General features: G+C 36.6%; 1 protein-coding gene across 1 annotated transcript; it reads right to left on the reverse strand.

Annotated features, from left to right (window-relative positions):
* Positions 1-5,400: 5,400 nt before the first annotated feature.
* Positions 5,401-32,195, reverse strand: DIPK2A (divergent protein kinase domain 2A). Its single transcript, XM_010381305.2, has 3 exons — positions 31,019-32,195; positions 11,575-11,878; positions 5,401-8,259 (listed from the first exon to the last, which is right to left on the reverse strand). Exons 1-3 carry the CDS (start codon positions 31,673-31,675, stop codon positions 7,928-7,930), a joined length of 1,293 nt encoding a protein of 430 aa, XP_010379607.1. The 5' UTR covers positions 31,676-32,195; the 3' UTR covers positions 5,401-7,927.
* Between the last annotated feature and the right edge of the window lie 39,894 nt (positions 32,196-72,089).

The raw sequence follows: 72,089 nt of genomic DNA on the forward strand, positions 1-72,089 counted from the left end.
AGGAACTTAAATTTACAAGAAAAAAACATTAAAAAGTGGGCAAAGGACATGAACAGACACTTTTCAAAAGAAGAAATACATGCAGCCAACAAGCATAGAAAAAAAAAAAAAAAAGCTCAATATCACTTATCATTGGAGAAATGCAAATCAAAACCACAAGGAGATACCATTTCACCCCAGTCAGAATGCCTATTACTAAGTTGTCAAAAAATAACAGATGCTGGTGAGGTCGCAAAGCAAAGGGAATGCTTACACACCGTTGGTGAGAGTGTACACTGGGTCAACCATTATGGAAAGCAGTGTGGCAATTCCTCAAAGAGCTGAAAACAGAACTACTGTTCACTGGTTCAACCACTGTGGAAAGCAGCGTGGCAGTTCCTGAAAGAGCTGAAAAGAGAACCACTGTTGAACTCAGCGATCCCATTACTGGGTATACACCTGCAGGAATATAAACCATTTTATCATAAAGACACATCCATGTGTATGTTCATTGCAGCACTACACAAAATAGGCAAGACATAGAATCAACCTAAATGTCCATCAATGGTAGACTAAATAAAGAAAATGTGGTACACACCGTGTAATACTATGCAGCCATAAAAAAGAATGAAATCATGTCCTTTGCAGAAACATGGATGGAGCTGGAGGCCATTATCTTTAGCAAACTAACGCAGGAACAGAAACCAAATACTCCATGTTCTCACTTAAAAGTGGGAGTTAAATTATGAGAACACATGGACAAAAAGGGGGGAACAAGAGACACTGGGGCCTACCTGAGGGAGCAGGGTGAAAGAGGAGCAGAAAAAATAACTATTGGGTACTATACCTAGTACCTGGGTCACAAAATAATCCATTTTGACCTGCAAATCTCACTTCTTGCAGAAGTACTCATACATGTGCATAATGATATTCATAACAGCATGTTTAATAGTGAAAAGTTGGACATTAACCAGAAAAATGATTAAATGAAGTATGGCATATTTTTATGTATAAATACTATACAATACTTTAGAATGCAGGTTGGCAAATTATGACCCACAGGCCAACTTCAGCCTGTTTTTCTTTTGGAGTTTTGTTTGGCATAGGCATCCAAAAGGGCAAAGAAGTGTCTGGACCCACCATAGGATTTCTCTCTTTGCCTTATAGCACCCCTGGTCTCTTCACCACCTCCTTGCTGAAGACACATGTTCTGCTAAGCCAAGGAGGAAAACTCAATCTGATTCTCTACCATTTTTACTGGTACTGTTTCCTTCCAATGATGAGGGTAGAGATGGAGTGACCCATTATTTGATTTTTAATGAGCTTGCACATTTTGCCATGTTAGTTTCTATTGTGTTGTCTCTTTTGAGGATGTCAAGATGCAAGTTAGACTTACTGGTTGCAAATACTGTAACGCATTTAACGTAACTATATAGATATACTTAAGTATAACTTAATATAAATTTATACTTAATATGTATATAAATTTATAACAACATAAATATTGTTACTTATGGTAACATTTTTCCTTACTTTTGATATTTCAACAAGATAGTTAACTTCAAGAATAATTTGACAATACTAATAGTCTTGAACAGTCCTCCTCCCCTCAAAATGTATGATTTTTCCCCCAGATAATTATAAATGCTTATCCTATGAAATGCTAAGAATTGGAAACTTAAAATCTTCACGCCAAATCATATCTTTGGCAAATTCATCTAAATCACGGGAAGTTTTCTAAAAGTATATGCTGAATGTCTCTCCTCTGCTGAAACTAGTTTACAGTCTTGAGTTATAAAGAGGTAAAAGTCATTGGTGGCTGTGCCCTGCCAGCTAGCAAGAAACCAATTATTTAATCCTTGAATGAAGTCCCTTCTTTTTCTCTGGGCAAACCATCAATGTTTATATATTATTAAACTATTCTTGTATAGCACTTCACAGCTTACAAAGTGCTTTCCTATACATTACCCCATCTGTCCAGTGACCCTGTAGTAGGGTCAAAGAGAAAATTCTGTGTGAACAACTGTCTCACAGATGTTAAATGATTTGTCTAGGAACACAAGTGGCAAATGTCAAAGAAGAAATTCAAATTCTCCCTCTCAGAAACATCTAAGTATTCATTTTAAGCAGTTCAAAGATGTTTGTTTCCTCTTTTTAGCTGCCTTTTATTAAATAGCATCAGAGAAATATTCTCTCCCTTGAAAATAAATGAGTGTCAACTGTTTGAGATTTCTATTTATGGTTTTAATGAAAGCAATGACTAAAAAATGCTGCTAGAGGGAGACAGAGAAATATCCTCAAAACTGCATTACATCTCACAAAGAGTATACCAATCTATTTAGGTTTGTATGACCAAAACCTGCCTGTAATCTGATTCTCCTTCCCCAAATACTTGAAACTAATTTGTCAGAAAGTCATAATATTAAAGAACCACAGAAATATACAGTGTCCCAATGAGACAAAAAAAAAAAAAAAAAAAAAAAATCAATGAAACTCAATCAATAGTAATACTATAAATATATAGGCATTGTTTTAAAAACCAACTCTAAAATGTTGCCTTTCTGAATTGCTGATGACACTATTGAAAACACACCTTTTAAGGGTAAGTCTCAGAAAATAAGTGAGAGTGGGTATATTTTCCTTAACACTCCTCCCACCCAAAAATATTACTAAGTGATTCTTCAAAAAATAGAAGGACAATTTACATGGAGTTCTTAGGATATGGTTGAGTATAATTAGAGTAGCTTTAAAAAAAATGAAAACATGACAAGAAACTAAAACTAGTAATCAACGACTTCAAGTACAAAAAATAAATAAATAAATTAGCTCACTTAATGATACTGGAACACTATTGGTTTTGTTCCAGGATTAAAATGAAATACTAAAAGAGCACTGTATCTGCTACTCCTATCTTGATCTAATAGCCTATAGGTGACTTCTTTCAATATATTAAGTTACATAGACATCTGATATACAGACAGAAAAAGAAGGCTAAAATTAACAAAACAAGCCTGATTGAATAACTGTCAAGCATATTTTTAATCATGTCACTTTAAAAGGTAGTTTTTGTTTAGTTTTTTTTTTTTTACAAGTCTATACTCTTAGAACTTAGGGTACAAGGCATGGCCTGCAGTTTCAACAATATTCATAGATAAGGGGAAAGAAAAGGCCGAGGTAGATCCCTAGAGATAGAATACATTAGTAGATCCATGTTGAGAAGCGTAATCTAAATCATCTGTATACATATGTGAGACGCCTCAAGTTTTGAGGTCAAAGGGAACAAGATCTTACCCTTTTCATGAGATGTTAATTCTCTCATTTTCTACCCTCTTCACCCCTCCAACTTTCTTTTTATCTTGTATGTCACTTGATTCTTCTACCTCTTCTTGCCTTCCCAAATCTTCCCTTCCCCTAATTTATAATAATTGAAGAAATGATTTTTTTTCTTTACAATTGTATGATTTTGCCTTCAACTATATACTTCTAGGACTTCAAGCTGAAGAACTTGGGCAGTAGAAAAATTGTTGAAGTCAATCAAAAAATCAATCAGAACACTGAACTCCAGCTCTACCACTACCTATTTTTGTGACTAGGGGCAAATAATCTTTGGGGAAAAAAAAAAAGGAACCCTACTAAATATTCTTATCCAAAATTTAGACTTACAGTTAACAATATAAATTAGTAAACTATGAGTTACTTAATATAAAGTAGGTACTTGTGGTTTTTTTGACATGTCAAGATGCAAAATTAAAATGGATAAGCTCACCCAAGACATTCACCTTATTGTTCAGTTGTTCAAATTTCAACTTTTTCAAAAAGTTGATTTATTCAAATAAGTATACAAAGGTAACACTTGCATTTTTGTATTTCTTAAATCTTTTAATGGTCCCTCCTCCTTTTCCCTACAACTTGTTAAAGAAAACCGAGTCATTTATCCCGTAGAATCGCCTGTTCAGAATTTTGTTGACTGCGCCCCCATGGTGTTCTTTAATGTGTTCCTTTGTGCTGTTCACTCTCCATTTACAGATAGGTGTAGGAGCTTGATTCGATTCAGGGGTTTTGTACTTTGGCCAAACACTTCATAGGTGGTGCTGGGTACCTGCTGAGTCTTATCAGAAGGCACATTACTGTAAGATTGACCAGTGGGTTCAGGTGTTGCCATTCTCATCTATCCTTACAAGGTTTCTCATCAGCTTTTCAACTAATACCCTCTGAAGCCATTGATGATCATTGCTTAGATTTGTCAGTTTAACAGAAACTGAAAAACAGCGATATTCTAACACTTCTGCATTGGTTAACTGCAATAATTTACATAGTCAACAAAATTTTCCCTTGATACTTTGATTATCCTGAGGTAAGGCAGGATAAATGTTTCTTTTTCTCCAATGTAGCAGTTTTCAGAATGATTTTTTCAATATCCTTTCAAGGTTATCGAGGTAGTTTGCTGTTTGTGGTTGCTGGTTTTAGTAGCATTTTCAATGCATAGGTTTACATATTTATAATAACATGTTGGAATCAATTTCAGTTATTACTCTTACTGATCATGAAATTACTCCGTCTATACAGCCAGTGGTTCAGAATCCCTGTAGTTGGATCTAGTGTTTCTGAGAAAAACAATGGTGTTTTAAGTTTTCCTCCTTTGGTGATAATGAGTTTGTACTGTAATTTTTTAGATGTAAAATAATATTTTAAGACCAGGCGCGGTGGCTCACGCCTGTAATCCCAGCACTTTGGGAGGCCTAGGCAGGCAAATCACTTGAGGTAAGGAGTTTGAGACTAGCCTGGCCAACATGGAGAAACCCTTCTCTACAAAAAATACAAAAATTAGTCAGGCGTGGTGGTGGGTGCGCCTGTAATCCCAGCTACTCGGGAGGCTGAGGTAGAAGAATCGCTTGAACCCAGGAAGCAGAGGTTGCAGTGAGCCGAGATCGTGCCACTGTACTCCAGGCTGGGTGACAAAGCGAGACTCAGTCAAAAAACAAACAAAAAAATAGTATTGTGTTTTACTAGGAGAAAATGCCTAATATAAATCTAATGATACATCTCAGATTTACTTCAAAATAAGCTGGAAGCAAGTAGTTTAGAGATGAAACTAGTTTGGCCACATGTTTTTAACTTTTGAAGTTAGTGTAATGATAGTTATACTACTGTTCATTATGTTATTCTCTTGCATACATTTGAAAATTTCCATAGAGGTTTTTTTTTTTTTAATTCCATTTTAGTGGTAAAATTTTTTAAAAACTCACTACTACAGAAAAAGGAAACACACACAACCTTTAAGCCTGGTGCACACCCAATCAGTAGTTCCCTCAAAATTCTAATCAAAGTGCATGCTAGAGGAAACTAGTAACTTATCTACTCAAATTCACTTTCCACTCAAGAAAAATGTGGATATCTGAAATTAAGAAATAGTCTGAAAAGTGTCATTCTTAAAGTATTCTTTATTAAGATCATTAAAAGTTGTAGAAACAACTTCATATTATAAAGGCACAGGGAGACAGTTTGATAAAATATTCAAATTAACAGTAACTTACAGTACAAAAGACAATTTTAATGCACATACAAACCCCAAATGTCTGATTCAAAAATATTTTACTGCGTCTATTAATGGGCAATGATTAAAAATATAAATTGCTGCCATATAATAAATATCTGATAGTGAACATCTTGATAGCAAAGTGAACAAAATATTTATTGCTTTTCACTTACATATTTTTCCCTGTAATTTTAAATTCCTAATTCTCTTACTATCTTCTCAACTTTTCCCAAAGATAAAATAAATTTCACATAATTTCATGGAGGGGAAATGGTAGTTATAAAAAACTACCTCAAGTAGCAATCACTGCTGGCAGTGTTTTCTCACTTTCTGTTCTGCAATTGCAATCACACTTCCAAAAAGAAAAGCAAATGTTTGCTAAACCATAGACAACCTCTTTGTGACTGGTACTGTAAGGTTTATAATGAAAACTTATCAAATATAAAAGGTGTTCCCTTTTCAAAATGTGTATTTTATTTGAAGTTTTGAGTAAGAGGTGTTTGGCAATTTTAACTACTCCCCTCAAAAATCTTCCAAAGTTGCAAAAAAGTCAGTTTAGTAAAATTCCAAGCACTTAAATGCTTCATTGAGGGCCAGTTGATATATGCAATGCACTAATACGTAAAAATTAACATAATGCAACTATTTTATAATGGAGAGCTCTTATCTTTTCCTTCCAGTTTTTAAACTGGAATTAACTTTACTGACTTCATCCTCCTATTTTTATAGCAACCTAGTTTTAGATGGTACAAGTTGAATTTCTATCACAAGACAATAAAATAACATGAATGCATTATCCTAGTTAATGCTATTTCAACTTAAGAAATATCTACATTGAAGTATTTGATAATAATTGTAAAGTTACTTAACCATATGTCATGTTCAGACAGTATGTAGCAGCTAGTAACGTGCCTGGCACTGAGTTGATGCTTAATAAATAGTTGCTGAATAAATGAAAAAGAAAAACGTGGCTTTGGTTGTGCATACTTTAATCACTTTCTGATTTAGAAAAAGATCAGTCTAGAGCTCACTACTGCACACTACATCAAATTTGGCTGTAAACAAAAGTAACAACTTCAAACAGAAAAATATTACCTGTTAGTGATAGTCAACTTACATACTGTAACATTGTTTAAAGAGCCCATACATTTCTATGCAAATAATTAAATTTGATGTTTTGATGTTTAACCATTAGGTAAAGAAGACCAAAGTGGGGTGACTGGCTAACTTGTCTGCTTTACTGTGATAATGATTAGTTCCTCAACAAATAAAAGGTTATGATGCCCAATTAAATTCAAACAATGGCTACCATGTCACTTTTGCAAAACTACCTACTAGTAAAAGGTAGGATAACTTTATATTACTTGAAAGCAGTAGTTTAACTTTAACAGAAAGAATCATCAGGAAGATCTGAATTTAATAATGACAGAGCTAGAAAACTGGAAGTAGGGTGGTAAGAATAAGTAGGTGATCAATTCTATTTTAAATTCTAAACGTGAGACTAGGTGTAATATTTCTTTGGCATATGCATTACTATCTTGGACTAGTTAACACTTTTTAGATACTGGGTTGTATTTTTTTTCTGAGTCAAAATTAACATCGAGATACAGATTCTAGTATATTCTTCTTAAAGCCTTTAGTAAAAGATAAAATGACATTTTGCAACATATGCCAAACTTCATGTTTAGTGTATACTTGTAATTATTGGCATAGAGGAATATAACTGTTAAATAACCAGAAATGATACCATGCAATGGTGAAACTACAGAAGGTGGTGAAAAGAAGTATTTACATCATATAATATTTAGCTTTCTTTAAAAAAAACACACACACAGTAAACCTGGGAATCCTGCCCTAACAGTAAATACGTACCAAATAGCACTGAATGAGAACTAGTAAAAATTTAAATGAACACCTACAGTAACCTGAATTTTCAAAATTTAATTTAAAAAAAAAAATGGGAAAAAACCCTACACATCAAAAGGAAAAAGCAGCCTATAAAACAGGCCAATCTGACTTGACATTCAAAGTAAATGCAAGAGATTCACAAAATCATGATAGTAAATGCAAACTAAGTACCAAGTACCCTTTGATACACAAGTCAATGTACTATCAGACTCATTTCCAATAGCTTAACAATATTCATTAATCCACTCAAGCATTCTGGTGTAGTGGGGAGCAGCTGATGACAGCTCAAGCCTCCAAAGTTTATCATACTTATTTGCAGAAGCATCATGTGATTTTTGAAGTAATGTCTTATTTTGATGGATGTTAACATTAAGTTCTATCAGTGCAAGTTTATCATCCTCTGAATGTAACATTTCCAAATTTCATTTTTTCAGATAGTTTTTTGGTGGTTTAGTTTTAGCCAGTGCTGTTTCAATGGAGGAAAAAAGAAAAGGTCACCATAGACTACCTCACGTTGTTACTTAATTGTGCTAGGTATTCACGCAGTTCTTTTGCAGCCTGGAATCTGCCATAGCGCTTCTTTGGGTTGGCACACTCATCCAGCAAGGCCTCGAGCCGGCCATCTTTGGCAATTTCACTTGGTGGATCATGAAGGAGTCCTCCAGACGTGCCACGCCAGGTGGCATGTCTGGATAAGAGGTTCTGACAAACAGCATAGTAATTGTGGTCCACAGTGGCACGAGCACAAAGAATTTCTTTTGAAAATGATAAGCAAGCCTCCTTATCACAGTCATCAAACTTGCTTTCATACCATACATCCCAATTTTCAGGTTTATCTGTGAAAGGAGGAAAAGCAGAAATAGAAAAAAATTTTTTAAGTAGTTTTCATTGCTTCCAAAAATAGAGTATTTCACTAATTAATAGTATTTGTTCTATACTTTTAGGTAAAAGTATATTATAACTTTAAACATTTAAATATATAAATTCATACAAACATTCACTGAGAGCCCACCAATGCTAGGCAGAAAGATTCAAAAAGGTCCCTACCACTTACAGGTTTAGTCTAGTGACTTTCCATCGTATACAGAAAGTGCCATAAAGAAAATGACACAATGCTACAGGAATAGTGGGGAATTAGCACTTATCCCTGGGGCTGTAGAAGGCTGCAAAAAGGAGAACATCTGATTTAGGTCTTAAAAGATAACAAATCTGAAAAGAAACTAGGAAAAATAGCACTCTAGGTTCAGGACACAGTATATGCAAAGGCATGGACTTAAGAGATTGGTCCATTTGGTTGACGAAGCAATAAGTTCACTGTGGCTACAGTGTGAGAAAGGTAGTTGGCAAGGAGATACAGGTGACGCTAGAGAAATAGGTCGTAACTTGTGTAATCATGACCATAATTTATTTCATAGAAAGATAACTCTGGCCTGAAGACTGGAAGGATTAAGACCATGACAGCAACTATAGAGGGCCCAGAATGAAAAGTTAGATTGGAGAAACATTTCAGGCAAAAATAAGTAAGTATATGGGTAAAGTTTAAGGTTCTAATTGGATGACAAGGTATGTACAATTGCATAATAGTGTCAATATTTTATATATAGACAACATAAATATAAAGGAGCTATAAGGTATCAGGTTGGCACGTCACATGTGCAACTAGAACTAGACTTGAAACATGAGTTTGAGATAAGAGGGATAATAGGCATATTGAGAACACATAAGCACACATGTACTTGAAGGAGCCCAGGCTTGAAAAACAAATAGCTAGCTGTATATGGAAGGAAGAGACATTTTTGGAAGAGGAAACTGCATATGGGAATGCCCAGAAGTGGGCCAATTCATTCAGGAAAACAAAAGACCATTGTAGCAGAAGCACTGAGGGCAATAGACAGAGGGGTATTAAAAATGAAACACTCGAAAAATACATACATACATAAGGCTGTATGGGCGGGGTGGGCTCACATCTGTAATCCCAGCACTCTGAGAGGCGAAGGTGAGAGGACTGCTTGAGCCCACAAGTTTGAGACCAGTCTGGGCAACTTAGCGAGATCCCACCTTTACAAAAAATTAAAAAATTAGTCAGGCATGGTGGTGTATGCCTGTAGTCTCAGCTACTTGGGAGGCTGAGGCAGGAGGATCACTTGAGCTAGGGAGGTCGAGGCTGCAGTGAGCCGTGATCATGCCACTGCACTTCAGCCTGGGTGACAGAGACCCTGTCTCAAAAAAGAAAAAAAGGAATCAGAAGAGGGCCAAGTCACACAGATTACAGATTATGCCCTGGCAAGGCGTTTGGATTTTACTTCAAGAACAACGGGAAGTCATTAAAACCATTTAAGCAAAAGAGTAGTAAGATTAATGTTTTTTTAAGGTTACTATTCCAAAGAGGAAACAACTTCAAGAAGTTGATACTAGTCAAAATCACTTCACAAATTTGCCAATTAGGAGGTTGCTAATGGCAAGGCAGAGGTCTATGTCAGGTTTTAATGGACTAAGGAATGAACAGAGGCTGAGGAAGCAGAAAGGCAATAAATACTTTTAAATAAAACAGTGGACAAGCAAGGAGAAGCAGAAGAGAATCTTACATATACTTTTTATAGGGAGGCAAAAGAAACGTTGGATATTAAAAGGAGGTGGGACACTGAAGAAGGTAACTGATGTAACAAGTTCTCAAAGAAGAATCTATCTGAAAAAGAAAGACCAATGTGTGTTGTTTTAATGAGGTTTAGACAATAAAGGACACTGAGGGAGTTGCCACAGCAAAATCTCAATTTCCCTGTGAAGAAATAAAATAAAGGTAATTTACTAGAAAGTGGAAAGAAAAGGGAGTGAATGAACGGACAGAGGCTTTTGCAAAATGGCTACTTAGAGGACCCATGAGACATCTGAAAAGAAATGAACACATTTAAAGTATTACTAGAGCAATGCTCACTGTATGAAATGTAAGAATACAGAAGCTATATGGTTGGATTCATCTAAGGTCAGGAATTAGTAATAATTATTCCAGGAATGTCTGCATAAAATGAATTATAAAAAAAATTTTTTATAAACACTGAAATAATTTTTTAAGCTTAGGAAAATTGCACTTTATGAATATAATAAAAACCACCTGCTTGTGTACACTTCAAAAAAGCATAGTATACGCTGCTACAATATTCACAAATGTAGGAAGAGGTAAATAGAGAGTAGAATATTTCAGCAGGATGTTCACCTCCCATAGGAGGATCTACAGGGCAAGTCAATAAATAATCAGGAAATAGTCTGGTAATTATAAAATCTGAACAAGGGGGTGGGAAAATCAAGTATTTAATAGGATCATGCTAAGATCATGCAAAAAGTAAATGTCAACCTAATAGATGGCTGTCACATAAACTTTTCCCCAGGTGCCACAAATTTTCAGCCTTTGTCAAAATATATTTATATTACTTTTATCAGGGGGAAAGAAGAGATTAAAAAATATAAAACCCTCACCATGGAGCAACACCGTTTGGTTTTTCTAACTGAATTGGTTCTAGACCTACAGGCTTTGTCCCTGACGCTTCAAAACTTCTATGGCATTTAATTTTCAAAACACTTCAGACACTATCCATCTATCCTGTGAAGAACTCAAAAATAAACTGAGAGCAAAGTTTTGGGTGAGATGTAATAATCAGAATGTCAAACCAAATTCACAGCTGCAGTCCCAGGAATCACCAAAATGGTTAAAAATAAAGTACAAACCATATTTCAAGAACCCATACGACCATTCTGTTTTTCACTTTCAGTACAGAATTCAACACATTACATGAATATAATTATATTCAACAGTTTATTATAAAATAGGTTTTACTTTACACAATTCCCCCAACTGTAGGCTAATGTAAGTGCTCTGAGTATGTTTAAGGTAGGCGAGACTAAGCTATGATGCCCCATATGTTAGATGTATTTCAAACAACAATATTTTCAACGTAGACTGCGTTTATCAAGATGTTATCCCCTAGTAAGTCAAAGAGGATCTGTATTCGTTTATTGACAGTGGTTATATAAAGCAAAGAAAGATGTGTAAAGTTGCCATCTAAGGAGGAAATTCAAGGCTCATTTCATACAAGTATAAACATTATATTGACATAGGAAAAAATGAGTAGAAAAAAATCTAAAAACTATATACTTACTTTGTCTAATTAATCTTTTGTCAGCAACCAAAACATTTTCAGCATCCACAATGATTACCTTCCCATCTCTAGGACCAACTGCAAAATTGTCAAAGCTGACGTCCAGGAGGTAGAGTGCAAATTCAAAGTCATTGTTTGTAAGCTGTTCTGCTATTTCCATTAATTGCCAAGCGAGGTCAACTCGTTTCTCCCATGGCGCATTAAAGTAACTCCACAGTTCTTCTCCAACATAATTTACAGCCACCATTCTTCCACAAGCTCCAAGATACTTTGCAAATGGCCAACCTTCATCAGACGGAAAACTCTACAAAAGAATTATCTTAATATCACAAGAGATTCTGATGAATATATCCTAGGTCTATCCTCAGATCCTTTCAGTAGAAATTGCTACTAGGAATGACTTTGGATGTTCTTACTACATTCGACAGTTTATTAGAGATTAAATTCATTTTTTCCTAATTCATACCAATACCACGGACCTGAAAAATATTTAAATAGAGAACTTTACACTATAAAGCTAAAATAGGATGACAAGTCTTGCTTATCAAAATCTAAGACCCAAATTGATCAATAAGAGGGAAGATACTGTCTTTATTACCAAATCTGAAAGTATTTACGCTTTCCCTTATCTTCTTCACTTGTGTAAATGTAGTCAACCAATCCTTTTATTTAAACCGATAGCACTGCAGCCTATTAACCAGCAGTTATTTACCAGGCATTAGGAACTGTGTTATGGTGGCAATTAAGGGTGAACCAAACAGTCTCCATTTAGCCATGGGCTTTTATGTTAGAAGAGCATGCAGACACCAAACAAATAATTATGAATATGAAAAGTGTTAGTTACTAAGCAGTGGTGCAGGTCCCAGGGGAGCATTTAGCAGGGGCCTTACCTAGTCAGGAAGCAGGTGGGGTGGAATTCAGGGAAAGATTCTTGAGAGGTGTCTCTTACCCTACATCCAAAGGTTTGGAAGGGACAAACTGATATCCTATTAATGCAACCTCCACTCTGAGCACATCTGGTCCAAGTTTATCTTGTTTCCCTTTCCCAGCCATATTTTCTGTTCTCCTTGGCCCAGCCTCAAAATTATTCTCATCTTAGCAAGGTTTTCTAATGGATTTTAAAACTACTGGGAGGATTATCATCCTAAATCAAAAGAAAAGTGCTCCATGACCACGAACACTCATTTTCACCTTAAGTAAAATAACAGGCTTTATCTAAGGTACTTTCCACTGCTAAAATACATATTAGAAAATGAACATTGGAGAAAAAAAGGAATCAATAAATGTGTGTGTTCTGACTGATCCACCAACCAGCCGTTCCCCCATCTCTTCCCTCTTCTCGGGCCTCCCTGTTCCCTGAGACCCAACAATACTGAAAATAAGCCTATTAATCCTACTATGGTCTCTAAGTAAGCAAATGAAAAGAGTTGCAGGTCTCTCATTTGAAATCAAAAGCTAGCAACAATAGGTATAGTGAAGAAGGCACATCTAAAACTGAGATAGGCAGAAAGCTAGGCTTCTTAACCCAAACAGCCAAGCTGTGAATGCAAGGGAAATATTATCAAAAGAAATCAGAAGTGCTACGCCAGTGAACACACAAATGTTAAGAAAGCAAAACAGCCTTATTGCTAATAGGGAGAACGTTTTAGTGATCTGGGTAAAAGATCAAATCAGTCACAACATTCCCTTAAGCCAATACCTAATCCAGAACAAGAACCCAACTCTCCTCAATTCTATGAAGGCTCAGAGTTCAGAAGAAAAGTCTAAAGGTAGTAGAGGTTGGTTAATGCAGTTTAAGGAACAAATTCATCACCATAATATAAAAGTGCAAAGAGAAGCAGCAAGTGCTGATATAGAAACCACAGCAAGTTATCCAGAAGATCTAGCTAAGATAACTGATGAAAGTGACTAATCAACAGATTTTCAATGTAGATCAAACAGCCTTCTATTGGAAGAAAATGCTTCCTAGGACTTTCACAAATAGATCTAAGAAGCCAATGCCCGGCTTCAAAGCTTCAAACCAAAGGCAGAGTCTCTTGTTAGGGGTTAATGCAGCTGGTGACTTTAAGTTGAAAACAGTAATTGTTTACCATTCCAAAAATCCCAGAATCCTTAAGAATGATGCTACCCAGCACTTTGGGAGGCCGAGACGGGCGGATCACGAGGTCAGGAGATCGAGACCATCCTGGCTAATACGGTGAAACCCCGTCTCTACTAAAAAAATACAAAAAACTAGCCGGGCGCGGTGGCGGGCGCCTATAGTCCCAGCTACTCGGGAGGCTGAGGCAGGAGAATGGCGGGAACCCGGGAGGCGGAGCTTGTAGTGAGCTGAGATCCGGCCACTGCACTCCAGACTCCAGCCTGGGCGACAGAGCGAGACTCCGTCTCAAAAAAAAAAAAAAAAAAAAAAAAAAAAAAAAAAAGAATGATGCTAAATTGATTTGCCTTCACTCTATATATGTAACAAGAAGGCCTGCATGACAACACAATGGTTTACAGCATCCTTTACTAAATATTTTAAGCCCACCATTGAGATCTACTGCTCAGAAAAAAAAGATTCCTTTTGAAACATTATTGCTCACTGACAATGCACCTAGCTACTCAAAAGCTCTGATGGGGGTGTGCAAGGAGATTCATGTTATTTTCACGCCTGCTAACATCCATTCTGCAGCCCACAGATCAAGGAGTAATTTCAACTTTCATGTCTTATGATTTAAGAAATAATATTTTGTAAGGCTATCACTGCCATACATAGTAATTCCTCTAATGGATCTTGGAAGAGTAAATTGAAAATCTTCTGAAAATAGTTTGCCAATCTAGATACTATGAAGTGTATCTGTGATTCATGGGAGGAGGTCAAAATACCAACATTAACAGAGTTTGGAAGTAGTTGATTCCAAATCCCATAGATAACTTTGAGGGGTTCAAGACTGTAGTAGAGGCAGTAACTATAGATAGAGTGAAAAGAGCAAGAGAACCACAATTAGAAGTGGAGTCTGAAGATGTGAACACTAAATTACTGAAATCTCACGATCAAACTTGAAAAGAAGAGGAGTTGATTCTTATGGATGAGCAAAGAAAGTGGTTTCTTGAGATGGAATCTACTCCCGGTGAAGATGCTGTGAATATTAGTGAAATGACAACAAAGGCCTTATAATATGACATAAACCTAGTTGACAAACAGCAGTAGAGTTTGAGAGTACTGACTCCAATTTTGAAATTCTACAGTGGGTAAAATGCTATGAAAAACATGGCAAACTACAGAAAAATCCTTCCTGAAAGGAAGAGTCGACTGATGCAGCAAACTACATTTGTCATTTTATTTTAAGAAATAACTGTCATAGCCACCCTGATCAGTCAGCAGCCATCAACATTGAGGCAAGACCCTCCACCAGCAAACAGATTACAACTCACTGAAGATTTGGCTCAGATGATCATTAACATTCTTTAGCCAAAAAAAAAAGTATTTTTTAACTAAAGTATCTATATATTTTTTAGACATAATGCTTACATACTTAGTAGACTACAGTATAATGTAAACAGAACTTTTATATGCACTGGGAAACCAAGAAATTCACATGACTCACTTTATCATGATGTTTGCTTTACTGAGGTGGTCTGGAACTAAACTCTTAATATCTCCAAGGCATGCCTGTATCAATACTCTATTGCTAGAAACTGAACAATCTACATACACTTAGTGACCCCAAAGTCAGGCTCCTATTCTTGTATCTCTTAGGAAAACAGGCAATATTAATTTTGCCCTGAACTTTATAAAACTGTCACAACTCAATATCCTTGCATTAAAATTTTATCAACTTTAAAACAAAAAACAAATTGAGAATTATACTTTCTCCATAATTACCAATTTCAATTGCTCCCTTTCAACTATAACAATGCACAGTATCTGTACTTGTTCTTTGTGTATATAACGTTTTTCTCTTAAATTTTAATATTGTAGCTTTGTGATGAAATCCTAATTATGTAAATGAAAAACAGATACATATGAATCATTAATTATAGTAATTTAATTGATTCCATTTTAGTTAGGAGGTCATACGTACTGGTTCTTTAGAAGTTAGAGGTAAACACATATCTAATTTTGTGCCTTGCCTGAGAATTTTAAAATTTATTTTGGGAATTAGAAAAAGAGATTACTTGTGTCCAATGTGCAATACAAAAACTGTTGAAGAACCAAACAGCATTCTCAGCTATTCCCCCAACTTAAAATACCTCCGTGACCTTGAAATTTTTGTTAGACAATTACAAAAGATTTAACTATTTCCCAGAAACATTCATGTATAAAGACCCTGACATAAAAACGAAAGCACTAAAATAAGAAATATGTAAGATTACATAGTTTTGTCATGCAAAAAATAAAACAAAAAACTCCTCCATACACTACTGGTATATTATTCACATGCCATATTGTAGAACAGATACAAACATATCTTTGTGAAAATGAAATGGTCTTTGACAACAGGAGAAATGAAGAACAAGGCCAACATCTGCACATGTACAAATGCTTGTTTTTGGAACCTTTCCAACTGACAAACGGCAGTCAAAACTACACTTCATTACCCAAGTTCCCCATAGAAGAGGGTAACATATATGAGTAAATGTCACACTGAGCAACTTTATATTCATAGAGTGCTTTCTGACAATGTTAACTGAAATTCTGTTATGCCTCATTTTAAGAAGAACACTACAGTTCTTTCATATAGTTTGCTACCTAATCTTTCAGAAGAACTTTAATAAATGAATTCACACCATTTGCTCAGATGATAAAAATTTTTAATTGTCTAATCAAAAGTCAGATTTCATTACTGATAATACAATTCTATGGAACACACTGTAGTCCAAAGAAAATCCTCAAGGAAAGCCAAAATATTTGTAATTTGTGATTAATGCAATTCGGGCTTAGAATCAAATTACCATGGTCAAGCAGAGTTTGAGAGACAAAATTTATATACGTTAGAACTTGGATTTGTTAAACGTATCAAGCAGTAAGAAAATAATTTATTCCTGATTACCAAACTTCCACAGTGCATAAAACACATTAGGTAGGACAGAAAGTTTACTGCTAAGGTCTACATTTTTCTATTTAAAACAAAATTTTAAAATCAGATTTTTCAGATTGTCTAGCACAAGCATATAGTTTAAAGTAATAAAACAAAATGTGATTTTAATAAATTATGTACAACTGAACAAAATGTACAAATACTTTTCAAATGAAAAAAGGAACATTTAAATTTAGAATGATATCAATCCTAACTCTGGATTGGAGGCACGTCACTTAATTTTGCTAGGCTTTTAATCAGGATTGTATATATGACATAAAGTGAAAAACGTAGAATTTTTTAAAGTAAATATTAGTTAAAGGTTGTACAAAGGCCCAAAACAATTATATATTTACTTTTCTATAACTATTTTTTTTAAAAATTAAGTTGGTAATAACTAAAGAAGATGTCTTTAGAAAAGCAGCATGGTTAACTGCTAAGAGCTGAAAAAATATTAAATGCTTTCACTTTTAATTTTTAAAGCAAAATCTGTTTTGAATTTGAAGCGTAATATAAATCACGTCTAGGCATCTTTTTTAAATTTGGTTACAAAACCACAACCTACTTCTTGGATAGCATACAACTCAAATAATACTAATAACAATATTGTACATACTGACAGCATCTGAAAGCCAAGATTTCAGAAACAAAACCACTAACGTCGCCTTAAGAGAAGGTGATATGTAATGTATGTAATCAATATTAAAGACTGGAAAATTTGGATACTTTATACTCTTTATAGGAATACAATATTTCATAAAATTTCTATATTTAATGGCCAAAATAGTATATAAGTAGAAAAATGAATCTTAAATTACAGTGCTAGATTGTGAAGTCCCTTCCACCCTTACATCTCACTAGCTATAACGATGGCAAAGCAGTAACTTTTCTGAGCTTTGGTTTTTTCCTCTGTAAAACTGGAATATTCGTATCACCATATTCATCAGGGCAATCTAAGGATCAAAGAAAAAAAGATATGAAAATGAATGAACGTTGCACATTCAACACTATTCAGTAAGGAATTGTTTACCAAAGTATTTACACTTTTATCATTATAAAGTTATGGGATACATGTGCAGAACGTGCAGGTTTGTTATACAGGTAGACACGTGCCATGGTGGTTTGCTGCATCCATCAACTTGTAATCTATATTAGGTATTTCTCCTAATGCTATCCCCCTCCCCCAGCCCCGCACCCCCTGACAGGCCCTGATGGGTGATGTTCCCCTCTCTGTGCCCATGTGTTCTCATTGTTCAACTCCCACTTATAAGTCAGAACATGCAGTGTTTGGTTTTCTGTTCCTGTGTTAGTTTGCTGAGAATGATGGTTTCCAGCTTCATCCCTGTCCCTGCAAAGGACGTGAACACATTCTTTTCATGACTGCATAGTATTCTATGGTGTATATGTGCCACATTTTCTTTATCCAGTCTATCACTGATGGGCATTGATTGGGTTGGTTCCAAGTCTTTGTAGGGCATGTCCACCCATGCCCAGCTAATTTTTGTATTTTTAGTGAGACAGGGTTTCACCAGTTTGGTCAGGATGGTCTCAATCTCTTGACCTCATGATCCGCCCGCCTCAGCCTTCCAAAGTGCTGGGATTACAGGCATGAGCCACCATGCCCAGCCATAAATGTCTTCTTTTGAGAAGGGTCTGTTCATATCCTTCACCCACTTTTTGATGGGGTTGTTTTATTCTTGTAAAATTTGTTTTTCCTTGTAGATTCTGGATATTAACCCTTTGTCAGATGGATAGATTACAAAAATTTTCTCCCACTCTGTAGGCTGCCTGTTCACTCTGATGATAGTTTCTTTTGCTGTGCAGAAGCTCTTTAGTTTAATTCGATCCCATTTGTCAATTTTGGCATTTGTTGCCATTGCTTTTGGTGTTTTAGTCATGAAATCTTTGACCATGCCTATGTCCTGAATGGTATTACCTAGGTTTTCTTCTGGGGTTTTTATGGTTTTAGGTCTTATGTTTAAGTCTTTAATCCATCTTGAGTTAATTTTTTTATAAGATGTAAGGAAGGGGTGCAGTTTCAGTTTTCTGCATATGGCTAGCCAGTTTTCCCAACACCATTGATTGAATAGGGAATCCTTTACCCATTACTTATTTTTGTCAGGTTTGTCAAAGATCAGATGGTTGCAGATGCGTGGCATTATTTCTGAGGCTTCTGTTGTTTCATTGGTCGATATATCTGTTTTGGTACCAGTACCATGCTGTTTTAGTTACTGTAGCCTTATAGTACAGTTTGAAGTCAGTCAGCATGATGCATCCAGCTTTGTTCTTTTTACTTAGCATTATCTTGGCTATACGGGCTCTTTTTTGGTTCCACATGAAATTTAAAGTAGTTTTTTCTAATTCTGTGAAAAAAGTCAAAGGTAGCTTGATGGGGATAGCACTGAATCTATAAATTACTTTGAGCAGTATGGCCATTTTCATGATATTGATTTTTCCTATCCACAAGCATGGAATGTTTTTCCATTTGTTTGTATCCTCTCTGATTTACTTGACCAGTGGTTTGTTACTTCTCCTTGAAGAGGTCCTTCACATACCTTGCAAGTTGTACTCTTAGGTATTTTATTCTCCTTGTAGTAATTGTGAATGGGAGTTCACTCATGATTTGGCTATTATTGGTGTATAGGAATGCCTGTGATTTTTGCACATTGATTTTGATTTTGTATCCTGAGACTTTGCTGAAGTTGATTATCAGCTTAAGGAGATTCTGGTTTGAGACGATGGGGTTTTCTAAATATACAATTATGTCATCTGCAAACACAGACAATCTGACTTCCTTTATTCCTATTTGATACCCTTTATTTCTTTCTCTTGCCTGATCGCCCTAGCCAGAACTTCCAATACTATGTTGAATAGAATGGTGAGAGAGGGCATCCTTGTCGTGTGCCAGTTTTCAAAGGGAATGCTTCCAGTTTTTGTCCATCGGGTGTAATATTGACTGTGGGTTTGTCATAAATAGCTCTTATTATTTTGAGATACCTTCCATCAATACCAAGTTTATTGAGAGTTTTTAGCATGAAGGGGTGTTGAATTTTATCAAACGCCTTTTCTTCATCTATTGAGATAATCATGTGATTTTTGTTATTGGCTCTGTTTATGTGATGGATTACATTTATTGATTTGCATATGTTGAACCAGCCTTGCATCACAGGGATGAAGCCCACTTGATCATGGTGGATAAGCTTTTTGATGTGCTGCTGGATTCAGTTTGCCCGTATTTTATTGAGGATTTTCACATTGTTGTTCATCAGGAATACTGGCCCAGGAATATTGGCCTGAAATTTTCTTGTTTTGTTGTGTTTCTGCCAGGTTTTCATATCAGGATGATACTGGCCTCATAAAACAGGGAGGAGTCCCTCTTTTCCTACTGTTTGGAATGGTTTTAGAAGAAATGGTACCAAGTCCTCTTTGTACTTCTGGTAGAATTCGGCTGTGAATCCATCTGGTCCTGGGCTTTTTTTGGTTGGTAGGCTATTAATCACGCCTCAATTTCAGAACTTGTTATTGGTCTATTCAGGGATTCAGCTTCTTCCTGATTTCATCTTGGGAGGGTATATGTGTCCAAGTATTTATCCATTTCTTCTAGACTTTCTAGTTTATTTGCGTAGAGATTAGTATTCTCTGATGGTAGTTTGTATTTCTAGTGGTCTATTTTTTTAAATATTTTCAAAAAACCAGCTCCTGGATTCATCGATTTTTTGAAGGGTTTTTCATGTCTCTATCTCCTTCAGTTCTGCTCTGCTTTTAGTGATTTCGTGTCTTCTGCTAGCTTTTGAATTTGTTTGTTGTTGCTTCTCCAGTTCTTTTAATTGCAATGTTACGATGTCGATTTTACACCTTTCTCGTTTTCTCTGTGGGCCTTTAATGCTATAAATTTCCCTCTAAACATCGCTTTAGCTGTGTCCCAGAGATTCTGGTATGTTGTATCTTTGTTCTCACTGGTTTCAAATAACTTATTTACTTCTGCCTTAATTTCATTATTTACTCAGCAGTCATTCTGGAGCAGGTTTTTCAGTTTCCACGTAGTTGTGTGGCTTTGAGTGAATTTCTTAATCCCGAATTCTAATTTGATTGCACTGCAGTCTGAGAGACTGTTTGTTAAGATTTTCATTCTTTTGCATTTGCAGAGGAGTGTCTTACTTCCAATTCTGTGGTCAACTTTAGAATAAGTGCAATATAGTGCTGAGAAGAATGTGTATTCTGTTGATTTGGTGTGGAGAGTTCTGTAGATGTGCATTAGGTCCGCTTGGTCCAGAGCTGAGTTCAAGTCCTGAATATCCTTGCTAATTTTCTGGTCGTTTATCTGTCTAATATTGACAGTGGGGTGTTAAAGTCTCCCACTATTATTGTGTGGGAGTCTAAGTCTCTTTGTAGGTCTCTAAAAACTTACTTTATGAATCTGGGTGTTCCTGGTATTAGGTGCAAGTATATATAGTTAGCTCTTCTTATTGCATTGATCCCTTTACCATTATGAAATGCCCTTCTTTGTCTTTTATGATCTTTGTTGGTTAAAAGTCTGTTTTATCAGAGACTAGGATTGCAACCCCTGCTTTTTTTGTTTTGTTTTGTTTTGTTTGGCTTTCCATTTGCTTGGTAAATGTTTCTCCATCCCTTTATTTCGGGCCTGTGTGTGTCTTTGCATGTGAGATGGGTCTCCTGAATACAGCACACTGGTGGGTTCTAACTCTATCCCATTTGCCAGTCTGTGTCTTTTAATTGGGGCATTTACACAATGTACATATAAGATTAATATTGTTATGTGTGAATTTGATCCCATCATTATGATGCTAGCTAGTTATTTTGCCCGTTAATTGATGCTGTTTCTTCACAGTGTCAATTATCTTTACAATTTGGTATGTTCTTGCAATGGCTCATACTGGTATTTCCTTTCCATATTTAGTGCTTCCTTCAGGAGCTCTTGTAAGGCAGGCCTGGTGGTGACAAAATCTCTCAGCATTTGCTTGTCTGGAAAGGATTTTATTTCTCCTTAGCTTATGAAGCTTACTTTGGCTGGATATGAAATTCTGGGTTGAAAATTCTTTTCTTTAAGAATGTGGAATATTGGCCCCCACTCTCCTCTGGCTTATAGGCTTGCTGCAGAGAGATTCTGCTGTTAGTCTGACGGGCTTCCCTTTGTGGGTAATCCGACCTTTCCCTATTTAAAATTTTTTAATAACAATTCCAGACATTCATCAAGAGAGATGCTTATTTTCATGCACCTACTAAACACCTACTAAAACAGCATCTACAAATAATGAACACTCTTCCAAATAGAGTGAAGAATCACTAAATTAGAGAAACATCTTTACTGAGCTCTAGTAATTTCTAATTCATAATGAAATATATAGACTAGTCACTAAACCTGTAAAACCACTGATGTTATAAGAAATGTAGAGAGCATCCACAAGCACTAAAAATGCAAGAAATTTAAAAACTGGAAACATGTACACACATAAACACAATATTTTAACTGGCTTTTTATTACTGATAAGCACAAATCAAATTCCAAATGCTGAAATAACCTATAATCTACCAAGATCAAAATCAAATATTTTATGTGATCAATAAAATAAATGTAAAATCAAAGAAATTTAGAGTTTAACAGTACCTCAATTGTAAACCCCGTTCAATCTTATTAGTACAGTGTTAAATGATTTACCTAAAGTCACACAGGTAGTAAGAAGCAAATTTAGGCCAAGACTCTTTGCAAGAGTCAAAATGGATTCAAAAGATAGATTAATACAACCCCCCTCAAGCCAATATCCTTCTGTTGAAGTTAAACTTTATTAGTTTGGGGTGGCTTTTTTGTTTTTTTTTTTTTGTTTCTGCTTTTGTTTTTGCTTATTTACCATCTGTTTAAGAATTTTTCAGATTTTATAAAGGTAACAGGTTATATATTACATAGCAGCATTCCAGAAGCCATTATGCTGGAAAAATAATGTAAGATTGATTATTTACCTTAAGTGATCTCCACCTAGGCTGAGACCTAAAGGATGAGTTTAATATTAAGCAGACTGGAGATGGGGCAGTTTAGGCACATGAAAATCTTCTCAGAAATGAATAAAAGACCAAAGCAGCTGCAGTGAATGAAATGCATGGAGAAATGACTTGAGGTAATGGAATCTGGAGAGTGAAGCAAGGACCAGATCATGTTGGGACTTACAGAATCAAACAGAAATCTTCAACACAGGCTTTACAGCGTGGTCTATATGTATGTCATGCAAAAACAAACACATGTCAAAATCTTAATGTTCAAGATTATCTTACACACTGAAATCAAACAGTATGCTGTGGTGTATTTATTCTAAAAAAAACAAGTCTTTAAAATATCACAATAATACCCTTTGATCAATATTCATCATCCTGCCAGATTAATAAGGCCATTTCATTCTATCATGCTATAACACTGTCATGAAAAAGGTGGACATGGAATATATGAGTAAAGATACATAAACAAATACATTTTGGTTTCATTTACTTACAAACAATAAATGACATGAGACTAATACATTAAAATAGTCTACTTAAAAATGCTTGCATTCTTTTTTCTCCTACATGACCAAAAATATTGTATACTAAATTTAAAGATCAAAATTCCTTTTACACAATATAAAATATTTTATAATACTTCATTACCTCATAAGATTCCATTAAAAGGAACATAGCTTTGCAGTTGGCCTTAAGAGAGAAAATAAAATACAGACCAAGAGATGTGTTACCATGCAAGACTGATTTTTGTTAAAGTTGAACGTTCTTAGTATAAACAAACTAACTTCAAAGAAACTATTAATAAAACATACAATCTAAAATGTGAATATCGATTTTCTACATAACTGGCATTTCTACAAAAAAATTAAAAAGTTTAAGCTTGAAAACACTCTTACAAAGTATTGTCATCAAAAGGATAGAAAATGCTTACAGGAGCCAGGCACGGTGGCTCACGCCTGTAATCCCAGCACTTTGGGAGGCCGAAGAGGGCAGATCACCTGAGGTCAGGTGTTCAAGACCAGCCTGGCCAACATAGTGAAACCCGTCTCTACTAAAAATACAAAAAAATTAGCCAGGCGTGGTGGTGTGCACCTGTAATCCCAGCTACTGAGGAGGCTGAGGCAGGAATTGCTTGAACCCGGGAGGTAGAGGTTACAGTGAACTGAGACCATGCTACTGCACTCCGGCCTGGGTGACAGAGAGAGATACCGTCAAAAGACAGAGAGACAGAAAAGAAAGAAAGAACTAAAGTTTTAAAATTATTTTTTAAAGCCCAAATTTGAATGAAATCCCATTGTAGGAACACACATGTTGTAACAGCTGTTCATAAAGATTAGTCAACTGTACTGGTGACAGACTAATGTGTTCACAGTTTGGTGAACTGTCTGGAGGGGGAGATATAGTAAAATTACTGGGATGATTTAATGGTTACTGAATTTTTGCTAAAATTTCTCTAAGATCTTAGCTTCTTAATTTATATTGCTAAATAGCAGCCAAAATCCATGGCAAATACTGTAGAAGCTTAACAATTTCAAGATTTTAAAGTCCTAGCATATGTCCCATTTATTTCATGAAATAATTTTCTGAATGCCGTTTTCCACCCACCTCAAATTCCAACAATATTAAGCAATGCCTTGAAAACAGTAAAGTTGTGTTATTTTACTGAATATCATGTCCAACAGCTGTATCTAAAATTGGAAACTGATGTCAAAACACATTTTTAAAAAACTAAATTTAACAGAAATACATTATTTTTAAGAATCAATTGCTTAAGAAATGCTGCCCCCACCAAAAAAAAAAAAAAAAAAAAAAAAAAATCACTTGTTCACAAGTTTTAAATATGCGTAAGTTTACTAGTCTCAACTGACCCTTACTGTGTCCCAAGGGTGTACAGATCAGTTCCTGGCACTATTAACCAATTCCACATAATTACTGTCAAATCTTTTCACTTCAGAGTTAAACCCCAAAAAAAGCGTTAGAAAGAAAAAATACAAAGAAGACACTGAAGCATCATACTTACTTCAGATTACAAATATTTTAAGATTCTGTCTGAGTCGAAGTTCCAGACTTAACCTGTTTTTTTGTACTACCATTTACAAACATACTAAATAGAATTATTCAACTATAATAATGATTTACAGAGAAAAAAAAGAAACTATTTGCTTTTTATTTCTTAATCCTTATCTAAACCCTCTTTCCTACCATATTCATTCTATTCAGTATACTTCATATGAGACAAATCCTTAACCCCCTTTTAAACTACTATTCTTAAAAAATTATAGCCTGAATAGGTACATATGATGTATGTATATGTAAGGACGGTGACATTTCAATGTCTGCAATGAGAAAAGTAGGATTTTTACATTTCTAAGACAGACATCAGCATAATGTACTAAAGAACTTTTAACTATTATAGCTGACTAAAAATGGAATAAGCTGATTTTCAAAGACATAATACACTGTAAAAAGCTTTACAGCTGAAAACATTTAACAGATATTACTTGAATAATCCTTTCTCCTTTAATCTTTAAAACAATCCTGTTAAGTAAGTATTAACAACCCCATTTTACTGATGCAAAAAACTTAGAATCTGAAACATTAAGTGACTTGCTCAATACCATCCAACAACTTTGTGGTAATACAGAATGTGAACTGGATGCTCTATCAATACTGTCTCCTCCACCCTTCCTCCCACTCTCCACCTCCATCTATTGGCAAAAATCTCTGAAACTTTCCCTGGTACCATTCCTATCAATATACAATGATATGTCCGTCCTTGAGTCATATGACAGTGTATATATACACCTTTTGTACAGGGCTTATTACATTACATGGATTGTGTATTAATTAGTCACTTGTGTACCTACCTCCTACATAGTAAGCTACTTGTTTCCTAGGGCCATTTTTCCATCTTTTCAATCCAAATGCCTTGTCACAGATTGTAAAATGAACACACAAATTCAGTTCTTTTGATTATAAATTCGAAGAGTTCCCAAGAATTTCACAGACAACTTATCACCTATACTAACCTCACCTTACACTAATAATTTTCAGTCATTTTACAACTATTTTCTAAAGTTCATCAAGTGTATTAGAAAAATGCTAGATTTAAATTATAAGGCCATGATTTAACGTATAAGTAATGAGTGAAAGTGAAGAAAGAAAAAGTCAGCATTCTGTGAAGAGTCAGCAGCAATGACAGAAAAATAGGAAGTAAACCAGAGACCACAAACCAGAAAAACAGAATAAAATCCAGTTTGACAATCCCCTGGGAAGCTGGACACCCATGTCCAGAAGACCTATAAAAACAAGCTTTCTATTTCCCAACATGTGTGAAGAATATGTGCTAACCTATGCAATGGAAATATAAAGAATAGCTCAAAGACTAGACAAAAGTATATAAAGGACAAAATTCAGAATGGTCAAAAGATACGGATACGTCCAGAAACTAGACCAGGATGCCAAATGACTTTGCTCCACTGATTCGGAAGTGATGCTTTCTTAAGGGTGATTACCTGTTTCTAGGGTCTTTCTAAAATAAAAGTCCCCACCCCTTTTTGGACTTGAGGTACACAGAATTGTTTTATTATTTTTGTCTGATTATCTTGAATGGCAATCAAAAGTGTACTGTCAATGGACTCTCAGATGAAAAGCCACAAAAAGTCCAAAAACTTACAAAATTTACTAGATTAAAAACTGCTCTACCAGGAACCATCTCCAATGTGTTTTGAAGCCGAAATCTAGGAAGACAGTAACTAAAGAAACAGCTAGTGAAGGAGAAGTAGGTGGTTCCTTAAGCTGTTGTTTGAAAAGAAACTCTTGAGACAAAATCTGGAACATCCTTTTGCACACTACTGCCTCACAAGATCCTTGGCTACCCTTAACTCCACATATTTCCCCTTAAAGGAAGGTTTTGGTTTTGGTTTTGTTTTAATCTGATTTCATGTGTGTAGGGGGTAAGAAAAAAGGCTTGAAAGAGAGCATCCAACTCCCAATCCCCTTTCAGAAGAGCTTAATTAAACCCACTCGTTAAAGTCAAGTTCAAAAGAAAACAACAACAACAAAAAACTCAAATTTCTCAAGTCAAGAGTTTGGAAGCCCCAGAATGTTGGGGCTGAAAGGAGCTAATCCAATAGTTTCATTCTATAAAGAGGGGAGTGAGTCCAATAGTAAAAATCTATCAACTTTTCTAAAGTACCAGTAGCTAAATAATCTTCTATTTGTTTACTTCAAAAACTCTATTTTTACCAGTGAACTTAAAAAAATATGCTGTTCCCTATATAAATTACTTTTAAGGGGAAAAAAAATTGGAAGTTTTCTACAAAAAAAAAAGTAAAAATGGACAAAAATCAGTATAAAGTATGGCTGATATTCAAAATCACTGTTATTTTTAAGGTGATCCATACTCCACATGAGCTTCAAAACAGCTGATCAAATGCACCAGGCAGTTAAAGTTACCTTGAGTTTATTCAATATCTAACATTTATGGAACGCTTACAATTTGTCAGATACTACGTGAAGTGCTTTGTATGTATTACAGCATTTACAAGAACAGAAAAACAAGCTTAAAAGCCATAGCTTAATGATAGTCACATACTATAAAAATAAAGTAAATCCTACTAAAATCATGATTCAGAAAATGTAAGGCAAATGAAGTTCCACAAATAGTAAAACTCCCAGCTCTTCCTCCTAAACAAAGAACTTTCTCCATTTCCTACAAACAAGACCATCTTCACTACATCCAGGTTATAAAGTCAGAGATTCTATCTGAACTTCAAGAAATCCAGACAGCATTTCTCTGTCTCTTTCTGTAAGTTCAATAGGTGAAATACAAATGCTGATAGAAAAGTTATCAACAATAACTTGTCGTCTTGCCAATTACTTCAACTCAATTTTTGAATACTCCAAGATTCCTATTTACACAATATAAAAATCAATATAGTTCCTCTCCTCCATTTTTCTCCATAGTCTTACAGTATACTTGACACTAACATACACCTCTTAGTAAAGTAAGGTATTAAAAAAAAAAAGAGGGTATTAGAGCAGAAGATAAAGGTACTACTAGCATTCTCTTGTTGCTTGATGTTTATAAACATTTTTTTTGAAGATAATAATTCTATGAGTAAACTGTTGCAAACTAGTGAAACTATCCAACAATAGGAAGAAAGCCGTACTCTCAAGCCATTTCATATGCGGAAATTTATATTACAAATCTATACAGCCTTACATAGATAAGGTACGTGTGTACACATCTTACAGACACTTAATATCTTTCACCTCTCCTTTCAAGGCATAATAGCAACTTCAAATTTTACTGTTTTTTTCAAATCAGAAGAGGTGAGTTTAATGAATTAAATTCATAAGTATTTTTCAGTTCTTTCTTAACCACCTTATCAAAAGAAATTTTTACATGCTTATACTGAAGCATTCTTACTATACTGGAAGTTTTGTTAAGAATACTTTGACGAAGTCAGTTCGAAGACTTTTTTCCCCCTGAAGTTGTTAATTTTTGGACAATGTAAGAAAAATCTAGTTTGTGTCACCAGCTGTCCAAAAATTCGTCAAGTAGCTCCCTCTCCTGGAGGAAAAAAAAATGAGTTCCTCTTCAAGCTGTAAAACATTTGTACTCTTAAAAAAAAATTTTTTTAATACATGAAGCAATAAACAGCCAAATCTGAGTTTTTCTATAAGTATCAATTAATATCCCAATATTACTGTAAACATCTTTAAGCAGTTTTATAGAAATCTGTATAAATACTAAAAATGTAGTTTCCTAGATAACAAAGGTAATGAACATCATGATTTGACTTACTGTACAGCAACCTTTGTACTTGTTCACAGAATGTTGAGATACCTTCCATTTTGGTGGTTTTATACAATCATCAGTCCTCAAGTATATTGTTCAGACTTGTAAATTCACTAGCTTTTACCAAAGATCAAGTGATTCCACAAAGAAAGCAGCAGCTCTACGAAGACTCTTACTTAAAAATATCTTCTTCCTCTACTTGCTTGTTAATCCAGTTTTAAAAAGATAACATGCCTATATGACTGGCTGCTACTAAAGACCCCTAAATTATACTACACCGTACGTAATTAGCTATAATTATAATACATATATTAGTATTAGTACTATTCTTGGGAACTGGGTTGTGTAAATTTAAAATGTAATTTACAAATCTCACACTCTAAAATGTGGCGACATGTTTCATCACATACTAAAAACAAATTCTTATCCTATGGCCCATCTATTTACCCACTCAGAGCAATTGTGCCATTATGTGTCATATATAAGAAAATAATTGTGCATTTTCAAAAAAGGCTGTTTCATCACTAAAGATGAGAAGAGATAAAGAGTAAGTTTGAGGGAAAAGTTAAACAGAAAACAAGATACAAGCACACCATCTCAACTACAAAGTAAACTGAGAATGCCATGATAAGTTCAAACTTAAAAAAATATAAAACCTTCCGGCACAAAGCACAAATTTACCTTAGCGTAAAATCAGATGCCAAAGTTTCTCAAATTCAATGCTATGACTACACTTACAAAGAAGTGGCTACACAATGCTCTTAAAATATCAATTCTACTATTAGTTGTTACTAGTACACCACTATTCAAAATTACCTAATAAAAAAATCTTTCAGTAGGGACGCCAGCATTTTAAGTACAGTAAATGTATATTACACTAAGATAGCTCTTTGCTAAATTTTTGGGTCTCAGAGAATTTGTCCGGGTATCTACTTCAGCAAATTGCTAATACAATCTCCATGAACCAACCTTGTTAATATAAACAAGGCTTTTTTTCTTTTTTTAAAGATAGCTTAACGAGAAACTTCAGTTCAAGTGTATGTACATCATAGATATAGGCTAAACCTTTAGAGACTGACTAGTTTGGGAACTACTGAATAAAGAAAATTTCACGGAAAGTTTAACCAGTTTTATGCATCCATTCAGTTAGGAGATATAGCAGTATTTAAAATACACTCCGACTTTAAAATTAACACAATACACATAGCCTCTGATGTCCTGAAATTTACTAAGACCCACACTAAAGTTTCATTTGAGGCAAAATATTTGTTTTACATTATTTGGCTGAACTAATCAAACGAAGCTGGTTTCTTTTGGCTAAAATGGACAGTGTGGAGCTTGAGAAAAGAAAGTAATATAAATAAATCTGCACTTTCATATTAATGTATTTTAGATTAAAAAAACAAAAACAAAAAACAACAAAAAAAAAACCCTGTACAAACCCTCCAGCCCTCAGTGACATTCTTAGCAACCCAGAAAGAATGTGAAGTATACCAAAATTACTTGTGAACTTTAAATCATTTTTTTCTCTTGTCATGGAAAGGAGCACGATAACTTTTCCTGAAGACAGCAAGAGAAACCACAACCCCACAGCTGTAATCACTGTTCAAGGACACCGCACTGAAGCCGGGTGGGAATGTGCAGAAACAAGTAAATACTCCGAAAGTAAACAGTGTTTTTGTTTTTTGTTCTCTTTTTGATGTCACCAGTAAAAAGATTCCATCCTATTCCCCTAAAAGACACATTACTTTTCAGAATAAAGTCAGACGAAAGCAAATAACGCAATTGGCGAAAGGCAAGAATCTCCTTCCCTGATACTCGTTCTGGCCTAGTATTTCATCTCCCTTCAACTAGATTACCAGATGAATACGGCAGGTCACAGGATCAGGATGAAAATGTCCTCCTGGCCTTAAGCCCTCCCAGCCCCAAGTCCGACGCTGCCTTACTTTTCCTGTTTCTCTGATTCTAATCCCACCCAAAGCTCGGCTCACGGATTAACCCCACCCCGGCCACTATCCCATTCTCCGACTTCATCCTCCCCAACTTGTCCCCGAATTAGCTGTCCAAATGACTGGTAAATGAGGGAAAACAAAGACTCTGAGACCGAAGTTAAGCCAGCCACCAGCGCCAGAAAAGAAGTGCGAACGCGGTGTAAAACACTTCAGAAGAACTAAGAAAGGGTTCAAGGGCTCGTGAACAGTCTGCGCCGCGGACCTGCAAGCCCGGCAGATAAAAGCAGAAAGGCAGGGAAGCGAGCGGAAGGAAACTCGCGGTAGAGACATTTTGGGGAGCGTTAAGAGACGCACTCCCTCTGGCGTTGAGGGATCCGCAGTCAAATCCGAAATGCGCCCGAATCTAGGTGACAAGAGGATACTCTCCATCAGCCGGGTCGCCCTCGGCCTCCCTACACAGCCCCGGGGCTCCCCCGGAGCCGCCCCTTCCCAAGCCTGCAGCCTGGCCCAGCCGGGCCGAGTCCGAACTGGCGGCGGGCGCGGGCGGAGCCACTTCTCCCGACTCCGGTTCCCACGCGCAGCCCCTCCCAGGACGCCCCCCGCCCTGGCTCCGCGCCTACCTGTAGCACCAGCGGCTCGGGGTTGAAGGCCAGGGTCAGCAGCAGCTGCATGCGCTCCGAGTCCTTCAGGTTGCGGAGCAGGAAGCTGCCCGAGTCCTTGGTCTCAGCGTAGCGGCGCACCAGGCGGTCGAGAAGGCGCTGCGAGGGGCAGTGCACCAGGTCCGACCAGCCCTCCACCGCCTCGGGCGTGAGCAGACGCACGTCGCCGTTGAGGCGCGCGAACTCGGTCCGGGGCATGGCTTGCAGCAGGTCGCAGCGGGGCCGGCCGGTGGCCCGCTTGCAGATGCTCTGGTCGAGCTGCGCCAGCTCGCGCTGCGAGCCGAGGCGCTTGAGCACCACTCGGCGGCGGCCGCCCTCGCGGGGCTCGCCGTACTGCGCGAAGTACACGTTCTTCACGTTGAGGAAGTCCAGCAGGCGCAAGCGGCCCCACGCCTCGAACACCACCTGCCCGTTGAGGAAGCGGCGGCACCAGCTCGTGCCGAAGCACGCCGGGCACTTATTGAGCTGCAGGAAGCGCCGGTCGGTCAGCTCGTTGCGCTGCCAAGAGGCGAGCAGCGACGGCGAGTGCAACACCATCAGCACCAACAGGCTGCCCAGCGCCGCCAGCTTCAGGGAGCGGGACAGGCGGCCCAGCTTCGGGGGCACCAGGCGCCACATACCGCCCGCCCGCCTGCAACAGGAGGGCGAGGGCACCCCCGGGGCGCCCCCGCCGCGCCAAGACCCGGAGAGCTACCGGCAGGAACCCCGGGCGAGAGAAGGAGCGAGCGCGGGGGCTGGGGTGGAGGGCGGAGTAGGTGTGTGAGAGAGGAAGACGGGGAGCGGGAAGACGCGGGCCTGAGCGGGCTGCGACTTCTCCTAGTCAGTAGTCTCCACAACTCTCGAGCTCCCTCCTCCTAGCTCCCCGCCCTCCGACTCCGGCGGCGCCTCCTCCACGCCAGCCAAGTTATAGAGGAGCCGGAGGGGGAGGGAGCGCGGGGGCCCGACGGCCGCGCGCCCGTGCCCGCGCGCACGCGCACTGCCGGCTTGGCACGAGAGCTGCGGCGGCAGCCAGCCACGACGAGTGGGGTCTGCGAGGAAAGGAGGGACTCACGGAAGGGGAAGACGAGCTGGGATGTCTCACATCCACAAGCGGGAACGCACGTCCCAGAGCCGCACACCCTCGCTTGTGCGCGTCGGCTCTCCTGAGACTGAAAAGGGGGGCCCGGGGGCGGGGCCAGAGGGGCGGAGCTAGCGCGTTGCGCGCCGCCCGGAAAGCGTAAGCGCGGGCTCGCCGGAGCGGCTGTGGGGGCGGTTCAGTGAGGGCGAAGCTCGGGCTCTTGAAGTCTGGGCCTGAACTCGCGGTTTCTGGTTTCAGAAAGACTCTTAGATACAGTCATCTTTTCTGATTATTGTGGTTTACTGGTGCCTGCCTTTTACCATTGTGGAAACGGCCCTTTAAGGGAGGAGGGAATAAGAATGAACTGAGGAAGTCTATTGCAGTTCTTTTCCTCCCAACGGCGCGCGAGGCGGAGGCAGAGCTGGCGCGATTGCCTCCCCCGCCTTATACGGGTTGCTTGCGCGCCTGGGGGCGGGGCGAGGCCGGGGAGTGCCCCACGGGGCTTGTGTTCCCCCCAGCTGGTGCGCCTCACGGTAGGGGGTGGGGACTGCGGGGACACGGTGGGAAAGGCGCGAGTGGTGGCTGGCTGGTTGGAGCTTCATCTTTGGGGTTGTATGTGTGAAAGCATTCAAAATTTTCCTGAGTGGGCACAGAAAAAAGTTCTCAAGCCAACGTCCTAAAGGGAAAATAGGATGAAGGGGTACCGACGCGGCCTGGTGTCGCCAGAACGTCTGCCTCAAGCGCCACGAAGAAGCCGGAAAGAGCTTGCCAGGCTTGCCTCTGCTCCCCGTCGGCTGCCACAGCCAGGCCCTGGAGCCCTGCGGTTCCTCTCCGCGAGGCGGATTTCCAGGCGCCGCCTCTGAGGGTCCCTGAGGAGCGGGCCGCGAAGCGTTGCCCTGGCGGTAGCCCTGGGGACCCGGGGCTGCTTGGCGCTCCACACGGTTACATTGACTCAGTCACCCCAGACTGTGAAAGTAAGGTCCAGATGTGCACGAAAGCACTGTGTTTAGGGATAAGTTTTAGGGGACCCAGACTGTTTAGGGTAGCGCCAGCAGATTACATTATTATCATGCTTTTCACTTTTAGTGCTAGAATAGTTAAAATGAGAAGTGATTTTTAGTCTGAGGGATAGGTGGTTCCTGATACGTTATTAAAACATCTGAGTCTTAACTGAGTTAATTTTAGGGATTGAACAGTGCTTTTAGAAGACCATGGTCACTGGCATGTATAGATCAACTCTTCACAGCAGGTTGATAAGAAACATCTATACCAATGCTTTCAGTATTGTTTGATTGTAACAGGTATTTGTTACAAAAAAAAGTTCTTAGAAGAACTCAGATTTTGGAAAAAAAACTTTGAGAAATTTAATAAATTCAAAACACGTGATTTTGTAACGATTTGCATTGAATACAGACAAATTGAAATAATCTTCAAAGCTTTGTAGAAATTGACTTACTGTACTTAAGTTTGGCTGCTTCTACCTAGTGTCTTATGCTACCTTTGGTGAGAATTTTATTTAACTTGCTTTCAAATATTCCCAAACTCCGTATAATATAGAGTTAAAAGCTCAAGTGAGATTTTCTTAGGAAAAAGAATTTGGTGATGGTTCTGGAGACCTGTGCTGTAGTTCAGCTGTGAAGCTGCTGCTGCTGCTGCTGCTGAATTGTAAACAAAGGGAGTTATTACTTAACTACAATTTTTTTCTTTCTCACATCTTTTCTATCTGCCTCATAAATTTGTTCGATTAATACTAGACAATCCATGTAGAATTGGTTTAAAACAATAAAAGTATTACATAAGTTGCCATTAAACTGATTAAGCTGAGAGCACCGGGGCATAGTGAGACTATTTAGGTAACTAGTAACAGGATTAAGGAGGTACCTGTACTGCTTCTTTGTATGGAATAGGTCTTTGGAGTTCCTAAACTATTCTCAGCCTCCAGATGCTTGGAATTGTATAGACATCATTTGAAACATGGAAATAAAACACGGTTACTAGTCTATGCAATTTGAATTTTGAAAAATGTTTGCTTTGCATCTAAGTAGTTTACATTTGTTTAAAAGCTCTGATCTTTTCAGTTAAATTTTGTAGACTTTATCAAGAAAGATAGTTTTCAAGAACTTAATATATTCATCAAAAGGAAAAAAGTCTTAGAACTATTTAAGATAAACGTATAGTGTTCTAAAGTGCCATATTAGGGTTTGCAAAAGATCTCTTAATTGGGGCCGGGCGCAGTGGCTCACACTTGTAATCCCAGCACTTTGGGAGGCCGAGGCAGGCGGATCATGAGGTCAGGAGATCAAGACCATCCTGGCTAATAAGGTAAAACCCTGTCTCTACTACAAATACAAAAATTAGCCAGGCATGGTGGTGCGCGCCTGTAGTCCCAGCTACTCGGGAGGCTGAGGCAGGAGAATTGTTTGAATCCAGGAAGCGGGGGCTGCAGTGAGCTGAGATGGTGCCACTGCACTCCAGCCTGGACAACAGAGCGAAACTCCATTTCCAAAAAAAAAAAAACTAAGTGAAGGTTAATGTGAATTACTCACCTTTCCTATAAACTACAGGATGCTTTCAACCAGTGGATCATTTAAAGTTCTTGACCATTATTTTAAATAATGGCAAATAATGTAATTTCCAGTGCACTGTAAAATATTTTACAATAACTATCACTGTTTTAAATGTTATCAAATGGAATTAAATACCATAGTAGTTTGATACTAACAACCATTTTGATAGTCAGAGTTTTACATTGTATTACTATTCTATTCTCTACAGCAGTGGTTCTCAGCAAGGGACTGTTGCCTCCCAGGGGACAGTTGGCAATGTCTGGAGACATTTTTGGTTTCATAAACTAGGGAATGGGATGCCACTGTTGTCTAGGGGGAACATACCAAGGATGATGCAAAATATCCTACATTGCAAAAGACAACCCCCAACAATAAGGAATTAACCCACTCAACATCTCAATAGTGTGCTGTTGAGAAACCCTGACTGACAAGAATTCTATATAGTACAGTTTTAGTCATAAGCCTTATTGGTTATCCTTTCCTGCAGCAAAAAAATAGGTGTATACTGTTGTCTCTTGAACAACACAAGTTTGAATTGTACTTACACACAGATTTTTTTCAACCGAATGAAGATCAAAAATACAGTATTTGCTGTATATGAAACCCAAGGACAGCTGACTTTTACTGTAAGCAGGTTCTGCAGGACTGGCTGCAGAACTTGTGTATGACAGGATTTTGGTAGACAGGAGACCCTGGAACCAATCCCAGGTATATACCAACAGACAGCTGTATTTAAATTTTGTGCATATCCTGTGATCATAATCTTCTAAATGTTAACATAGGAATTTTTTGTATCATTACAACTATTATTAATGTTCAGCTGATCAAAATAACATAAATATCCGAATTTGAATAAATAAATATAAAAAGTAACATTTTATTGAAATGTATTTCTTAATTAGCTTGGGCATTTTTTTAATTAGATTTCCATGAACAAATATGATTTATTGCTAGAGTCAGACGAAGTCTAACATCAGTTTTCTCTCTTCTTCACTTTTAGACATGTAAGGGCCAAAACATCTTCATTTATGTTGAAAAAAAAGTTTATATAGCAATTTCATTCATTTCTTTTTATTCTTTTTGACTAGATTCATTTACCGATGGTGATCAATCATCAGAATATTATTAATGACATATCAGTTAGGTTTTCCAAGTTAGTTGGATTTAGAAGGAAAGCATTGGAAGCCCATCTTGGAAAATGATTCTTTTTACTTGGGTATTAGAATTATTTTCTCATATTAACTATATTTAGTGCTCTGGCACTCATGTCCTGGGACAGTGCACTATAGTAAGATTCAGGATGGATAAGACGTATTCATTTTGTAGAGTCCAAAAAGACAATTTCCTGTGTACTAAACCCAGAACAGTGTCTGGTTTAAGTGGTTTGTTCCAGTAGTGGGTAGATGAACAATTGAAGGAATAAACACTTTCAGATTAACTATTATTGTAATAATCCAAACTAGAAATGATGGGTATTAACTAGTTAAAAAAAAAAAAAAAAAAAAAAAACTAGCACATTCTGGATGTATTGTGAACATAGAGCTAACAAAGTTTACTCAAGATTTTAATGTGAGAGAAAGGCAAGCATCAGGTATCACAGCATGGTTTTTGTCTTAAACTATTGTAAGAATTACCATTTGTCTAAGCCCTTTGGGGCTGCTGAAACAAAAATATCTTAGAGTAGTGGCTTATAAACAACAGAAATTTCTTTCTCACAGTTTTGGAGGCAAGCCCATGATCAAGGTGCTTGCAAATTTTGTGTTTGGTATTTTCCTCATTCATAAATGTTTCTGCTGTGTCTTCGCATGGCAGAAGGGACAAGGGAATCAGTCTGGGGTCTCTTTTACAAGACTATAAGTCATCTCCCAAAGGACCCACCTCCAGATACCATCACATTGAGGATTAGGCCTCAACATAAGAATTATGGCACAAGGGGGTGGAGGTGCAACTGACACAACCATTCGGGTCCTAGCACCGTGTACTGAGATGACCGTGTACTGAGATGGGGGAGACTGAGAGGAAAAGGATGAGGAAGATGCCAGTACAGTTCACGTGTCCATAGTCTTCAGTGTCCATTTATGTTTCAGTTACCTGATTTATGTGTTAGGAGATGTACCTTAAGGACTGGTTTTGTTAATGGCGTTTTTTTAAAGCTGTTTAGCATTTTAATCGAATTTTTAAAACATTTTATTGTATTTAAAATCCATAACTCTCTACATAGGTATTTTCTAGGACAGATTCTGTATCAAACAGTTGGTTTCATTGGTTGTAAAAATAGAATTGTCAAACATATGCACTAAAACCATGATTTTTCTTGAAATAATTGAATCATATAATTTTCTGACCTTGTCAGAATAATGCAAATTAGCCCAAATGCAACTGTAATATAATTCATGATTTATATTAATTCCAAATAATATTATAGAGTTTTCCACATTGGCTAGGTTAATAGAGAGGCACATTTTCATTTTACTCAATAAATTTTTAAAACTTGTTTTTTTCCAGTTTGTTTCAGCACAGAACACAATATTTACAAATATTTAAAAAATTCACACATCACTGAGAGGGGACTTACGTACCACTTGTTAAGATCTTTTGAAAAGTCGTGTATGTAGGTGTAAACATTACAATCGTCTATTTTAAAGCTTGGCATACATCTGAAAGTGTGGTTTATTTAGTTCCAACCGTGTACAAGATTCTAGGCATGTGGGTTCTCAGAGTCCAGTGGAGGAGGCAGATATATGCATACCAATGTTCATTACATGTTTGTGACAAATAGTGAGATAAAAGTAAATATTAAAAGAGCACAGACAAAAAATTCATGTAGCTATAGATGTTGTCTTTGCATTTATATGACTCCCCTCAGGAGAATAGGCTGTGTATACTAGAATTTTGCTGCTTCTTTGTCAACTGTGTTTCTCTCAAGCCTCACATCCTAAGTCTCCTACCTTTCCTCATTCTGACTTATGCAAATGGTGTTCCTGCCACCTCTTTGGATGATGGATGCTACACAGCTCGTCTCTGTGGGCAAGCATGCCAGAGATCTTGGAGAAGAGCAGCTGCCTGTTCAGAGCAAAAGCATTCTTCTGGATACCAGAAGCGCTGCCTTGTTTCTGACTCAGTTTTCTTTAACAGGCTCGTTTTGTGGAAACCACTTGTATAGGTAAAAGAGCTGCTATAGTCTTCAATCTAATGACCCTGCCAGTTTTAAAGGTCAGCCACAGCTGGGAGAGAGAGGCCAGGTAAGTGTCACACTTGGGTATCAAATACAATGTGTATTTAATGTTCAAAATGATATAGTCCAGAAATGTCCATTTTGTTTTCTTCCTACAAAAGGACTTATAAAACTCTTTAGGCAAATAATTAAGATATCTAAGTTTGGGGAACTAACTACAGAGATGTCTTATAATCCAGTGTAGTCTAATCAAAGAGTATGGCCAGTAGAATTATGGGTTCACCCAAGAGAGTCTCCATCTTTGAGCTATAATTGATACACTGGTCTATTTGATTTGACATATCTCCTACTCCTCTGCCCTTTGCAGCTTCATGCCTTTCTGTAGATTGATATCCAGGACATTTTTCTTTTTATATTTGGGAAATGGTAAAGCTCTAATTATTTTTTGAAAAATCAGGAATTAAAATTTACATCAAATGAAATAGAAATATGACATATTGTTTTGTTATAATTAGGTTTCCTTGAAGATTTGCCTGCTACTTAGAAAATAAAACTAGAATAATTATAAATAAGTGAAATATATTTTGTGCAGATTTAATCATAAGATAACCAGACCATAATAACTTCTTGGCAAACTGAAAGTAACAATTTAATGGATTAAACTGGGATGTCATAATATATTTAATTATTCTAAGATAAAGTGACCCCTAATTTGCATTCATCAGTAAGCAGATTAAATAAACACAGTTATTGGAGTTCTAAAAGGAACGTTGAACTCTATAAAAATCATTACATCATTCAATAGTTAACGTGCACGTCTATCCATTTTTTTGGAATGTATCTTCCTACCAAAATGACTACCAGTGAATTGCATTTTTACATTGTTTTTCCACATAACACTGGAAATAGATTGCAAAGGACATTTCAGGGAAAATTCTAAGAAAATAATTATTTTAAAAATTACTTTCCTCCAGGCATGGTGCCTGATGCCTATAATCCCAGCTCTTTGGGAGACCAAGGCAGGCAGATCACTTGAGCCCAGGAGTTTAAGACCAACCTGGGCAACATGATGAAACCCTGTCTCAACAAAAAATACACACACACACACACACAAATTAGCCAGGCGTGATGGTGCGCACCAGTAGTCCCAGCTACTTGGGAGGTTGAGGTGGGAGGATCACTTGAGCCCAGGAGGTCGGGGCTACAAGTGAGCCATGTTCCTACCACTGTACTCTAGACTAGGTGACAGAGCAAGACCCTGCCTCAAACAAAAAATTACTTTCAAATTCCACAGATCCGTCTAAGTCATATATTAAAAGAAAAATATTTTTCAAATAAAATATTAGCCTATCTTTTTTATAATTTTTCTATTTGTTGTTGGCATATGGAAATAAAATTGCTTTTTTAATGTTGTCTTTGCAATTAGGAAAATTGCTGTTAATAGTCATCACGATCAACTACCACAGTGGTTTCTTTTGGGTTTAACATACAAAAAATTATATTACAAATTACAATAGCATCATTTTTAAACCTTTCAGATACCTAGGAATAAACTGAAGGAAGGATGTACAACATCTCTACACTGAAAACTACAGGTCAGTATTGAGAGAAATTAAATATCTAAGTAAGTGAAAGTATATACTGTCTTCAAGGATTACTGGATTTAATACTGTAAAGATATCAGATGTAAAAATGTTAATTTACAATTCAATATAACCCTCATCAAAATTCCAGGAGATTAAAATATTTATATTGACAAGCTGGCTGGGCACAATGGCTCATGCCTGTAATCCCAGCACTTTGGGAGGTCAAAGGGGGCAGATCGCTTGAGCTCAGGAGTTCAAGACCAGCTTGGGCAACATAGTGAGACGCAGCCTCTAGAAAAAAAAGAAGTAGCAAAGGATAGTGGCACCTGTCTGTAGTCCCAGCTACTGAGAAGGCTGATGTGGAACAATTGCTTGAGCCTGGGAGGCAGAGAGATTGCAGTGAGCCAAAATCGTGCTGTGCACTCCAACCTAGGTGACAAAGCATGATCTGGTCTAAAAAAAAAATAAGTAAATAAAGACAAGCTTAAAGTTTACATAGATATACAAAAGGCCACAAATAGCCAGGCCAGTTTTGAAGGAGAGCAAAGCTGGAGTATTTAATGGATTTGAAGTACCATTATAAAGAATTAGTAATTGAGACATATTTGTTCAAAACAGTAAGATGAACTAATGGAACAGAATAGAAAATAATATAAAAACATACAGATCAGCTGATTTATGGCAAAAGTGACATCAATGCAGTGAGAAAAGGTGGTCTTTTCAATAAATGATGCAAGGTGAAATGAATGTCACATAAGGAAAAAAATGTATCTTGACTTGTAATTCACATACCACACTGTACACAAAAAGTGATTCTAGAGTGATGATATAACCAAATGTGCATAACAACAAAGCCTTAAAACAAGGACATTTGGATGACCTTTGATAGGCAGCAGTTCCCCAAAACCCCCCTCAGGTTCAGTAATTCACTAGACAAACAGAACTCAGCAAAGTTATTATACTCATAGTTTGCTATATCGAAAGGTTATAGATTAAAATTAAATAGAAGGAAGCATATAGGGCAGGGTCCAGGAGAGACCAGACAGAGCTTCCAGTTGTCTTCTCCCAGTGGAGTTGTGTGAACAGTGCTTGCTTCTAGCAAAGATGTAATGGAACCTTGTGGCAATGGAACCAGGGAAGCTCAACTAAACCTTGGTGTCCATTGTTTTTAGAGGACTGGAGGTGGGAGTAGGGAGGGTATCAATGGTGTAATTATGGCTCACTTCTCACATTGCTGACCTTGGAGCTGCCAGCATCTCCAGGGGTCAGTGTGGTACCACATGACCCAAGGTCCCAACCATAAATAACAGTGTTAGCATAGACTGGTGATGCAGTTTGCGTATTTGTCCCTACGCAAATCTCACATTGAATTGTAATCGTCAGTGCTGGAGGTGAGCCTGATGGAAGGTGTTTAGTCAAGGGGACAGATCCCTCACGGCTAGGTGCTGTCTTTGCAATAGTTCTCGCAAGATCTGGTCATTTAAAAGTGTGTGGCACCCCCCACCCCCACTCTCGCTTGCTCCTGCTTTCCCATGTGATGGTTCTGCTCCCTCTTCTCCTTCTACCATGATTGAAATCTCCCTGAGGCTTCACCAGAAGCTGAGCAGATGTCAGCATCATGCTTCTTGTAAAGCCTACAGAACCGTAAGCTAATTAAACCTCTCATCTTTATAAATTACCAAGTCTCAGTTATTTCTTCATAGCAGTACAAGAATGAACTAACAACTGGCATGGACCAAGGCATCCAGGTAAACAAAGATACTCTCATGAAGCAGGACATTCCAAGGGTTTGCAGATTACCTGCCGGGATAAGGGCCATAGCTTTCTTTGGACAAGCTCAATCCTTTACTATATGTAGGCAAAGACAAAATAACCATAAAGATTTTTAAAATGAGCAACTGGCCTGTATTAAAGGTTGATAGAATTATTAGGCATTAAAAGAATGATTAGGCAACTCACAAGAGTGAAAGAAAGTATTTCCAATAAATATATTTGACAAAGGACTGGTATCTTCCAGACTATATAAAACACTAATACAAATTAATAAGAAACCCAATTAGAGGGTCTAGGAGGTAAACAACAGGTGAAACATTTTTAAAGGCACTTCAGAAAAGAAGATATCCAAGTCTCAGCTTCTTTAGTTATCAGCCTAATGTAAATTAAAATGATAATGTAATACTATGGCGTACCTAGCAAAATGACTAAAATGAAATAGATGGACAGTAACAGAGTAGGCAGAGATGTGGAGCAATCATATCTCTCATACACTGCTGATGGGAGTCTGAATTGGTACAACCACTTTGGACAACTGTTTGGCAGTATCTACTAAAGGTGAATATATGCATATCCCATGGCTCAGCAATTCCACTTCTAAGTATTTACCCACAAGATAATGGATGCATTCATTTGCCAACAGACATAAATTAGAATGTTCATAGAACACTATTCATAATAGCAAAAAACTGGAGATTATTCAGATGTTCATTAATAAAGACAATAATATTCCACACAGTGGAATACAATACAATGAAAATGGTCTACCACTGTAAAATATGGATGAATCTCAAAATGTTAAGAAAAAGTCAGACACAATAGAATACCTTGTGATTCCATTTATATAAAGTACAAAATCAGTAATTTGAAATGAGGATAGCAGTTATCTTTGGCGATACAGGAGACATGGAGTGAGTGGAGGGTGCACAAAGAGTTTCTGGGATGCCATTCAAGTTCTGCTTCTTGAGCTTTATATTAGTTATGCAGGTGTTTTCAGTTTGTAAAAATTAAGCAGTTCACAGGTTTTAAAAACTTCATTAGTTAAATTTACGTCTATCAGATAATATCATGAGAAACATATTCTAATGGAAACAGTGTGATTTACTTTGCACCTGATAAAATTTCAGTTTAATGTCCCCTCACTTTCACGAGACCCTGTAAGTGCAGGGAGTTTCTGGGAATAGTAATGAGTCCTAGGTACAGAGTGGAAGACAGGTTTCAGTCAGAAGCATTTCTGTGTAAACATGCCTGGTTAAATTGCCCAAAGAGACCTCAAAAGAAAGGCATCTGAATTACCTCACTGATGTTTTCTCATTCTAAATAAATACTCACTTTAAACCTAATTTTGTATTTATTGTGTATTTTTTTCTTAAATATGAACCACCACCACCACCATCCTCTGCTCTACACACACACATGGTGTAAATTTTAGGTCTGGCAAATCTAGATCTCTAAAGAGAAGAGTTAGCTGTGGTTTGATTTTTCAACACTGTCATCAAATTATTTTCATTATTTTCCTTGCGGTAATAGACTTCATTTCTGTTGAAGAAAATATCTTAAATACTCAGAATAAATAATCATACTTATTGTTTCAACTAAAACTATGAAAAAAGCCCCTATTTGAGATTGCAACTCAAAGAATTACAAAAATGCTTTTCCTAAAGATATTGTACTTCAGTATTATTCATATTTGCCATTCACACAAAATGTTAAAAGAATGTGCACTCAATAAAATGAATATTTATTTTTCTGTGTCTCATTCTGTCACCTAAGCTGGAGTACAGTGCTACAATCATGGTTCACTGCAGCCTCAAACTCCTGAGTTCAAGTGATCCTCCCACCTCAGTCTCCTCAGTAGCTGAGATTACAGGCATGGAACACCACAATGCCCGGCTATTTCTTTTTTTTTGTACAGACAGGGTCTTGCTATGTTGCCAAGGCTGGGTCTTGAATTCCTGGTCTCAAGGAATCCTCCCCCCTCAGCCTCCCAAAGTGTTGGGATTGAAGGCATTAGCAACTGTGCAGGACCAGTAGATCTTAGTAAGCTTTTAAAAGGCGTTTTCAAATTAAACTGTTGTTTTGTTTTTAAATAGCTGTTATGTTCAAGGAAAAATACAATGACTTGATGTATGCTAGCAGTTTTACCCACTATTGTTTTTGAACCATTGATGCAAATGTCAACACAGGAGTTCTGAAATAAATTATGATGTTCAAAATATTTGTTTAACATGTTAATGTTTTAGTGCAACTTGCATTTAATGCCAAATATTCAAATAAAAGATATTTGATGTTTACTTGGTGCTGATACTAGACAAATACAAGCAAAAGAGCATGTCCAGCAAAATCTGTAGACCTGTGCATTTTTAGAAACAATTACAATTCTATAGACATCAATCCAGTCTTCATTTTTGTAGTTAAATCTTTCATTCAAAAAGTTTACTATGTTTGGAAAATGGAGCTTTCATGATTACTTTCAGTGACTTTTCATCCAGCAGGCATTTAACGCTGTAATCCATATATGGTTTAGTATTTTGTTGCACTCTAGCCAATGCTATACAATAATTCATCCTGTAAAATGTTTCAGTAGCTTTTTCACTTGTAATTTCAAATGCCATAATAATTTTTGGTTTAAGGAGCGTATCTCTGTTTAAATATTCAATTTCTTTTTCATAAAACTATGATCTCAAAATGAAAGTATAACTTATCTGAAAAGGTTTCTTACATGAGACACAATAAGATGGGGGCAAGGAAAATATAGCTTTTCTCATTTTTTATTTCTTATTTACATTATACCCAGTTTATTTGAGTAGATTACTTACTTCTGTGAGTCAGAGGACTCTCTTATATCTGAATTTTATTTTTATTTTTTTGGCATCATTAGACATAATGCAGATGCAGGTTGAAACAGCAATTCTTTTTATCTTCCTTTTTAAATCAATGATCCATCTATTTCCCATGCTCCTCATTTAATGTCCATCTTGTGCATTTTTCTTTTGTATTTCTTCCTTTACAATTTCTGGTAATGCAGTCTATTAATGATGCTATTTCTCAAGTTTTTAGTCTGATAAAGCATATCACCTCAAGTTTTGAAAGATATTTTCTCTAGATGTAAAATTGTAGGTTGACCTTTTTTCAAAACAAGATTTTCTTTCATTGTCTTCTGCCCTGCTTAGTTTCTGAGAAGTCTGCTGTCATTCCTAGCTTTATTCCTCTGCATGTTATGTACCTTTTTTCTCTGCATTAATTTTTTTTTCTTTATTACTGGTTTTCAGCAATATGATTATTATGTGCTTTGGTGTGGTTTTCTTCACATTTCTATTAGGGAGGTATTGAGCTTCTTGAATATGTAGGTTTCTACTTTTATCAAATTTGGACATTTTTTACCCAATATTTCTTTAAATGTTTTCCCCTATCTCTTCCTGTGATTCCAGTTACACATAACATAGCCTTTTTGAAATTTTCCCACAAGCCACTAACACTGTTGATTTTTTTCTCAATCTATTTTTATGTTTCATTTTGGATAGATTGTATTGCTACGCCTTCACATTCACCAGTCTTTTCTTCTGTAGTATCTATTCTGCTGTTAATCCCATTCAGTATATTTTTCATTTCAGATAAGTATTTTCCAACTCTAAAAATGCTATGTGATTCTTTTAAATGCACACAAAAATGAACACACAAAAACTACTGAAGTGAAATATCATGCAAGTAACTAAAAGAAAAGATGGCCATAAAAACAGAATAACCCTGTAGACAATGAAGCCACACTAGAAAGATTTACTCAACATAATGAAAATCATTTTAAAATGAATGAAATGATGTTGAGAAAACAATATGAGATGTTAAAAACAACATTAAATCAGAATTAGAAAAATTCAGAAATGAGCTGATTACAGCTCACAAAAGAGAGAATTAATGAATTAAGCAGAAAAATTATAAAACAAAACATAAAACACATATGTCCACCAAACACAACAAATAATTCCTAAGGAATAATAAAAGGGGGATTTTTAAAAACCAAATACAAGATGAAGCAAAAAGGATTTGAGAGAGAATGACAAAGATTGAAGGTAAGAAGATACAATGTACCTATATGAGTCCCCACCCTCCCCCAAAAACATCTAGGGAATAGAACAATTATTTAAAACTTGCTGAAAATACCATTGTGAAATACACATTAAAAGATCATACCCTTCTCTGAGAATAACAATCCAGGAAAAAAAAGAACCAATACATATCCTAGAAAAATTACTAGACTTTAAGGAAAAAATAATTCTTTAGGAATCCAGAGGAAAATAGCACATGTTATGCAACGACATCAATATTATCAAATAGTCTTAATTTTCTTAAGATACGCAACAAAAGAAAATTTGAACCAAGGATTTTATATCCAGCAAAACTAATCTCAAGTATAAATGGCAGAGTCAAACTGTAGAACATGAACTCAGAAACCATTTTTCCCATGAGCACTTCCTAGGGAATCTGCCAGACAGCAAGCCTTGGACATACAAAACGACTTGACAGAGCAATCCAAGGACTGGAAAAGAGCATTAAAAATACAGTTACTTTTAGAAGTAAGAAATAAAAGCTAAAAGGAGAGATTATAGTATGTAATAGCTATATGATCTGAAAGAGTAGAGAATATTTTTTAAATGGAGGAGTGGTGAAGAATAGCTAAAACATATGCAAAACCATTTTTGTTTAACATTCAGTAATCATAATTGTAGTTATGCTATTAATAGTGTTATCTTAAGCCTGTTGTATTATAAAATTGGATAAAGCAAATGAATAATTGTATTCTAAATCTATCATTTTCTGTGACCATGAGAACCAGAATTCTCACTGTGGAAGAGAGGAGATACAGATGTAAAATAAAAATAAAAGAAACAAAAGCCCTGTAGAAAAAAAAATTTCTATAATCCTAGAAAATAATTGTAATTTCTAAAATCCTAAAAGAAAAAAATTCACCAAACAGTAGCAAACAGCAACACTAGCTACCAAAATTGCAATAAGAATATGTTCTTGTTATTGGATTCTGGCCAAAGTAATGTGGTGGAAGTGATATACCCACTTCCAGTTCTGGCAATAAAATGTTTCATGAGATCTTCCACTTTCTTGACAAGCGAAAATCAGTGTACAAAAATTTCTGAGAGACCATAGGAGATAGCTTGAACTAATTTGTTCTTTTCTAAATATGAATATATCTAGTTGGTAACTTATATTTATTTCTCTAGAGGGCATAGCCTTTTATACCAGAAGGTAGCTTCTTCACGGGTAATTTTCTAGTTTCTGAGGCCTGAGTATGCTCAAATCCCACTTATCGTATATCCTTAAACTTCAGGTAAAAGGTAATACTGAAGTATTGCTGGGTAGTTCAAATAGAAAACATTTTCATTCACCTACCTTCTACCATGTAGTAATCCTGAATCACCAGCACCTTCCAACTACTAATATTTTAAGTCAGCCCAATCATTTGATAATAATCTCATTCCGATCTTCTCCCTTTGAACAATTTGTTTTTCAATACTGTGCACTGGCTCTTGACTTAGGGTTATTGTTTCTTGTTCTTCTGGATAAAAACACAGCTAATCTTTGCATCCTCGTGGTATTTTAAATATAAACTGGTTGCTAACTCCTAGTTACCACTTTCTGTTACTAAATATATCTCACTTATTGTTGTTTCTTGAAACCACTTTTGACATAGTTTTTTTTCCCCCCTGCCCTATAAAATGGGGTTTTCTGGTTTTTCTCTTAAACATCTAAAGAATTTGTGGCTATGGCATTAATATATTTTTTTTCAGATTGTCTGGTTGTTGTAACTAGTGATAAAGTGCTGAATTATATCAATGTATTAAAATGTGCTCTAAGTATTTAAATAACACCACATTTTAGATTTCAAAGTTCTATTGAACTGCTCTAAAATCTCAAGCTTAACGAAATCACTGTTGACAAAATGATGGATGTTTTACTTCTTTAAGAGTTTCCTTATGGGATTATTTAAAATTCTCCCTGCCTCCTCCCCCATCTGTCTGGAGTGCCTGTACTACCTTGACCAAATCAAATACTGTTTTAGGAGTTTGGGTAACATAATAACCTCCTTTATCTTTTAGGCCCATGGCTCTGGTAAAGTTTGAAAGTACATTATTGGATGTTAAAGCATCCCTTGCTACACTTGTAACACTAGCTCATATTCTCCAGGTTTATGTGTCTGTATAATTCTCTATCTAGAATCACCCTATTGTTCTCTTAAAGTGGAAAAAATGTCCTTTATTGCGGAGAGCTACTGAGAAGTCCAAGATCAGCGCACGGGCAGGTTCAGTTGTTTGGTGAGGGCTGCTTTCTGTTTTCATGACTTTTTTTTTACTTAAAGATTGTACTATCTGATTCATATTTGCCTTTCTGCCCCTCGTAACTGCTTCTGGAAGACAGTAGACATGGCCCCTTATCCAGCAAATCCCCACAAACAGTAAATCTTCCTAAACAAATAATATACCTTGTTTACATCCGTGGACTTTATTGAAATAGTAGCTATATTAGTTTCCTAGGCTGTCTTAATACAGTGTCACAAACTAGGTGGCATCAAAAAAATTACCCAAAAATCTATTTTCTCAGAGTTTTGGAGATACCTAAAACCAAGGTGTTGGCAGGCTTCTACTCTCTTTCTGAAACTTGTAGGGAAATCCTCCCTTACCACTTCCTAGGTTTTTGGTGGTTTGTCAGCAATCTTTGGCATTCTTTGGCTTGTAGATGCATCACTCCAGTCCTTTGTGTCTTCACGTGGTTCTCTCCTTGCATCTCCTGTTAGAAGCATTCCTCCCTTTGAAACTCAAAACTCTGGACCAGCAAAGCATAAGGTGCAGGAATTGCTATGCTTTCAATGTGTCCCCTCCAAGATACAGGCATTGCCAAGTGATAGTATTAGGTGGTGGGATCTTTAAGAGGTAATTGGGCCATGAGGGCTCCTCCCTCATAAATACGATTAGGTGCCTGTATGAAAGAGCTTGAAGAAAGGAGTTTGTCCCTCTTGCTCTTCCACCTTCTGCTATGTCAGAACACAGTATTCCTCCCTCCAGAAAATGCAGCAACATAGTGTCATCATGAAAACAGAGAGCAGCCCTCACGAAACAGCTGAACCTGTCCATGTGCTGATCTTGGATTTCTCAGCTTCCAGAACTGTGAGATATAAATATCTATTCTTTGTAAATTACCCAGTCAGTGGTATTCTGCTACAGCAACACAAATGGTCAACTGCAGAAAGGGAAGCAAAAATTTTGCTAGTGTATCACTAGAAGTAACTGGTGCCACTTCTGTCTAGGAGGATGTTTGTATCTAAATCAGTGTCCAATGTATGGTGTCTTTTTCTTCCATAGCCAGGATTCACAGCTCCAGGAAACAAGGGGTAGAAATGGGAATTAACACTATTACTGTTCAATGCAACTGTTTCCGTATTCTAAATGTCAACCAACAATAGAGCTTTACTGACTAGTTAAAATTAACTCTCAAAAAAAAAAAAAAACCGGTCAGCCATAAACATATCACAGTTACTAATATAAATATATGATTTGGTTGTTTATACTGTTGAATTTAAAAGAGACTTGAGTTGCAGTTTGTTTGTGCCTTATCAGATGTCTTTATAGCTATTTTATTTCGCCCATCAGTCGGTGGTTAATTTTCAGTCTGTCCATCTCAAATACACTTGTTATTTCTCCATGAGAGAGGAAAAAAGGATCAAACCAACCACATTAACAGCTCAAAAATAAATAATAAACTATCATCATCAGAGAAACAATTACAAAAGGGGGCGCGCCCAAGATGGCTGAATAGGAACAGCTCCAGCCTGCAGCTCCCAGTATGAGCAACACAGAAGACGGGTGATTTCTGCATTTTCAACTGAGGTAGCAGGTTCATCTCACTGGGGCATGTCAGACAGTTGGCGCTGCTCCGCAGGTGCAGCCCAACCAGCAAGAGCTAAAGCAGGGCGAGGCATCGCCTCACCTGGGAAGCACAAGGGGGAAGGGAATTCCTTTTCCTAGCCAAAGGAAATTGAGACACACAACACCTGGAAAATTGGGTAACTCCCACCCTAATACTGCGCTTTACCAAGGGTCTTAGCAAATGACACACCAGGAGATTATATCCCACACCTGGCCCAGAGGGTCCCAAACCCATGGAACCTCCCTCATTGCTAGCACAGCAGTCTGAGATCTAACTGCAAGGCGGCAGCGAGGCTGGGGGAGGGGCGCCCGCCATTGCTGAGGCTTAAGTAGGTAAAGCCTCAGGGAAACTCAAATTGGGTGGAGCCCACCACAGCTCAAAGAGGCCTGCCTGCCTCTGTAGACTCCTCCTCTGGGGACAGGGCATAGCTAAACAAAGAGCAGCAGGAACCTCAGCCGAGGTAAATGCCCCTGTCTGACAGCTTTGAAGAGAGCAGTGGATCTCCCAGTATGGAGGTTGAGATCTGAGAACGGACAGACTGCCTGCCCTGACCCCTGAGTAGCCTAACTGGGAGACATCCCCCACTAGGGGCAGACCGACACCTCACACCTCACATGGCAGGGTACACCCCTGAGACAAAGCTTCCAGAGCAAGAATCAGACAGCAATACTCGCTGTTCAGCAATATTCTATCTTCTGCAGCTTCCACTGCTGATACCCAGGCAAACAGGGTCTAGAGTGGGCCTCAAGCAAACTCCAACAGACCTACAGCTGAGGGTCCTGACTGTTAGAAGGAAAACTAACAAACAGAAGGGAAACCCACACCAAAACCCCATCAGTACGTCACCATCATCAAAGACCAAAGGCAGATAAAACCACAAAGATGGGGAAAAAGCAGAGCAGAAAAGCTGAAAATTCAAAAAATCATAGCGCAAATCCCCCTCCAAAGGAACACAGCTCATCGCCAGCAACAGAACACAGCTGGACAGAGAATGACTTTGACGAGTTGAGAGAAGAAGGCTTCAGTTGATCAAACTTCTCAGAGCTAAAAGAGGAACTACGTAATCAGTGCAAAGAAACTAAAAACTTTGAAAAAAGAATGGATGAATGGATAACTAGAATAATAAATGCAGAGAAGACCTTAAAAGAACTGATAGAGATGAAAACCATGACATGAGAACTATGTGACAAATGCACAAACTTCAGTAACCAACTCGATCAACTGGAAGAAAGAGTATCAGCAGTTGAAGATCAGATGAATGAAATGAAGCAAGAAGAGAAGAGTAGAGAAAAAGAGTAAAAAGAAGTGAACAAAGCCTCCAAGAAATATGGGATTATGTGAAAAGACCAAATCTAAATCTGATGGGTGTGCCTGAAAGTGATGGGGAAAATGGAACCAAGTTGGAAAACACTCTGTAGGATATCATCCAGGAGAACTTCCCCAACCTAATAAGGCAGGTCAACATTCAAATTCAGGAAATACAGAGAACTCCACAAAGATATTCCTCAAGAAGAGCAACTCCAAGACACATAATTGTCAGATTCACCAAAGTTGAAATGAAGGAAAAAATGTTAAGGGCAGTCAGAGAGAAAGGTCGGGTTACACACAAAGGGAAGCCCATCAGACTAACAGCAGATGTCTCGGCAGAAACTCTCCAAGCCAGAAGACAGTGGGGGCCAATATTCAACATTCTTAAAGAAAAGAATTTTCAACCCAGAATTTCATATCCAGCCAAACTAAGTTTCATAAGTGAAGGAGAAATAAAATCCTTTACAGACAAGCAAATGCTTAGAGATTTAGTCACCACGAGGCCTGCCCTACAGGAGATCCTGAAGGAAGCACTAAGCATGGAAAGGAATAACAGGTACCAGCCATTGCAAAAACATGTCAAAATGTAAAGTCCATCGATGCTAGGAAGAAACTGCATCAACTAGCGAGCAAAATAACCAGCTAATATCATAATGATAGGATAAAGTTCACACATAACAATATTAACCTTAAATGTAAATGGACTAAATTGTCCAATTAAAAGACACAGATGGATAAATTGGATAAAGAGTAAAGACCCATCAGTTTGCTGTATTCAGGAGACCCATCTCACATGCAGAGACACACATAGGCTCTAAATAAAGAGATGGAAGAAGATCTACCAAGCAAATGGAAAACAAAAAAATCAGGGATTGTATTCCTAGTCTCTGATAAAATAGACTTTAAACCATCAAAGATCAAAAGAGACAAAGCCATTACATAATGGTGAAGAGACCAATTCATCAGGAAGAACTAACTATGCTAAATATATATGCACCCAATACAGGAGCACAGAGATTCATAAAGCAAGCCCTGAGAGACTTACAAAAGGACTTAGACTCCCATACAATAATAATGGGTGACTTTAACATCCTGCTGTCAACATTAGACAGATCAACGAGACAGAAAGTTAACAAGGATATCCAGGAATTGAACTCAACTCTGAACCAAGCAGACCTAATAGACATCTATAGAACTCTCCACCCCAAATCGACAGAATATACATTCTTCTCAGCACCACATCGCACTTATTCCAAAATTGACCACATAGTTGGAAGTAAAGCACTCCTCAGCAAATGTAAAAGAACAGAAATTATAACAAACTGTCTCTCAGACCACAGGGCAATCAAACTAGAAATCAAAACTAAGAAAATCAAAACCGCTCCACTACATGGAAACTGAACAGCCTGCTCCTGCATGACTACTGGGTACATAACGAAATAAAGGCAGAAATAAAGATGTTCTTTGAAACCAATAAGAACAAAGACACAACATACCAGAATCTCAGGGACCCATTTAAAACAGTGTGTAGAGGGAAATTTATAGCACTAAGTGCCCACAAGAGAAAGCAGGAAAGATCTAAAATTGACACCCTAACATCACAAAAGAACTAGAGAAGCAACAGCAAACACATTCAAAAGCTAGCAGAAAGCAAGGAATAACTAAGATCAGAGCAGAACTGAAGGAGATAGAGACACAAAAATCCCTCCAAAAAATCACTGAATCCAGGAGCTGGTTTTTTGAAAAGATCAAAAAAAATTGATAGACCGATAACAAGACTAATAAAGAAGAAAAGAGAGAAAAATCAAGTAGATGCAATAAAAAATGATAAAGGGGATATCACCACCGACACCACAGAAATAGAAACTGCCATCACAGAATACTATAAATACCTCTATGCAAATAAACTAGAAAACCTAGAAGAAATGGATAATTTCCTGGACACTTACACTCTTCCAAGACTAAACCAGGAAAAAGTTGAATCCCTGAATAGACCAATAGCAGGCTGTGAAATTGAGCCAATAATTAATAACCTACCAACCAAAAAAAGTCCAGGACAAGACTGATTCACAGCCGAATTCTACCAGAGGTACAAGGATGAGTTGGTACCATTCCTTCTGAAACTATTCCAATCAATAGAAAAAGAGGGAATCCTCCCTAACTCATTTTACGAGGCCAACATCATCCTGATACCAAAGCCTGACAGAGATACAACAAAAAAAGAGAATTTTAGACCAATATCCCTTATGAACTTTGATGCAAAAATCCGCAATAAAATACTGGCAAACCAAATCCAGCAGCACATCAAAAAGCTTATCCACCATGATCAAGTGGGCTTCATCCCTGGGATGCAAGGCTGGTTCAACATACGCAAATCAATAAACGTAATCCAGCATATAAACAGAACCAAAGACAAAAACCACATGATTATATCAATAGATGCAGAAAAGGCCTTTGACAAAATTCAACAGCCCTTCATCCTAAAAACTCTGAATAAACTCGGTATTGATGGAACGTATCTTGAAATAATAAGAGCTATTTATGACAAACCAACAGCCAATATCATACTGAATGGGCAAAAACTGGAAAAATTCCCTTTGAAAACTGGCACAAGACAGGGATGCCCTCTCTCACCACTCCTATTTAACATAGTGTTGGAATTTCTGGCTAGGGCAATCAGGCAAGAGAAAGAAATAAAGGGTATTCAGTTAGGAAAAGAAGAAGTCAAATTGTCCCTGTTTGTAAATGACATGATTGTATGTTTAGAAAACCCCACTGCCTCAGCCCAAAATCTCCTTAAGCTGATAGGCAACTTCAGCAAAGTCTCAGGATACAAAATCAATGTGCAAAAATCACAAGCATTCTTATACACCAGTAACAGACAAACAGAGAGCCAAATCACGAAAGAAATCCCATTCACAATAGCTTCAAAGAGAATAAAATACCTAGGAATCCAACTTACAAGGGATGTAAAGGACCTCTTCAAGGAGAACTACAAACCACTGCTCAGTGAAATAAAAGAGGACACAAACAAATGGAAGAACATACCATGCTCATGGGTAGGAAGAATCAATATTGTGAAAATGGCCATACTGCCCAAGGTAATTTATAGATTCAGTGCCATCCCCATTAAACTACCAATGACTCTCTTCACAGAATTGGAAGAAACTGCTTTAAAGTTCATATGGAACCAAAAAAGACCCTGCATTGCCAAGACAATCCTGAGCCAAAAGAACAAAGCTGGAGGCATCACACTACCTGACTTCAGACTATACTACAAGGCTACACTAACCAAAACAGCATGGTACTGGAACCTAAACAGAGATATAGACCAATGGAACAAAACAGAGCCCTCAGAAATAATACCACACATCTACAGCCATCTGATCTTTGACAAACCTGAGAAAAACAAGAAATGGGGAAAGGATTCCCTATTTAATAAATGGTGCTGGGAAAATTGGCTAGCCATAAGTAGAAAGCTGAAACTGGATCCTTTCCTTACTCCTTATACAAAAATTAATTCAAGATGGATTAGAGACTTAAATGTTAGACCTAAAACCATAAAAACCCTAGAAGAAAACTTAGGCAATACCATTCAGGACATAGACATGGACAAGGACTTCATGACTAAAATACCAAAAGCAGTGGCAACAAAAGCCAAAATTGACAAATGGGATCTAATTAAACTAAAGAGCTTCTGCACAGCAAAAGAAACTACCATCAGAGTGAATAGGCAACCTACAGAATGGGAGAAAATTTTTGCAATCTACTCATCTGACAAAGGGCTAATATCCAGAACCTACAAAGAACTCAAACAATTTTACAAGAAAAAAACAACCCCATCAAAAAGTGAGCAAAGGATATGAACAGACACTTCTCAAAAGAAGACATTCATACAGCCAACAGACACATGAAAAAATGCTCATCATCACTCGCCATCAGAGAAATGCAAATCAAAACCACAATGAGATACCATCTCACACCAGTTAGAATGGTAATCATTAAAAAAAAAATCAGGAAACAACAGGTGCTGGAGAGGATGTGGAGAAATAGGAACACTTTTACACTGTTGGTGGGACTGTAAACTAGTTCAACCATTGTGGAAAACAGTGTGGCGATTCCTCAAGGATCTAGAACTAGAAATACCATTTGACCCAGCCATCTCATTACTGTGGATATACCCAAAGGATTATAAGTCATGCTGCTATAAAGCCCCATGCACATGTATGTTTATTGCAGCACTATTCACAATAGCAAAGACTTGGAATCAACCCAAATGTCCATCAGTGACAGACTGGATTAAGAAAATGTGGCACATATATACCATGGAATACTATGCAGCCATAAAAAAGGATGAGTTTGTGTCCTTTATAGGGACATGGATGCACCTGGAAACCATCATTCTCAGCAAACTATTGCAAGAACAGAAAACCAAATACCACATGTTCTCCCTCATAGGTGGGAATTGAACAATGAGATCACTTGGACACAGGAAGGGTCCCCTTGTGGGGAGAGGGTGGGGGAGAGATAGCATTAGGAGATATACCTAATGTAAATGACAAGTTAATGGGTGCAGCACACCAACATGGCACATGTATACATATGTAACAAACCTGCACATTGTGCACATGTACCCTAGAACTGAAAGTATAATAAAAAAAAGAAAAAGAAAAAAAAATGACGAAATGAGTGGATACAGAGGGGAAAAAAAAAGAAACAATTACAAAAAAGAAAACAGATAAGACTTTTAGACTTCATGCTCTTTAGTTTAAAATACTTTTCCACAAATGTATCCTAGTGAGGGTCGCATCATTGCCATTTGCCATGAGTTCTTGAGTACAAGATACATGACATTTACTAATAGAAAAGAATGTGGACAGTATTCCTTGATTTATTATATCTTTCTGTCACATATAATTTTGTTGTTTATAAAATGCCTTTACAAGATTATTTGGCTTATCATCACAGGAGACTTTTGAGATAGATTGCCTTTTTACAAATAAGGAAATTGAGGTTCAGGGCAGTTAAACAATTTGTCTTCAATCACACAACAGTTTAGTGGCAAATTGGAAATTAAAGTTCTGTTTTTTTTCTACTATAACTCAGCTTTTCAACAATTTTACAAACTGAATATCCTCTTGTGACTATTATAATAGAATATACTTGATGTATTAAAATTCTCCATTGAAGGTGTCAAAAATAATGATACTTTTATGAACTAATTTTTAAAATACAATCGCATAAAAATTAATTTTTATTCATAATTTATTTACTAAAATACTTTTGGATTGTTTGCAAATAAAAATATGGGATAAAACCATTTTAAAACACAGTTATAGCTGAAAATGATCATTTCTTTGTCATAAGAAGACCTTTCTCATTATAGTCTAAAAAGACCTCATGCATCATCCAATATACTTTTCATAGTTGCTTTACATGTGCCTGCCAATAACATTTTAAAATTTGTTGGGGACAATTGTTTCTCTTATGTACATTTTCTGTGGTAAATAATTGTAATTATATTATCAAGTGCTAGTATAATTTAGAGGTCACAGGTATAACTCCTAGAGAAGGTAATTCACTGTGAAAGGAAATGACTGTCCCATTTTGTTTAAAAACAATCCAATTTATGTTAAACTTGAGAGAGAAAAAAAAACACTCCTGTCTGTATAGCTGATGATCTAAATTTATTTCTGCAGCCCTGATTGCTTCTCTGAACTCCAGATATACATATCTGCCAAATGGTCCTGCCCACTAGGATGATCATTATGCAACTTTAATTTAACATAGCCCTACTAGAACTCGTGTGTCAGCTTGTTATCTCAATCTTGGAAGATGGATACAATGAAAACATTCTTATTTCTTCTTTCCTTCACATCCACATTCAACCTATCAGCAAGTACTGCTGTACACTTTCAAAGTCTATTCTAAGTCCAGGCACTTCTTGAAACCTTGACTGCTACCACCCTAATCCAAGTTACCGTTACCTCTCACCTGACCTACTGAAGTTGTCTCCTAAATGTCTGCCTGCTTTTGCCCAACCATTACCTATCACCAAGTCTCTAGATGGAAGCCAGAGTGATATATTTATTATGTAAATTAGAACATAACCTGTTACTCCACAGCCCAAAACTTTTGAATGGTTTCCCATCACATCTGGAATATAACTCAATGTCCTTACCTTGGCCTAAGGGCCTACATACCATTCTGGCTTCATCTTATACTGCTGTCCTCCTAACACTGGCCTAGCCATGCTGTCCTTCCAGCTCTTACTAGGAACACACCTAGCTGGCTCAAGTCTCAAGGCCTTTCCACTTGCTATTTCTTTTATCTGTCTCTGAAGATGTTTGCATGATTCAGTTCTTCACCTCATTCATGTGTCTGTCAAGTGTCCTCTATGAAGCTTTTTTCTGATTGCTTTATTTAAAATGCAGTGCTCTCCACCACTCAATTCCTTTTTACCCCTTTATTCATTTTCTTCCTTACAAGTGTTTATTTTCTGTGTTCATATGAATTGTCCCTCCTACAGGAATAGGAGCTTTGTGTTTTCTGTGGCTCCATCCCCAGTGCCTGGTACGGTGCCCAGTGCTTGGATAGAAATAAGTATTTTTGAGTAAATGGATGAATACATTTATTTAAATAATTCGTAGTTCTAAAATTGAGGCAAAATGGTTTAATTTTAAAATGTGTAATGCTAGCTTAATAAAGAGTTATTTTGCTTTGGAAAAATTTCAATCGGCTAAAATTGTAAGCTAATTTGCTTCTCTGAAAAGAGTTGATCTGCTCAGTGAAACAAGCATTAATTGGCACATCTGGTGGCAGGTGCAGGCTCTGCAAAGATAAGGCCTAAGAAAACCTAATTTGTCTTCATCTACAGCAAGTGGCTTGCAACTGTGGCCACACATTAGAATCACCTGGGGAGGTTATAAAAGTCTGATGAGTAGGCAAAACTCGAAAACAAGTAATTAAGAATATTTGAGAGATCCAATTGGGGCACAATTAACTTTTTTTTAAAGTTTCCCAAATGATTACAATAGATTGAGAATACTGAGATTACAAGATTGAGAATCACGGATGTGTTCTATGAAGTATGGGGTTTGTGGAAAATTATTCCTGATGCTAACACCAGTATGAAAGGTATTCAGATACCTGTTAAATAAATTAATGAGTGAGTGAGTGAATGTAAAAAGTGTTGATGGCCAGTTTACCTCATGAGCAGTACTTGAAAAACCATTCAAAGACATTAGCCTACCGATGCGGATGCCGTATTTAGCAAATAAAAATACAAGACTCCCAGGTAAATCTGGAATTTAAATAAACAAGGAACTCTCTTTAGTAACATATGTCTCAAATATTGCATGGGACATACTTACACTAAAAACTATACTATTTGTCTGTAATTAAAATTTGACTGGACATTCTGTATTTTATCTGGCAACTCTACAAACTGATGAGGGAACAGCTAAGGTTCTCTTCTAAAAATCAGCATGTTATTATAAATTTTAAAAAATATACTGTGGTATATTGTAGAAGTATTAATTTAATCTCTTCTATCTTCAACAATACAAAGCTACTATGAAAACAGTCTACACTTAGGAATAAATTTAATTTTGCCTTTTAAAGCTTTTAATGTAGTAATCATAAAAATGAGTTCTTGTGCATTATGAATTTTCCAGATTAATTTGGAATTTAAATTCTTCAGAATCTGGTTTTGAATTGTCAAATCTAATACCCTAAAACGGCCAAAAAAAAAAAAAAAGAAGAAGAAGGAAATTTCACTGCTTTTAAGACCTATGAAATCTACTCTCAACATGACCTCTGAATCAGGAACTGCATTACAGATACTCTATCTTCAGTTCTCATTATGCTCCTAGGCAATGTGAGAAAGACAGGAATCCCCCAGGCTATAGAACTTTACTTTAGTTATTTTAGGCTCATTATACTAACCTGCTAAAACAACATTCACATGGTAATAATGAATAAGACCTGACTGTGATGCTGAAAAAATAAAACTATTGGAACAAATCAGTTGAATAATTAATAATGCAAGCAGAAGCCTCAGGATACTGTTTTTAAATTCTTAAAGGACCCAAAAAGTTTCAATAAATCTTTTGCAAATGCCTGATAAATACTTATCTACCACCAGGTGGCATGCTCACATGTTCAGAAATTCTCCAATGAGTGGGTGACACAAAGGGTCAATTATGGTACATTATGAGTATAGAAAGAATGGAATCATGAGAATGCGAAACAAAAAAGAAAGACTAGTCCTTAACTATTTGCATTTCTAGCATTTTCTTTCCAGGTTGCAAGGTATGGACTAGTCTTATGCTTCCTGCAGAATTTGCAAAGTGGCTTGCTTAGAATGGTCAACAAATATTTGATTTTTTTTTTAACACTATATTTTATTATTTGAAGACATTTTCTTCAAAACTTGTCCAAATGTAATAAAAACCAAAGTTCTTCAGCGGTTTTCCTGCTATATGTAATTTATTTACAGAAATTTTAGCAGCCATGCAAATAAACAAAAAATCAGAAGAGAAAAAGATGTCTATTCAAATAGAAATTCTAATCCATCTATTCCATAATATCGACTATTTGGGTAAAGGCAGTCAGGCAAGCTATATATTTTCTGCATATCACTTGGGCTGACAGTCTGCAGTGAGGTTACAAAAACACAGGAACTCAAACTGATTTTTCTGACATTAAGTACATCTGGCATCATGTTCTTTCATAAACATTACTACACCTTACTTTTTCAGCGCTTGAAAATTGACAAGGCCCATAATAGCTTTGGGCTTTGTCAGTTCTCAGCAGCACATACTATTTAAGATGTTTGATGTAAACGCAAACATAACTTTGGTATAAAAAATTTCAAATTTTGTTTTTGTTATTTATTTATTTATTTATTTATTTATTTATTTATTTATTTATTTATTTATTTTGAGACGGAGTCTCGCTCTGTCACCCAGGCTGGAGTGCAGTGGCCGGATCTCAGCTCACTGCAAGCTCCTCCTCTTGGGTTCATGCCATTCTCCTGCCTCAGCCTCCCGAGTAGCTGGGACTACAGGCGCCCGCCACCTCGCCCAGCTAGTTTTTTGTATTTTTTAGTAGAGACGGGGTTTCACCGTGTTAGCCAGGATGGTCTGGATCTCCTGACCTCGTGATCCACCCGTCTCGGCCTCCCAAAGTGCTGGGATTACAGGCTTGAGCCACCGCGCCCGGCCTCAAATTTTGTTATTTGAAGGCTTGGGGAAGTGGATCCAGAGGTGGAGTGTTTAGTTCTGTTTTGACTTTTAGAAGTTGTCTTCATATCTACTTTGCAATTCAGTACCAAGTTGGATGCTCTCAATTCAAGAGATTATACTTAAAACTATTTGGTTCCCTAAATATGTTTGTCAAATTTCAAACATATACTTCACTGTGGTTTTTAGTGCATAGATTTTTGTTTAACTGATACCTGTGGCAATAATAATAATAATAATAACAACAACAATACCTATGCCTGACTGAGGAGTATAGTAAAAGTTAAAGGCAAAGGACCTAGGAATTTATCTTCCTGGATTCTGATCCTAGTTTTGCCTCTTACTAGCTGTGTAACTTTGGCAAACTATTTAACCTCTTTAAAACTTAATGTTCTTATTTGTAAACTGGAGATGATAATAACATCTACCTCCTGGCACTGCATTCTATATGAGAAAATATATACAATTTCCCCTATCCCAGCATGCAGTAGGCACTAGACGATCAGGAGCTGCTCTTTGTAAACTGGAAGTTAACACCTCAACTAATTCATCTGTGAATTAGGTATAATAACAGTAAAGTTTATGACACTGAGCTTACACAGTCGATAAATAAAAGTTATTTCATTATTCTTTTTCAGGCACTATACATACCACCTCTCCAAGAAAAGTATTATCCAATATTATCTCCATTTTATTGGGTAGAAGTTTAGGTTCAGACAAGCTAGAAAGGAGTTGGACCAACAGTCAAGCCCCAGTTGGGTCCAAAGCCCCAGATCCTTTCAAATTAATCTATTTGGCTCTAATGATATATTGAACCAAACACCATTCTGACATTAAGAGAACTGACATTGAAAGACCAAGAAATATGTTTTATTTCAACTTAAGTACTCAGAACACTCCTCATACCACTTGGCTGATACTCTACTATATAATAAATGAAAAATACATTGTTTATTCTGAGTTTTGAGGCCTTGTGTAAAACATCACAATCATTTCTTCTATCATTCACATAATTAAAATGCAAAGATTGTGTCACCAAAGAAAGAAAAGAAAAAAGATAATATCAAATTCTTTAAATTTTCCAAAATCTCTGACAGAGTTGTCTACTTGTTTGTACCTCTTGGTGCACTTTAAAAGAGCAAGAAAGCTTATATTTTAAATTAGAAATATTTTTTACAAAGATGTTACATGAAATTATCATTTTTACCTGTAAGGCTTTGTTTTTAGGTGAAGTGTTTATAAAATGCACCTGCCTAAATATAAATGATTTAATCAGGTGGTGTTCTGTATCTCTTGGGAAACATCCAGATGTTTGTGGTCTTAAAAAAGATATTTTCAAAATATTTTATTTTGCCACTTTTCAGCTGCATGTGCTAGCCTCACTATTACAAACTTAACAATAATTTGACTTTTAGTGTAAAATATTCTGAATTGTTTCAAAAACAAATCCAATTCAAAAAATATAAACTTTAAGTCACTTCCAAAACATTGTGGTAAATTAGAATGGAAGAAAAAAGAGTCTGTCTAAACCAGGGTTAGCAATCGTTTTCTGTCAAAGACAAGATAGCAAATATTTTAGACTTGGTAGGACACATAGTCTTCTTGAAACTACTCAACTTCACCTTTGTAAAGTAGACAGGTGTGGCTGGATGCCAATAAAACTTCATTTACAAAAGCAAGCAGCCAGTCATGAGCTGCATTTGTTTGGCCCAGTATAAAATACTGAAGATATCAGACATACTTTATTTTGGGTAATCAGTAAACATTTGCCATAAGGGAGAGAAAATTTCAAAATGGTGGCATCAATCACAATCTAATTGACTTTGAAGATATGCTGCTTATGCTTCATTTGCTCCTACCTCCCTACTCTCCCTTTTTTACTCGCCACTGTCTCCTGGAAGGCTGACCTTAGACTGTATAACCCTTGAGTTTTGGTTGGCATCAGTAGGAGATGAGAAGTCAGGAGGATAGAGAAACTTCAACTTTGAGGATGCCTTATCCAGACACAGATTCTTCACTGCTTGCCAAAACTGGACTGCTGTCTCCTGAGGGAATCTTGTACTGTGCACCAATCTTTCTCCTCTCTTCCAAACTAAAGCTTATTGCTTCTCTATTTCTCCAGGACAAGTTGCCTGCTGATTCTCATTTAGAAAACATCTGATAAGTCTACTAAGTGTTAACTAATCCTCAGGATAGAACTTTCTTTTTTTAGGAGGCTCCAAGAAATGCCTTAAAAAGTAAGAAAAAAATTTATAAAGGTGGGACCTAAAGCTGCTCTGCAGAAAGTGAGGGCAGAAGAGCCATTCTGGAGACTCTTACCATGGAGATAATTGTCCTTAAAGTCAACCTTGATCAGCTGTGAGTGAACCAAATTTTGGGGCATAATTTTGTTTTATTCCCTCACCAAATAGCATTATAGCTTCAAAAATAAGTGGTATAATGTCTGCTCATGTTTGATAATACTTTAGTATTCTAAAGAAATTTTAAAATTTCTGTGGATTCTCAGGTGTTGCATTACCCATGATATAATTGAAAAATTATAAAATGGAACTCAGGTGTAGTGATTTTTTTCATGTTTTCTTAAAGACAATTACAGATGTTACTGATTTGACTATATGTCTACAAAGATTCTGTTCTTGAAAAAAATACATATTTTTAAATTATGTTAATGAGCCATTTGGACTTCTTCCTGAAGTTTGCTTCTTAGAACACTAGTTCTATGAGTCTCTGTAGAAGATCTTGTACATATAGCCTGCTCTGAAAAGATCACAATGCACAGGAGCAGATTTAATGCCCTGGAAAGAATTGCAGTAGCCTATTGACTTTCCTCATTAGATATTTTCAAGTTTACTTACCCAAGAAATCTTGATTTGAATGTGATATTAACATTCCATGGAAGTTACTTTGGTATATGCTGTGATATGGTTTGGCTGTGTCCCCACCCAGATCTCACCTTGAATTGTAATAACCCCCATGTGTCAAGGATGGGGCCAGGTGGAGATAATTGAATCATGGGGGCGGTTTCCCCCATACTGTTCTCATGGTAGTGAATAAGTCTCATGAGATCTGATGGTTTTATAAATGGGAGTTCCCCTGCACAAGCCCTCTTGCCTGTCACCATGTAAGATGTGACTTTGCTTCTCATTTGCCTTCTGCCATGATTTTGAGGACTCCCCAGCCATGTGGAACTGTGAGTCAGCTCAACCTCTTTTCTTTATAAATTACCCAGTCTCAGATATGTCTTTATCAGCAGCATGACAACAGACTAATACATGCTGGCATAAGGTATTAAGATGTTTTATTTTGATCTCTAGCAAAAAAGACACTATTTCACTCAGTTTTTTGGCATTTATCAATTGATTTGAATATGGATACTTATTACTTCAAATGCTTGTCTTTGAAAAGATTTATAAGGAAACAAGAATAATAAGACATTCCCCAAAATGTCTGCAAACACAGCTTTTGCCTAACCTAAGTGTTAGGTCTGCTAAAGTCCGGTCACCAATACTGCTTGACAATAAGTACTTCCTACCCGTGTCCAACATCAAACTCGAGTATTACCACTGGGAAGCTTTTTGAATCCATTACTTAGTGACTTGCTACCTCCTTTGTGTTTCCCTTATTGTAATACTTAATGGTAACGTTTACAGTTCGTGATTTACTTTTCCAATCGCATTCCTACTAGACTATAAAATCTGAAGGCAGAGACTATAATCATGTTTTTGTTTCTAATATTGAACACAGTACTTGCTTTTAGTAGATGCTTAATAAAGTGAATTATTCTGCAAATTCCGTAGAATTAATTTCTAATCTCACTAGACATTTAAGTAGTGGTGTTTTGGAACTGGCATGTACCAGATCATGACAGCAGGTTTTTAAAATTTAAGGAATTTTGTAAACCACTTGATTTCACATTAGTACCTTGATGTTGGGCCATGATAAAAGTATTTACATTACAGAAATTGGCAAAAGATACAAGGCTTTTCTTTTTCCTAGAGCATCAGTTCTTAAACATTTACCAGCATACCACTATATGTGATTATCATATATATTGTATCCATATATTATCTATATAATATATATTATGTATTCTCTTATTTTTTCATTAGATAATTCAATAATAAAATAATGTTTAAGTGTTTTACATTTTTTAAAAATAAGTAGTCTAGTCTCCTCATTTAGATTGCAAAGTATCTGGGGAAAAGGTTGGTACTTCTATTTTAATTTCCTCAGTGCCTAGGAATTTATAGACACTCAATAATTGTATGTGAAGGGGTTGACATCTTAAATAGTCTTTGTGTTTTGAGCAGCGGGTGCTGGTGGAGAGTCAAAAAAAAAAAAAAGTGAAAAATACAACAAAATGTTTTGAGTTGACTCCCAACACTGAATTTTATACTCAGAACTTATAAAGATTATAAGATTATATTATATATAATATTATATATTATAAAGATTATAAAGATTATACCATATATTACTTTTCCCTTCTATTTTTAAATTCTCACATTTTCTATATATTGAAACAGTTGTGTGAAAATCAGTAACATAAACATAGCCACAACATTATAATCTCTGAGATGCAGGATTTTGTTATGGTTGGACTAAAATGATACACTTTTGCTGCCAAAAAAAACTGTAGCAAAATGAGATGGAGTTACAGAATTCTTCCAACTTTTCATTTTTTTAATTTACCTTAAGAAATCATTAATTTCCAGGGATAGTAATTACCCTTATAAACTAGTTAATTGTATGGAATGTGATGTTCCTCCAGAATTTCAATACAAGTTTTTGTCCATACACAAAGAAAATATAGTCTAGCTTCATACCCAGCTAAAACTTGTTTACTAAGGAAGAAGGAGAAAGTAGATTTAGGAGAACATCAGGAACCCGTGGCAGAGTTTGGTTTTCTGTTACATCCGATATCAAAAGTTCTGAGATACTGTTATAAGAAGTGACATCCGTAGTAACATTTGTATGCAGAGGCACTATAGAAACACAAAGAGTGAAGCATTTTCCCCCCTTAAGCATTTTTTTTAATCCTTAGGTGTTGCCTTAAGGATTAAAATTCACTGAAATTTTGTATGGCAAAGTTAAGCCATTGTAAGGGGCTTGGGGGAGGTATACAATAATTTTCTCTGTTGTCTCACTATTTTCTCTAACCCGATTATCTGATTTTCATTCAGTCTCCTGTTTTACTTCAAATCACAGACTCCAAAATGGCCTTTTATTGAATATGGTGAATCATTGACTTTCTGAGTACACTCAAAACTAAAAATGTTTCTCAATTAATAATTACTTTTCTTTGTTTGAACAAAGGTACAGAAATAGGAAATGGCTTTTATAGAAAAGTACTTCAAGCAACCAAAACTTGGTCAATATTTATTACATTCATTGGATCATCTGTATGTAAGTGGCTCACTTAGCCATCTAATTTCAATGTAAAATTATAATAATCAAATCTTCTGGTCAAAATCTGAGAAATTTATATTACCATTTTACTTGGGGGAAAAAAAGACTATTTGCTACCTATGTTTTTTCTAAATATTTATAGAGTTCAACTGTGTTGCCAGAAAGAAAACAAAGTAGGTACAGTTATGAACCACTCATTCCTTAGCCTTAACATTATCTTCCCACCAACTCCCCTTTCCCTTCCCTGCGAAAACATATACCCAAATGCTGGCTAGATGGCAAGGATATTTTAGGCTGAAACATATTAAAAGTAAACATTGTTGCTAAGCCTGCTCTTATCCTGGCTCTTCTTTGTAAGCCCCCTATTTTTGGTCTGTCACTCCTCAGTTATTAAATGTTTTAATAGTCATAATTAGATTAATCTGCAGCATTCCAGTGATTCTTATTAACTAGGTCTCAAATCTGCATATTTAAAAATTTGATTTTGGTGTGCTTGGTCCTGGAACTGTTCTATGATAAGTACTTCAGTTGACAGAAATCCAGTTCAAATTAACTTTATTAATAAATGGTGCTACTGCTTAGATACTCAAGTACTCAATCCCCAAGCCCCAGGACAATAAAATCACAGTGAGGCCACAGGAACAACTCAAAAGCTGCTAAATAAATGTCACCACAGCTCCTTCTCTGTCCTTATTTCTGTCCTCATAGAAAATATAACCCTGACAAAGTACTGATTTGTCCACATCAGCGACAGCCAGGCTGAAGATTTAAAATAGAGAGGTATTATTGGCCCTGCCTAGAGCTGTGGTCAGGAAGGCAGACTCATGTAGTAACAATAAACCTTCTGGAAGAACTAGGGAATGAACTGATGGAAGAGAGGCAATTGCTAGAAAAAGGAGATTGTTGGAAGAGAGCGGTAGCTGATTGGGTAGAAGTTGTCATAGATATTTATGAGAACTGTATTTAGTGTAATTCAACTATTATAACTTCACAATGTCTTTAAACCAGTAACACTGGATACCTTGGCTTTCAAATAGCACTTACAAGTTTAAAAATTTCCTTCTGGAACTATAGAGATGTTATGAGATTACATAAAACCAAAATCAGTGTGCTATTAGATAAAAATTATAAGCAAAGGCATTTGAGGAAAAAAGTGTAGTATCCTAGTAATAATTATTTCCCCAAGTTAAAATTTTATGGTGATTTACACTTCCCAAAGTGCTTTCATAAAACCTACTCATGGATCACTCTTACCCTCTGCCAAATAGTTAACTTCATACATGGCAAGATATCAGGGATAAGGAAATGTGGTAGCTGAGAAAGACTTGCCAAAATATCTCCCTCATATATGGATTGATAATTGAAATTTTACCTTTAGAGATTTATTTCTTCATCTTCAATGCAATTTCTCCTAAAACAAAGCACAATCATCTTTAGTAACCGTTTGTACCTTATTGTGAATGAACTGAGCAGGTCCTTCTCTGAGAAGGTTGTGATGGTGTAAAATAAAAATACAAAGGTATGGAGGAGGGGAGTAGAAAAAAAAAATAAATTAAAACTGTCCAGCAGGGAAAGGTTGAGAAAAGAAAATCCTGGATTGGTAATGACAAAATTCTCTCCAGTCAAAAATTACAGCAACTTGGCCATTTAGCACCGTCTATTCAGACACATTCTATATGGAAAAGAAATTGACCAAAATGTTCATCCCTTCTGATTGGGACCATATTGATAAGATAAACATCAATGACCCAACCCTTCATATCATTTTTCTCCATTCATAAGGATGTGAAGTTCAGTACTTTTATCAAGATTTCTCAAATACCAGGCATGCCTACTTTTTTTGAGACTTTGAGTCTCGCTTCGTCGCCCAGGCCTGGAGTGCAGTGGCGCAATCTCAGCTCACTGAAAGCTCCGCCTCCTGGGTTCAAGCCATTCTCCTGCCTCAGCCTCCCGAGCAGCTGGGATCACAGGTGCCCACCACCACGCCTGGTTAATTTCTCTGCATTTTTAGTAGAGATGTGGTTTCACCGCACTAACCAGGATGGGTCTCGATCTCCTGATCTCGTGATCCGCCCGTCTGGGCCTCCCAAAGTGCTGGGACCACAGGCGTGAGCCGCCATGCCCGGCCCAGGCATCCCTACTTTTTAAAATGTTCTAGCTAATAATTTTTATTTGAGGCAATTTTTTCCTTCCTCCATTTAATATATTCCTATTCTGCATTAGATCTAGAGTAAGGCTTTTGAAGGCTCTGGGGAATAATTACTGAGGCATCTTAAGCTGTTTTCTCCCGTTTGACCTCAAATATTTTCTTTTCATCTTTAATCTTGAAGATTTGAGTACCTACTACAAGAATTTCCTGTGTAGAATCACTTCTTTCTTTTTGCAAACCCTATGGTTTACAGATATAAACATACACACATATACATTTATTTACAGATATCTATGTCTTAAAAGATTTTAAAATGATAGAACATTTTTATATACAACACATCTTCAGCAGCTGGGTCTGTTGCGGTTGCCCTTTTTGTTCAAAAAGTTTTTAAAAGAATTATTGTAGCAATAAGATGAATTATAACAATAAACAATAAGACATTCATTACTTTTAAAGAAAAAATTAGTAAATAATCACAATTAGTCAATATTTTGTTAACTGTGTAGTAGACACTATTTAATGAATATAGTCTATGTATATTGGCTTGTCATTAAATTTAATTCATATTGGTTAGTACAAAAGTAAAGAACTAGAGCTATGAGATGAAATATTTATATTCTCCATTAAAATACCAAACTTGGATGCTTATTTCATGCCATATATTATTTCAATTACCAATCTAAAATCATAACATAATTTTGTTTCAGGGAAATTGAAGTTTAAGGAAACATATTTCTTAAGTTGTTTTCCTACATGGACATGTATTTATTAAATTCACAATGCATTTTGAAAAATATTTATTCATCAGTAAAATAGCTCAATGAGCATGCTTTCACTTTACAAATTCATTATTTAAATATTAAGGTCAAATGCATTAAACATTGGTGAACAGGTTTAGTAGTCTTCAAAGTACTGTGCACACACCTTAGTTGCTATGCAAATAGATTTAGTGTGGTGCATGAAGAAAGTATTAGAACATATGTTTCTTGTTAATTTTTTTTAAAAGTTCACTCATTTAAAATGGCTATTTTTATGAATTCCCATAATATGTAAGATATTAGTATAGAAATACGTGTATGTAATTTGTAGATAACTTATATTTAATGGGTATACTGGTGCACGATTGAATTTCCTAATAGCATTGCTCAATTTAAAAATTTTGAAGAACTATTTTAAACTTTGAGGAAACTTTATAGTATTTTTCATAATGGCTGTACCAATTTACATTCATATCAACAGTGTACAAGCATTCTCTTTTCCCCACATTCTAATCAACAATTATTTTTGTATTTTTGATAACAGTAATTCTACAAAATATGATGTGATATCTAATGGTGGTTTTAGTTGTGCGTTTTCCTGATGATTAGCAATGTTTATCTCCTTTCAAAACATCTGTTGGTGATTTGTCTTCTTAGAAATGTTTACTCCAATCCTTTGTCCATTTTTTAATTGGATTATTTGTTCTTTTGCTATTTAGTTGAGTCCCTTGCATATTTTGGATATTAACCCTTTATCAGATATATGGTTTGCAAATACGTTCCTTCATTCTTTAGCTTTACTTTTCATTTGATTGCTTCCTTTGCTGTACAAAAGATTTTCAGTTTGATGCAATCCCACTGGTATATTTTTGCTTTTGTTGCTTGTGCTTTTGGTAACATAACCAAAAAATTGTCAAGACCAGTGTCAAGAAGATTATCCCCTGTCTTTTCTTCTGGTTTTGCAGTTTCAGGTCTTACAGATTTTAATATATTTTGAGTTGATTTTTGTATATGACAGGAGATGAGGCTCCAATGTCCTTATTTTACACGTGGATATCTAGTTTTCCCAATATCATTTATTGAAGAAACTATCCTTTCCTTGATTATGCATTTCTTGACATCTTTATCAAAGATCAGTTCACCATAAATATATGGATTTACTTCTGAGCTCAATTCTATTCTGTTGGACTGTATGTCTGTTTTTAAGCCAGTATACTGTTTTGTAGCTTTGTAATGTATTTTGAAATAAGAAAATGTGATATTTCTAGCCTTGTTCTTGTTCAAAATGGCATTGGCTATTTGAGGTATTCTGTAGTTCCATATGAATTTTAATTTTTTTTTCTCACTATAAAGAATGCCATTGGGACTTTGATAGGTATTGCATTCAATCTGTGGATCACTTTGGGTAATATGGACATTTTTATAATATTAATCCTTTTTTCATTTCTTATTTTTAGATTACAGTCTTGAATTCTTGGGCTCAAGTGATGTTTCTACCTCAGCCTTCCTAGCAGCGGGAAATAAAGGCACATGCAACAATGACCAGCTAATTTTTAAATTTAGTATTATTGAGATGGAATCTTGCTGTGTTGCCCAGGCTTACCCAGAACTCCTGGCCTCAAGCATCCAGCTGCTTTAGTCTCCTAAATAGCTGGGTTTACAGCCACAAGCCATCACTCCCAGCTTAATTCTTCTAATCTATGAACACAGGGAGGTTTTTTCATTTATCTGTGTCGTCTTCAGTTTCCTGCATCAATGTTTTAGTTTTCAGTATACAAGTCTTTCGCTTCTAAATATTTCATTCGTTCTGTTGCTGTTGTAAATGGGATTGTTTTCTTAATTTTGTTTTCAGTTGTCTTGTTAGTATATAGGAATATCACTGATTTTTGTATGTTGGTTTTGTATCCTAAAACTTCAGTGAATTCATTTGTTCTAACATTTTGATGTATTGTTGAGTCTTTAAGGTTTTCTGCATATATGATCATATCATCTGCAAACAGATAATTTTACTTCCTTCTTTCTTTGGATGACTTTTCTTTTTTCATGTCTAATATGTCCTGGCTAGGACTCTCAGTGCTATGTTGAATAGAAGCAGCTAGAGTGGGCATCTTTGCTCTGTACCAGATCTTAGAGGAAAACCTTTACTTTTCCCCCATTGATTATGATGGTAGCTGCAGTTATTTCATATACAAGCTTTCCTATGTTAGTTTCTTCTATACCTGTTTTGTTGTATTTTAATCATGAACGGGTATTAAATTTTATCAAATGCTTTTTCTGTATCTTTTAATAATGTTCACCTGGTTTTTATCTCATATTCTCTTAATGTACCACATTGATTGATTTGAATGTTAAACCATCCATGCATCCCAGGGATAAATTATACTTGGTCATGCTGTATAATCCTTTTAGTGTGCTGTCAAATTAATTTTGTTAGTATTTTATTTAAGTTTTTTCTATGTTCATAGGGATATTAACCTGTAGGGTTTTTCTTTTTCCTATGGTAACTTTATCTGGCTTTGGTATCAGCATAATGCTAACTTCATAAAATGAGTTTGGAAATATCCCTCCTATTTTTTGGAGGAGTTTAGGAGTTTATAAAGGATTGGATTAATTCTTTTTGAAATGTTTGATGGAATTCACCCATGAAGATGTCTGGTTCTGGGATTTTCTTTGGGAAATTTTTATTACTGATTCAATCTCCGTATTTGTTAGCGGTCTGTTCAGGCTTCCTATTTCTTGACTGAATGATGATAGGGTTTTGTGTTTCTAGGAAATTATCCATTTATTCTAGGTTATCCAATTGGTTGCCATATAAGTGTTCATAATAGTCCTTTATGATCCATTTAATTTCTGAGGCATTCATTGTAATGTCTCCTCTTTTTTTTTTTTTTTTTTTGTTGTTGTTGTTGTTGTTGTTGAGACGGAGTCTCGCTCTGTCTCCCAGGCTGTAGTGCAGCGGCCGGATCTCAGCTCACTGCAGGCTGCCTCCCGGGTTTAAGCCATTCTCCTGCCTCAGCCTCCCAAGTAGCTGGGACTACAGGCGCCCGCCACCTCGCCCGGCTAGTTTTTTGTTTTTGTTTTTGTTTTTTTGTATTTTTTTGTATTGTTTTTTGTATTTTTTTTTTTTTTCTTTCACTGTGTTCGCCAGGGTGGTCTCAATCTCCTGACCTCGTGATCCCCCCGTCTCGGCCTCCCAAAGTGCTAGGATTACAGGCTTGAGCCACCGCGCCCGGCCGAAATGTCTCCTCTTTCATTTCTGATTTTATTTATTCGAGTCTTCTCTCTAGCTAAAGATTTGTTGATTTTTGTCATTTATTTTTTTAAAAACTCATAATTTTGTTGATTTTTTCTTATCATTTTCTATTTTTTATTTCCTCTCTATTTTCTGCTTTTTTTTCTGATAATTTTAGACTTTTCAGTTACTTGAGGTACAAAGAACTGAACCTTGTAAATTGGGTTGCTTATTTGAGATCTTCCTTCTTTTTTAATGTAGGTATTTATTGTTATAAGCATCCCTCTTGCTACTACTTTTGGTGCAACACATTAGTTTTGGTATATGGTATTTTTGCTTTCTCGTTTTTCTTGAAATTTTTCTTAAAAATCCTTTTGATATCCTCCTCAACCCAAAGGTTCTTCAAGATTATGTGGTTTAGCTCCCACATATTTATTAATTTTTTCATTTCCATATAATCCAGCAATCCCACTTTTGGGTATGTGCCCAAAGGAAATGAAATCAGTTTTTCTTTTTAATTTTTATTTCTATTTTAGGTTCTGGGGTACATGTACAGGATGTGCAAGTTTGTTACATAGGTAAAAGTGTGCCATAGTGGTTTGCTACAACTACCAACCCATCACCTAGGTATTAAGCTCAGCAGGCATTAGCTATTTTTTCGAATGTTCTTTCTCCCCCACCCCCATTCCCTGACAGGCCCCAGTGTGTGTTGTTCTTCTCCCTGCATCCATGTGTTCTCATTGTTCAGCTCTCACTTATAAGTGAGAACATGAGGTGTTTGGTTTTCTATTACTTTGGTGAGGATAATGGCTTCCAGCTCCATCTATGTCCCTGC

Source organism: Rhinopithecus roxellana, chromosome 1 (assembly GCF_007565055.1).
Source record: "Rhinopithecus roxellana isolate Shanxi Qingling chromosome 1, ASM756505v1, whole genome shotgun sequence".
Classification (NCBI taxonomy): domain Eukaryota; kingdom Metazoa; phylum Chordata; class Mammalia; order Primates; family Cercopithecidae; genus Rhinopithecus; species Rhinopithecus roxellana.

Coding starts and splice junctions, on each gene's coding strand:
- DIPK2A (XM_010381305.2), bottom strand. CDS start 31,675: ATGTGGCGCCTGGTGCCCCCGAAGCTGGGCCGCCTGTCCCGCTCCCTG. Junction 11,879..31,018: donor CCGAGCCGCTGGTGCTACAG/GTAGGCGCGGAG, acceptor ATTCTTTTGTAG/AGTTTTCCGTCTGATGAAGG. Junction 8,260..11,574: donor CAAAAGATTAATTAGACAAA/GTAAGTATATAG, acceptor CTCCTTTCACAG/ATAAACCTGAAAATTGGGAT.